At 35.8% G+C, this 55,574-nt stretch overlaps 1 protein-coding gene and 1 long non-coding RNA gene across 2 annotated transcripts; one reads left to right on the top strand and one right to left on the bottom strand.

The window, feature by feature from the left end:
* Positions 1–27,359: 27,359 nt before the first annotated feature.
* On the bottom strand, positions 27,360–54,904 carry LOC123526846 (arylsulfatase I-like). The gene is made up of 14 exons (XM_053523436.1): positions 54,667–54,904; positions 44,353–44,464; positions 43,751–43,802; positions 42,656–42,759; positions 40,158–40,264; positions 38,976–39,040; positions 38,460–38,561; positions 37,528–37,591; positions 35,530–35,627; positions 33,956–34,092; positions 33,432–33,490; positions 32,696–32,819; positions 30,010–30,170; positions 27,360–28,913 (listed from the first exon to the last, which is right to left on the bottom strand). The coding sequence occupies exons 1-14, from the start codon at positions 54,767–54,769 to the stop codon at positions 28,726–28,728; spliced, it is 1,476 nt and encodes a 491-aa protein (XP_053379411.1). The 5' UTR covers positions 54,770–54,904; the 3' UTR covers positions 27,360–28,725.
* LOC123527484 (uncharacterized) lies at positions 45,517–52,754 on the top strand. Its single transcript, XR_006681758.2, has 3 exons — positions 45,517–45,672; positions 50,325–50,621; positions 52,615–52,754. It is a non-coding gene; the product is annotated as an uncharacterized LOC123527484 (long non-coding RNA).
* Positions 54,905–55,574: the final 670 nt, after the last annotated feature.

Genomic DNA, 55,574 nt, shown 5'->3' with positions numbered 1-55,574 from the left:
CCCTTCCCAGCACCGCACACCCACCCCTTTCCCCATCCCCTCCAATCCCCACTGTCCGCCAAGAAAATTTTTTGTTTTCTTTAAATTTTGTTCCTCCTTCTCTAAAATTTTTTCGGGGCATATTCCCCGCTAGGCGAAGTTCTTTTTTGGGGTTTATTTGTTATCGATGGTTTCCCCTCTAGCTTTTTTTATGACAAATCAGTGAAAAGATTAGATAATTTAATTGTTTTTTTTAATTGGGGTATAAAATATGGCCCATGACCGCGAAAGGGAAGTCCGAAAAATAGCAATTTCCCGAATCCCTTTAACAAATTTTTAAGCAGAAGAATGAATATTTACGTTTTACAAAAAATTATTATCGGTGCATGAATAATTTTGTGAAGTTTTGAACCTAATTTGAAACTTGAAAAAAAATTTTTGTCACATTTTTAAATTTATTTAGTTTTCTTTTTTTTACAATAAATTTTTCAAGAAAAAAAAAAAATTATAAAACACGAAAAAAAACTTTTTTTACAATAAATATTTTAAGACATTGGTATAAAAAAAACACAAATTTTTAGAAAAATAATATTGAACACTTTACACCCCCCCTATGCGGCCTGGGGCCAAATTTGGGGCCCAACCGCCGCTTTTACCTAAATAAAAAAACGATTAATGTTTTTATGTTTACACTGTTTTTCTCAAAAAAAAAACGTTAGAAGGTTTAGCAATCATCGAGGACAAAATATCCCAAAAACAAGGGCTTCGCCTACTGGGGTAAGGCCCGAAAGGTGAAAAAAGGGGGGGAAGCCAAATTTAAAGAAAAACATTCAAAAAGATTTTTTAATGGGACGGTGGGGGGTTTGGAAGGGAAGGGGGCCCCAAAGGGTGTGTGTGGCGGGCTTGGACGGAGGCTTTTTAAAAAGGCGGGAAACAAATGCAAAAAAATGCGGGTGCGGGAATGAGTGCATTGGGTGTGATAAATATAAGGGCAAGAAGCAAAAATGAAAAATGAGAGGAGAGAGGGAGAGGGAGAGGGGAAAAAGTTTTTGTGGGGGAGAGTATATGTGGGACATAAAGTAGAGGGGGAGATTTGCCCTTGCTGTGCCCTTGACCTTTGACCTACACCCCGGTTTCAAAAATGCACAGCCTCACACCCTCCCGCACCCCAAGTTCGAAGTCAAAACCTTGAATTTTTTAATAAGGTTTTTTCCCGGGGAAAACGAAATTAATAAACAATTTCATTTTTGAGACAATTTGTTACTTGATCTTTGATCCAGAGCCGCTTTAAGTCCCTTGTAAATTGTCTTTTCCCTTCCCCATGCAGCTTAAAGTCAATACCTTAAAAGGGTTTTAAGCATGTTCCGGGGGAGTTTGTGATCTTGATCTTTAACCCTACATACTTAAAAGGGCTCTGCACAAAATTCACCCCCATTTTCCTGTACCCAAAAGTTAAAAAATATTTTAAAGTTTAAAAAGTTATACCCCGGACTAAATTTTTGACGACGGCAGACGGCAAACGTGAGGGGACGCACGCGCCATCACAAATCGTCCTTTTAAAAAAAGGCTATTTAATGAAATGCGCAGCATTGGCCCCCGATTGGCACAATTAGTAATTTACCGGGTATTTTTCGAAAAAATTTTTTAAGACATAAAAAAATATTTATTTTTTACTCAAAATAATATGTTCATCGAACAAATATTCTAAAATTTAAAAAATAATATTTTGCCCCTTTTTATTGTGCAATTATTTTGAAGAGAAAAAATTTATGAAAAATTGAAACTTATTTTGTCGCATTCCCGTTTTTGTTTTCAGTTTTACAGTAATACAGTTTTTCAAAAAAAAGAAAAAATGTGGAACTTTTAAAAAATTTGGGTTTTTAAAAGATTTTTTAAGCTTTGAAAAGTAATAAAGGTGTGAGGCGGTTATGTGTTGCAATTTAAAATTTTTTCTATAATTATTGTCTATGTTTATATACTTATTCAATGACCGCAAAATAGGGATGACCACAAAAAAGCAATTTAACAAGACTTCTTTTGAACAAATATTTTCAAGTAGATGAAATAAATATTTATGTTTTATACAAAATGATTTTTATTGCATCGAACAATAACTGTTTAGGGTTGAATAGAAACATTAAATATTTGAAAAAATATTTTGCGATATACAATAAATAGTTTTGTTTTAATGAACAAAATAGTCTTATTTTGCAATAAATATTTTGAAGAATTGAATAGATAATTTAAGAACATTGAAAAAACATTTGTCGCATTAAAGTTTTTTGTAGTTTTAAAAAAGAGATGTTTAAAAAGATACAACAAATTATATTAAACATTGAAAAAATATGTCTGTTTTAAAATAAAAAAATTTTAAAAAATATTGAATAAATAGGAAAGATTACAATAACCAAAAAGATTTAATATTGCAACAACTAACGCCGTATTTCCCCAAAATTATTTATTAATGTTTAAAAATATTTATTTTTTTAAAACAGAAATATCTTTTAAATGTTTTCTGGTCAATTTTTTCTATCTTTGAAATTTTTATTTAAACATAAAAAAATCGCAATGCGCCCAAAATTTTTATTCAGGTTTTTCAAAATATTTTTTCGCCCTACAAAATATTTTTTGCAAAAATAAAAAAAAATATTCACAAATTTTTAAAGCTATATGAGACCCGGGAAAACGGCTGCTAATATTTATTGTAAAATGTTTAATATCAGTGTTATTCAAAACTTGGAAATTACTTAAAATATTTTTTGGTAAAATACTGTCAAATGGTAAATAAAATAAAATAAAAAAAGAATTATTGGATCGTATCCATCAAAAAACCCTTTAAAAGGTTTTTTTTTGCAAAAAAAAAAAAAAAAAAAAAAAAGAAAAAAAACACTTCCCTCCGGAAAAGCCGTTGCGAAAGACCCACTAGGCTAGATGGGCATCCCCTGGACAACCAAATGAAAGCGTTTCCTTTAACGCTCACAGAAACGGGCCCTTTAACCCCGGCCTGAAATTTCCGGGGATAACGTAGGGTGTGTGGTATTGCAAAAAATTATAAAAAAATGTGCTACATGGCTGAATTTTTTTGTGTTTATTTGGGTTTTCCCCTTTAATCTTTTTTGAATATTGCATAAAAAATAAAAGATAGTCTGACAAAGCAGCGGTTCTTCCATGTTTTACATCACTTACCTAGCTTGCACTCTTAGCCAGTCCCTTGACAGTTGTGTCCGGGTGTCGTCTTTGGTCAGTTTTTTGACATTGGATTAGCACCCGAGCTAACCGGGGTTGAAACCCAAAACACACAGTTGGGGTTTTTATCATAAAATTTTCCTTTGCTTCATTGTAAGATGGGGCTCATCCGACATGCGGCCTTTCTTGATGACTTACACGTCATTTTTTTTAATACCTCTTTGAAGGGGGGAAAGTGTTCGTTTACTTACGCATGTTTGTATGTTTAAATCCGATCTTGCACTGTTCGGAAAAATGACCCTTTCCCTTCATTTGCTGCACTCACTAGCTCAAGTTTCCCTGGGTTAAAACCCCGGGCATGCAGTTGGGATCTTTCCCCATAAAATGCTGTTCTTTTATTTGCTAGCCAAATATTGTAAAAAGGGGGCTAGGCCGGGAATACGGCCAAAAAAAGTACCCCAGAAATATTAAAAAATGACATTAACTAAACACTTAAATTTTTTTTTTGCAAATAACTGCAGAAAAATATGGGGTTTGGAGACAAAAAAACCCCTTTTGCAGAAGAGGTTTTTACTTCATCATGAAAATCATACATAAACGTAGGCTAAAGGATTGGGACACTTTTTTTATGAATTTCCCTACTTAAAGAGTGAAAAAAAACTACTAAAAATAAGTTTTTTTTACATATGCCATCAAAAACATATTTGAAATTATTTCTTCAAGTAAATTTTTCAAATTTGTTTAAAGAACAGTGTTTTTGTTCTAAAATAGAATTCGTCCCCTGTTACATAGATTAAAAGTGTTTTGCTTTATAAAAACGTTCCCCACGTCATCAAAACCCATTTTTGGGCCGCATATGTAATTTTAATTATACACTTTTCTGGAATTGTGTTTAGCAAGGGGTGGAACGTACTTTTAAACTAAAATGTAATACAGGGTGTTCCCAAAGTAAAATAACCAATACTTTTTTATTCTTTTTTTAATAAAATTTATGTCCAGATTTTTACACTTTTGTAAATAGATCTTACAAAGTTTGAAAGGGTACACTAGGCATGTTATACTGTAAAATAGTGAAAGAAGCAAATACCGGATTCAAAAAATTATTCGTTGGGTTTAATTTTATTGGCTTTTCCCGGGTTTTTTGTTGCAGAGATTTAATATGTGCTTTAAACCTACTTGCAACCCCAGGTAACTCTCTTGCCCCCCCCCCCCTCCCCCAACCCCCCCCGCACCCTTTCGACGCGACGCCACTGCGATGAGGATGTTATTTGTTTTCCATTTTGTTTTTATTATTTTTTTTTATTTTTATATTTTTTCATTTATTTTTTTCTCTTTTTCTGTGCGTTTATATTTTTTTTTTAGACCATACTAAATGTCACAGCATTTATCACTTTATGTTCTTCCTTCTGTGAAAACGGAAATTTAAAATTGTTCTTTGCGCGGACTAAGTCTAACACAACAAAAAAAGGCAATATTTGCACAGCATTAAACTGATCCGATTAGTCTATCCCAAACAGAAACGGGCCTGGAGATTGCCTGTGTGCAAGGCAAGAGGGGAGTAGCTTATGGCAGGTCATATCATTTGGGGGTTTCACATTCAGTGGATGCCACAAAGGGATGTGTTTAAGTCGCTTTTCCATGAATGGCATATATAATACGGCTAGACGCGAAACGAACTAAAAAACCAGCCGAGTTTCAGGTGGATCTTTTATAGCGACTGGAAACTTTTTTTTAAATGTTTAAGCAAAGAGCCTTCCATGAGAAAACAACATAGTGGGTTTGCGCCGCACGTTCCAGATAGCCTCGATTCGTAGTCGGTCAGGACCATGCTGTTCGCTTTTAAAGCCTTCGGAATTAAAACAACGTTTGGCTCATTTAGCTTATCATTTAAAAAAAATGATCCCGGTCGCTCATAAAAAATCCCCGAAAATGGGGGACCCTTTTGTTCGTTTTCGCGTCTGCCGATTTATTTTTGCCAACTGTTGGTTTTCTCATGGGGTGCTCAATGTTACTGTCCACTGGTACCTATCTCAAACAAGAACCAACCTACGGCCTTTGGAAAAAATGACTGCCTTTTTGTACAATGTTATGGGACCAACTATCGCCACATTTAAAAAACTATACAGACATGTACATGTACTTTAAAACACCCGAACCCCTGTAATAAAATGACCCGGGCACTTAACAGTTACCTATTCACACATTAAGCATCAATAACTTTACATTACGAACAGTGTTAGTAAATCAAGTACAGGGTTTTTTGCAAAAATATCTTTATTTTTTATTTTATTTAAAGATTTTAAACTTTAAAAAGTTTTTTTTTTTTTTCCTTAAATAAAATATTTTTGCACTTTTCGACTGGAATTAATTTATAACAAATTTTAAAAATTCCGTAAAGTGATGACATTATTTTTTCGGGAAATTAAATTTATTATTTCAAGAAAATACCCTGGCCTAGATAAAATAAGAAAAAACATCTTTATAGGAACGATAAAACCAGTTTTGCTGTAATAAGTTAATAAGACATTGGGTTTTTATTGACTCGAAACGTTTGGGATTGTGTAAAAAAATTAATAGAAATTTTGCTTTTAAAAAAATAGGCTAGAAGTTTGATGTGCCCAAGCTTCATTTCACAAATTTCGTCAGTTTCGAAGCTTCAAATGATAACATTTAATTTAAAGATTAAAAAATTTCGGTTTTTTATCCCATCTTTTTTAAACACATTAATTTACATTTTTGTCTTTTTAATTCCAAAAAAATTTAAACTTTTTAAGTTTTTACGTAATTAGCCATTCATAGAGTGCTACATTAAAAAGTATTTTTATAGATTCGGACTTGCATATTACCCTGTGCGGATCAAAAAAGAGGGGAATGAAAAATACAGTAAGTTGGCTAATTAAAACTCCTGGCCAGGGGTGATATCACTTTTTAAAAATTAAAATGCCCTCAAAAAAGTTACATGGAAAAACCCCAAAAAATTATGTTCCAAAGATCCATTTAAAATTTTAGAGCATTTAATAGATTTTTAAAAAACAAGTGTTTTTTTTAATTTTTGTTTTCGTCCCACTTAAACCCTTTTTCGTCAAATTCTGATTTTTTTTTCAAATAAATATTAGGAAAACTGTTTGTTTATTCAAACTAAAAGTGAAAAAGTCCCCAGTTTGATAGGGGTTGGTACTTAAACTAAAATGATTTAAAAAAACATTTAAAAATTTTTGCTTTTCAAAGGGAAATAAAATTTGATATACTGATCCCTCACGGGGTTTCGAAAGTCGGGGATTTATATTGCAATTATCCTTCATCCTAAAGGTTTAGGATGTTGCGAAGGGTTTTAAATTTTAAGTTTTAGATATTTTACGGGGAAATGTAAAAAAAAATTATGGAGAAAAAAGATTATTTTTGGGAAAGGAAAATTATTCTTTCATCATATTTCTTTAACCAGCTAAGATATATTAACGTTTCATAGAGCTTGATCAAGAAAAAAAAATGTATGAAATTTCCAATTAACAATACCCTACCAAAATTTTATAGCCAAACTTTCTTTAGAAATATCCATTTAGACTGGGCTATATGCATGCTGTCTCTGTGAACATTATGCATTAGTGTAGACATGTTCGGATAGAATCCGCCTGGGAAAGATACATTATAGAAATGGACTGTGGGTCATGATATAAAAATTTAGAAGTAAACATGCCATTGGAAACTATTTAGAGGTATGTGCCATTTCATTTATAAGCTTTTTAATCAGGACTTGGGTGAAATGTTTATGCAAATATTGTGAAAATCGAAAATAATCAACAAGCAACATGTTTACATTAGATTCTTGAATATGTTTTCTAATAAAGCATTAGGTGTTTAAAATTTTATGGTATCTGAACACAAGGCTTAAATATTTTCATGTTGTCTGGGTGCATAGATACATGATATATTGAACAGATTTAGAACCTGCAAGTTTAATAAAGGTAATTTTCTGTATTCAATGCATGGGAACTGAAACAATATAATGTATAGGTGTTCCATTTTCTAAAACTTACTACAGAGGGAGTAACTAAAAGTATAGATAGAAATTTAAAAAATGCACTTGCTTTACCAAGAGAAACTAATTAATACAAGTAAATTTATGCTTTGAGAGCAACTGAAATAAGTAGATGAATCTAACATGTTTTTGCACTTTCCGTATTACAGAGACTATAAAAACTATAGATAGTAATTTCTACTGTTTTGTCCATACAAATTGACAATTAAATTAAAAGCACAGTCTACACAAAAAGAAACTAAAAGATATAAATAGAATTTTAACAGCATTTTTCCCAACACATGGACAATAAATTAAAGAATTGTACTTCATATATGAAAACTGATTTAAAAATTAAAAAATTTAAAACTTTGAAATAAAAACGATTCCATTATCTTTTTTGTTTCTTCTCTTTTGTCAGTGATTTCTGGTGTTCTGACTGCATTTTGAATTGTGAAATTAGAGTGCCAAGTTTTTCAGCTAAATAAAATATGTTTAAGGAAGTAGTACATTTTCACAAGGACTGTATAATGTCATATATGCTTGATTTGTTCCAGCAAAGGTTAGCCCGATATAATGTTGTCTGTACTGCTGGCTAAGGATGTGAGTCATCTTATTTTACTTTATTTTCGTTTTCGTTTAATGATAATACCCGAAAATATGCACGGATCACTGCCTTAGAACTGGTACCTTAGAAATAAAACAACTACCTTAAAATAATAATAAGGTACAGTAAAACACCGCTTGCTCGAGGTCGCAAGGGGATGAGCAAAATGCCTGAGTTATCCATGGTTTCGAGCGGCTCGAACATGTGCATTGACCAACATACGAAACAAATTGAAGTCTGTTTTACCAATATCAATTGTCATCGCGACCATTTGCAGAGTAAACGGTGATGCGTAATAATAACATGCAATATCTAATTGAAAAAGTAAGAACAATTCTGATTTACCAAGATACATATTAAAGTGTTTCCGGTGATATAAATACACTTTTAAGAATCTTAAAGAATAAAGTAAACATACACATGATGGAACTCACGAGTTGTCGGATTGTGGTGGGGCTTGGTGCATGTGTTTGATTATGTTTAACTGTTATTTAATTATCCCTGCTTCATTTTAAAATTCGGGCACAGTGGTTTTGTGAAATATTTGAAAAGCACTTTTCTGCGTGCTAGTTCATTCATTTCATTAATACAACTTGATGTTGTGGACTCGTGAACACCGGGGCAAAGATACTTTTTATACCTATACACATACATACAATTAACAATTAACAATACTCTACCGAAATCGGTACATTCCTAACTAATAATGATAGCCTCAACATTTCCTTTATGTTCTCTAAATACTGTTTAGTATACATGTAATGATGTATGTGGTAATACATGATGATGAATCTCACGAAATCACCTTAGTACGGAAAAGGTGGATTCAACAGCAGTGTTTAACATTATAGAATGTTAGAAACCACGTGATGGTTTAGAACTTTATTTTTTATGAATAGGTGAATACGATATCTATATCATTCCTTGACTGAAAAGAAACCATGTCATAACATTGTTTTTAGGTTTCAAGAGGTTGTCACGATAGTGCGAAATATAAAGGTGGGCGTGTAATATTCCAGTGTTTCATCAGATTATCATAATATATACCATAATTCAACAGCCACTTGCCTTAAGCATTAGTCAGCTACTTTCAGAAATTAACTTCTAGTCTTGATTTCAACATGTGCAGCCAAATTGTGTCGTTACTGCTTAATACATGTTTGACTGCAAATAATTATAATACTTATCATAGCCATATCATACTTGATGGTCAAAGGGCAAGGTCACTACGGAAATTGAATTTTTTTTTTTTCTTCCATAACTTTCAATTGCATTTACAATTTTTATTACTACTCGGAAATAATTAAACTATGTGTCGGATACTTGACCCGTGGTCATCAGTAAAAGGCCTAAGACCACTATAAAAAGTCAAGTACGGGTATTCTTATCCGTTCCTTACCTTTTATGTTCAATGATGGATTACAGCATACAAATGTTTCCTTTGATCCAAGCTTGTAGGTAAAATCACGATTGAAAATTCAGAACAAATGTTGTTTTTTTGTTTTTTGTTTTTTTTTTTCAGCTTCTAAATGCCGTTAAAGGCAAAGAAAATCTCCTATATAAGTGACACCCCCCCCCACCCCAAATACCAGACTTTTTAATCTCCAATATACAAGATCCTGTCTGGTCCAGTCTGATAAGGGTCCATAAAACCCCTGTAGACTTGACATGTAGCCTAATTATTGTCAGAGAATCATAAATTTTATTGCCTACAGGTAAATTGGTTATTTCCTGTGTTTTGCATTTTATTAATTGAAATGCTGTTGTTTTTTTTAGTCTTTTCAGCTTGTACACAAAATTATTTTAATTGATAATATACTAATTTTAATTGCTCAGTCATGTTGAGTAATGTCCAGGCCAATTAAATTATAACTCTTATAGCAAAGCATTTCTCACTATAAAATAATTATTCAAAACTTAATAAGAGAAATTACAAGTTTGTTTATTCAATGATTATGAAGTAACAAAATAAAAACGAAAAAAAAAAGAAGAAGATAATTGCTGGATTTTATTAGAAATTAAAGAAGCGTTCAGTTGCATTTTTAATAGATAAAGAAGGTATATAGACAGAAGGATGTTATATATTAAAAATGCTTAATTCCTCTTGTGTTGTCTAAATAATGTTAACTTTCTTTTATGTATAATAAATAAAGATATATCATTGTCCAAAATACACAATAATTTATTACTTCTAAAAGCTATGTGCCTGAATGCATTTTTTATATTTTTGATAATAAAAAACAGCAAATATGAGATGTAATTGTTAAAAAACTTACTTTATTAAAAATATGATAAAACACTGTTGTATCTTATCACTTTGTTTATTTAGCCCTAATTCAATCAAGCTTTCTAAACTCGTTATAAAGGTGAGAACTGATTTGCTATAAAGGTGAGAAATATCACCTGCAATTTATTTACTGCACAGTAGCTATACAGTAGCTTATTATGATAAACAGAAGCAAGTCTACCAATGGTCCTGACTTGTGTATTGGCCCTTATCACCAATACGCAGACCTTATCATCTCCATAGGCCACATTCCAGGCATACCAGAATCAGTGTCTTTAACCATAGCATGAGATAGATACCCTATGACATTCTTGCGTTCTTTTATAAATCTAGCCTATGACTGAGAATTATTCCAGTCAATATTGTTGTTCACTTTTCTGTTATGTATACTAAACCTATATACTTTGCAAAATTGTTGCATTGCTATATGCTTTGTACACTTTACCTAAAATAGAGCGTTTCTATGCTTTGTTTACTTACCTTCAGTGTGAGGTAGTTACAATGTGAAGTTGTTGAGTTACTACAGGTTTTTTGCACTTAGCTAAAACGTATATACATTATACCTTATCAAATTTTTGCATTGCTCTTGTTTAGTATACTCAACGTTTCCGGCAAGAGAAACCACACGCAACTGTTGTTTTGCAGTAGGTTTGAACATTATTAACCTAAGAGCATGTTTGATAACAGAAGGTATTGTATTGCTCTTTACTTTTTGTACGCCTGTTTTCCAAAGAGAAACATGCGTCTGCCGTCAATAGGTGACTGGACTTTTTCTTTTATGTCATTCATTCAGTAAGCTAATTAGTGTGTTGTGTTTTCTTTTACGGGCTAAAGGAACGATAAATAGAACAAAAAAAGTAGTCACATAAATACTCATATGTAGGAACGTCCGTCAGTCTGTCCGACATAATTCTTGCCCTGTGCATAACTTTATAACCATTAAAGGTGTGGACTTAAAACTTGGCATATAGGTAGATGGCGATGAGACAATGTGTAAAAGATTTTAAACTGACTCTGTTCGTCAGAAGTTCATACTATTTTATTATTTGGCAGATACCTTCTTGAGGAGTTACAACTTTAAATAGATTTTGGCTCAACTGAGACAAAGGCTCAGGACGAGCTATTGTGATCACTTACCGCCCGGTGTCCATTCGTCGTCCGTCCGTTCGTCAGTCTACACTTTCCCTTAAACAACATATCCTCCTAAACCATCAAGCCAATTTTGGTACAACATCACAGGGATATTCCTTGATAAATATTCTTTAAACTTGTTCAAAGAATTGAATTCCATATAGAAATCTGGTTGCGATGGCAACCGAAAGCGGAAAAATCGTCTTGTCTAAAACCACCGGTCATTGGGCTTTTATATTTGGTATGTAGCATCATCTAGTAGTCCTCTACCAAGATTAATCAAATCATTCCCTTAGGATCAAATATGGCCCTGCCCTTGAGGTCACATGCTTAACATATATAGGGAAAACTTTGAAATCTTCTTGTTCAACACCACAAGGCATAGAGCCTCTATATTTGGCATGTGACATCATCTAATAGTCTTCTATAAAAAAAAAATCAAGTCATTCCCCTAGGGTAAAAAGAGGCCCCGGTCCGGGTGTCCAAAACTTTACATATATTTATATATAGGAAAACACTTCAAACATTTTTTTTGAAACCAAAATACCTAAGCTTTTGATATTTGGTCTGTAGCATTGCCTTTTGGTTCCCTACCAAATTCAACTTATGCCACTAGGTGAGAAGAGGTTTCGCCCGGGGGTTTCAAGTTTTAATTACACTTATATAGGAAAAAAAATCTTCTTGTCTCAAACCACAAGGCCTAGGCCTTTGGTGTTTGGTATGTAGCCTTGGCTTAGGTTTCTCTACCAAGGTTGTTTAAATTATGCCCTCGGGGTGAAAAGAGACTTGGGTCCCAAGTTTTACATAGACTTATATAGGAAAGAAATTTCTTGTCTGAAACTGCAAGGCCTAAGATTTGATTGTTGACATGTTGCATTGCCTAGTGGTCCTTTACCAAGATTGTTCAAAGTGTCCTTCTGTGGGAAAAAGAGGCCCTGCCCTGTCTAGTGGCTCTCTAATAAGATTGTTGAAATTATTTGCCTGGGGTAAAACATGGCCTCGCTACGAGGGCCACATTGTTTGTAAATGAGTTATAATAGGAAAAATTACTTCAAAAATTATCTGATCATATTTCCTAGACTGTTGGATTATAATTACCGTATGACCCCAAGAAACTAGGGGTCACTTGACTGTAACCTTGACCTTCTGACATATTTTCTTGTTTTTTTTTTAAGATACCGGTACAGCCTTAATATTTGGATGACCGTTTTGCACACCGATTTTAAAACTGAGCTTCAGTGACCATGAATGTGTCCTACTGACCTACTTTCGTGTTTTTAAGATACAGCTTTGAAATTGGATGACATGTATATTATGTTTGCATGCCGATCTTTAAACAGATTTTTCAGTGACAATCAATAAGACCTACTGACTAACTTTCTTGTTTTCCAAGCTTCAACAAAAGGATTTGGACCACCTGTAATATTTTTGTTTACAGATTTCAAAAATAATCTTGTAAGATTTGACTTGACCTTCTCTTCCAATTGTCTTCTCTTTAAATCTTTAGCTAAGAAATTTGTTCAAGCAAGCAACTCTACTCAGATGAGCGATATAGGGCCATCATGGCCCTCTTGTTTATATATTATCAGCCGTGGAGAAAACCGACACCACTTTTCCGTGGTACAACATTGATGGTACCTGAAATTCATGTATTTTGACATATGTGTACCTGGTACGAATTTATGTGGACATAGAATTTTTACTTTAAATTTCTACTTTTTTCAGAATTTCTTCCAAAAAATAGCTGATTTGATTTTTATTGTTAGCCATATAAAAAGCTAAACACCATCTTACTGTATTACAACATGGATGATACCGGTATATAAACGTCTTCGGTATATTTTGAATTTTGATAGATCTCTATCTACATGGTAAAGACTTCTTTGGGGACTTAGAAATATTTCTTTGTGCGTGGATGATTGCTTCTGTTCGGATTGTGTCAAGATATTGAAATGAAACTTGTTTTATTTGACTGAAATGTTGGAGTCATTTAGACGGCGTGAATGGGCTTGACATTGTTGCCCCTTAAGCTTCAACATTTTAGTTCTTTAAATTTTGATCCGACCTCATCTGATAAAAACCCTTCGGGCGTATATTACCCCGCCTGGCGGAGCTCTTGTTATAAATAACCTAACGGTGAGGTAGATAACCTCTGAAAATGTTGGGTTGTCTTCGGCTTTTTGTACTCAGTCTATGAACAGTTTGCACATGAAATTTAATTTCATCTACAGAATCATGAAGGATGAAGGAAAACCATAGTAAATATATACAGCAAAAGGCAGTTCAGTAATTTGGATCTAGCACCCATGGCTTAATATCAATAGGTTGTTGAGGCGCGAGTTCGATCTCTGGGCGAGGCACATACATTAGTTCTACTGGAACAATATCCATGAACTGTATGCAGGTTCGCTCGATATGACGTATAATTGAAAAACGACACTAGACTCAAACTAAACAAAATAGTTCACTCTGGTTTTTGCATAAACTGGCTAATTAGGTTTGAAAGACAAAAGAATATAAGTTACAGAGATTAACCCAAACATTTTAGGCGGAAAATAATTTCTATCAAAAGAACACTGATGATAAAAGGTGAGTGCTCTGAAAGTGACTAACGGTACAAACTTTATGACTTAGGGTTTTTGCGAGATATTCTTATAAATAACCAAAAATATTATGCATGAGGTAGTAAACCATCGCAACGCTTTTGAAATAATTGCAGAAAATTAACACTCTTCTTGTATTTCTACTATATTATATGTTACTTTTATTTTCACCCACTTTATCGTTTGCCTTGTCTTATATACATTCTATTTCAAACTTTGTGGATGAAAATGAACATATTGGAAACTTGTCAAAACTATGGGCGAGTTGCTTTAAAATTTACATATAACTTGGCTAGCTTTTTCTTTTATTTTTAATTTTAAACGTATGTGTCACTGCTTCCGCTTTAACGTTATTGGCTATCAAACCATCACGAGGCGCCCACTCTATATCATTATCTTCACAAGTAATCCACACTGAAACAATAGTCACTTCTTCTTTAAAGGAAGTTTATGAGTATTTGATAGTGCATGGAAAAGGAGAACGCTCTTCCTGTTTTCAAAGAAGACAAGTACCATATGACCCTATGAAACTTTAAAAGCTCCTTCGTATACTTGAGAATTACTTGAGCCGTGCCATGAGAAAATCAACATAGTGGGTTTGCGACCAGCATGGATCCAGACCAGCCTGCGCATCCGCGCAGTCTGGTCTGGATCCATGCTGTTCGCTGATGGTTTCTCTAATTGCAGTAGGCTTTAAAAGCGAACAGCATGGATCCTGACGAGACTGCGCGGATGCACAGGCTGGTCTGGATCCATGCTGGTCGCACACCCACTATGTTGGTTTTCTCATGGCACGGCTCAGTCTTATATTTCACTTCACGACACAAGATTCTACATGAGACACTTCGCATTTTTGTTCCCAACATCCTTATAGTTTATAAATTATTTTGCACAGTTTTAAACTTTATCCAGCTGGTGGCAGGCGATTTTGCCTTGCTATTCAGTCAGTAAATTTTAAGTGAACCCCCCTTCGAATATGAAATGGTATCGTCCAAATTGAATGATAGACCAATCCATTTTAAAAAATTAGCAGGGTAAGGTATACACTCTGTCAGATATGCACCTTACATAGCACTTAACTGTTGCAAGAGATCAACTTCTGTAATTCCTAAACTATAAAAAAATGACTTGGAAGACTAAAACTACTATGTTTGAAAATCCGAAAGATATTTTACCTAAACTGATTAAAGAAGAGAAGTCCGCTGGGCTAAGCTAAAGAACAGATCACAGGGTAATGAAAAGATCAATCTTTAGAAAGATTTACATTGATATGATTTGCTATCTGACATACACATTTTATAGTAACATTTAACAAAACAGAAAATGTACTTCCTTTAGGCTATAGACAGAAAAAGGACGATCACAAAAAATAACATTACATAGTCTCACACAATTATGAACTACATAGACGGTTAGCTGTGCATTTTACAGAAACAAAATATAAAATACGGATCTCTGAGATAAAAATGTTACATGTATATCATGGCATGTGTATGATCCGTCAAGTGGTTCACGAGAAATTGTTATTTCAACAAGAGCTGTCGGAGGACAGCAACGCTCGACTATTCAACAGCCTTGTCAGTTAAACGAAAATAAAAGTTAAAAAGGGGAATAACTTTGTAAAACTACAAGGTAGAATTATGTAGCCTGTGCATATCATGTCAAATCATGACAGTGAACTAGTGTGCGAAGTTTCAGTACATTCTCATTAGTGGGTACAGGCCAAGGTTACAAAGACCCGGGACGTTTAAACCGTTTCCAGACAATTACTTGATAATGCTTGAGCCTAGGACCATGAAACTTGATAGGGAGGTTGGTCATGACCAGCAGATGACACTATAAAGTTTGAGATCAGTAGGCCAAAGGTCAAGGTCACATTGACCCGGAACAGTTAAAATCTTTCCGGACAATACCTTGAGAACGCTTGGGCCTAGGATCATGAAACTTAACCGGGAGGTTGATATCATGACCAGCAGATGACCTCCTGTTGGTTTTTAGGTCAATAGGTATAAGGTCAAGGTCACATTGAACCAGAACAGTAGAACTTTAGTTTACAGTGAGCATATAATTTATGTTCCTTGTGCAATTACTGAATGCACCAAGGGGGCATTTCGTGTTCGACGAGCTCTTGTTTTGTTTAACTTTTCCGGCCATAAAATTGTCAAAGCAGAAATATTTGTACGAACATAAGAAGGTTCTATCAATCTACAGACCACGTTCTGTAAAGGTATGTCCAGTGATTTATTAAAAACAGCTTTCCTAAATATCTCTTTCTGTTATAAGCTTTTAAGGCCTCTAAAAGTTACTAAATAAAATCATTTAATAAATAAAATTAAAAGATGTATATAAGGGACTCTTCATACCCAGATTGGGGAAAATCGATCAAAATTTTCTTGAGAATGCGTTTAAAGGTTTCGCTGTGTAAAGCTATATTGGCCCATAAAAAGAGTGAAGTAGAACCATTTTGTCGGACAAAATGGAGAAAGTCCATACGAGAATATGGCGTAATCATGAAAATGTTGTAGTAAATATGCTGGCTTAGGAAAATTGGCCATAGACATCTGTCGCCGGACCATCCATTTGTATGAATACATGTAGCTCCCAAGAGAAAAGCATTATTTACTAAAGTAATTCATCTAAAATTGGTCTTTACGAAGGAACAATTTGATTCATTAAGTCACACTCGACTGAGCAAGTGACTACGAAAGCTCTAGCCAATCAAAATATAAACGAATCAACAACCACTGCCAAAACATGTCAAAAAGGCTTGAAAATACATAAAAGAACAAAAGATCCTTAAATATCTAAGGTTTAAAGACAAACTGTCCCAAAAATACATGGCAGCAACTCAACACCTGACTCCAATATATCTTTATGTTTACCGGGACGCGCTACATTGTAACATTTACTAGTATAGAGAGAAGGGACAACAGGCGGATACACCAAAAGCTGAAAATTTAACCACATTTCTTGTGTATAGAACTAATGTGTTCGCTAAGTTTGTATCCTAGGCAAGCCAGTGCCCTTGCCACACAGACAAGTAGTTTCTCCTTGGATTCTATGTCACTACATAAGAATAAGAAAGCTCTCATGTAGTGTATTAACACATTATTATATATATGCAAAGCACTGCAATTACCTCATCTGCTCATTAAAAACCCATGATCTTTATATTAAGCTGTCTGTCAACTTTCGATGCAATTTCGCAAGATGCCAGCAAATCCATCACCCAATGGCCCAATTCACTTGTAAGTTCAATGACTAATTTTGCAGTTTCTTCAGTTTCTTTCTAATAAACAGATCTGATGATACCCATTAAAGAAATCAGAAAAAAAATCTAGTGACAATAACATAATTACTCTACATGAGAAATGAAAATAAAAAATACATAGCTTTAATGCATGTTTCTTGGATTGAGAGTTTGCAAAACTCTTTAGGATTACTTTGTCCTTATTACGTTCCATGTGCGTACTCATTCTACGCCGTAAAATTGTGTTCATTTTACATAGCTGATAGAAACAATAACCATTCCTTAAAATCAAATCAACAATATTTTATTTCTTACAAATTCTGAGGGTAAACAGCAGGACAAGCATAAAATATTTTATGTGTCTTGCTTTACATAACATATGGAATAGGTGAATGTTCGGATGTCAAAGGCTTGAACCCTAAATAAACTTTCCAGCTGTCAGATTGTATCGCACAAACACATGTATATAGTTCCAGTGTCTTTACTATATCTGTACTAAGAATGCACAAACAGACTACACAACAGACTTGTTCAAATTCGTATCACATGTTTTAACCCCATTTTTGGTCTCAAGGTAGAGTATGCACCTCATGGATTTATGGACTGTGTATAGGTAAGTGAACTTAATTGAATGTTTCTCATTGCAGAGTTGGTGCAGCCGTTCTGCGCCTGCGCGGAATTATTATCCATTGGAGCGCACGGCAAAATTACTCATTTTTTTGCACGTCCGCACGCATTTAGAGTATCAAATGCATAATATACTGACTAGAGGTTAGGGTTAGTATCACCATGGTTACAAAATATATACTTTTAAGATATTTTCTTTCAAATTTAGTTAATCCGGTATAAACCGGAGTCTGTAATATATCACAGGTGCACCAACTCTGTATTTAGTCACAGCCAACTTAATTCTACCCCTGTGAACGAAAGGTATTAAAATTGCCGAAATTGGAATTCACTAGAACCCAATACGTGTATAAGTTTGATGGGCATTTCTGAATAGACGATGATGTAACGCTAGATGTGAACTCCAATTTGAATTATACCACTTGTTCATCATTTAACTGCTACCCAGTTATTGTTGATATATGTGTATAATTCAAAGGATTGCAGCAAAACTTTTGTTCTTATCATTAATGATTATTACATGACACTGTTTTAAATATGACCATTCCAAGATTTCTTCACACAACCTAAATAAACTGGTGCAATACAGAGTCTGAAACATGTTATCCTGGTGTTTTAATGGACAATTATGATTAGAAGTATTAAATTTTATTAGTTCATATTGCTTCACAGTGAAAGACGGCGCCTAAACAGTGAAAAAAGGCCTGCTTTGAAATTTTAATATCAGTCTGCAAAAACTGAAGCGAGCGAAAGCTGATTTTCAAAAAAAATATTCTGGAAAAAAATGGAGCGGGAGATTCGTTGACCGAGTAATCAATTTGGCGTTGCCTTATATATTTATACAGATGTGCACAAGAAGAAATTTCTTCTTGGGCACCACAAAATAACTGTATTCTTTTGTATTCCCATGATGGTAATTATACATGCTTTGCGTAAAGAAAAGGAGAAATAACAATTAAGTATCTAGTTACAATTGACAGTGACATATATAAGGCCAAGACAATGTGTTTAATGTCTTAACATTTTATTGAATAACTGTAGCAATATGTACATAAATCTGTGTATTCAGTTAAAATTTCAACCACATTTTGTTTTTACAGTGTAAGATAGTTATTCTTCTATATTCTTAGAGCTATGCTGAAAAGAGATTGACTGAATAAGTTTGCAGATAAAGTTTTGAAAACACATTTATTCAGGAAGGGCCTGGATTGTCCACCCTGAAAACTTGAAGTATAGCTGTTTATTACCTGTATTAGTAGAATGATTTTCATGAAGTTTTTGTGGGTGAAAAAAGTAGGTCACTAGGTCGTGGCGGGTCTTTTAAACTTGTAAATTTCCTACTCTTATTTTCACAAAATCGTCTTCATATTTACGTATGTGTGATGTTGGTCACGTAAGCATCCTAAATAGTGTCCGGTCTATATATAGTAAAGGAGGCTTCATTGTCTTATTAAGTACTATTCACCGAAACAATAGTAACTTATTAATAAACAGGAAATTGGAAATTATAACAATACATTGTACATGTGAAATTGGCAAACCTTAGTCTTTCAGTTCACAGAAGACTATTGGCAAACCTTAGTCTTTCAGTTCACGGAAGACTATATAAATACAGTGCAACCTCTGCAGAGCAACAGCCTTTGGGAGATGCAGATATTTGCCTCTGATGAGAGGTTGTTGCTCTATAGAGGTTACATTGATAGTAATTAAATCAGCATTTGGAAATTTTGGTGATGCTGTTGTGGAGAGGATTTTGCTATAGATATAAAGAGTGCCGCTATGGAGAGGTTGCACTGTAGTAGCATAATACACTTATAACTTGCAACTTCTAAAAGACCTATTTCTCTCTCCATTTTATTGGTAGAGTGTGGGTAAATAACAATTTCAGTGTCCTTACTGGGAACACTTATTGTTTATTTTTTAACTCTTTAATGTGCATACAAATATAATAGGGTTATTATAATAGCAGCTCGGTCTGGGATGCTGTATTCGGCTCGAGTGGATTTTGCCAGATCGGATCTCGCGGGGCGCGCATGCACCGAGTATGATCCGTCCTTGCAAATTCCAGATCTAGGTACTGTTGTAATGAACCTTTTATTATATACATCCAGCTTTTTGTTTTTTGTTTGTAAGCAAACGAAATCTTAAATGTTTGTTGATGCTTAAAATAAAATGAGTGGTGTTCCTGTGCCAGCTCATGTATGTAAGTAGTCCGGCAACATACAATACGGGGGTACAGTACGGGATTTTTTTGAAGGTACAGGATTTTTTCAATCCGGTTCGTATTTTCTTGGTTTAACATCGCACCGATACAATTATAGGTCATATGGCGACTTTCCAGCTTTGATGGTGGCGGAAGACCCCAGTTGCCCCTCCGTGCATTATTTCATCACGATCGGGCACCTGGGTAGAACCACCGACCTTCCGCGACTGGCGAGCCAGCTGGATGGTTTCCTCACATGAATAATTCAACGCCCCGAGTGGGTCTCGAACCCACATCGGTGAGGGGCAAGTGATAGGAAGTCGGTGACCTTAACCGCTCGGCCATGCAGGCCGCTGAAATTCAAGTTGTAATTTTGACAGAACGTTAACTTAAATAGGTACATAATAAAGATATATCTACTGTTCCTCTTATGCCTCCCACGCACACCTACTTTTACATGGGACTCATTTCAGGTTTAAGTATCATGCCTTGAAACAATGGATAGGTCAATTACAGCTTTCCATCACAGATATCAGTAAAGTGAAAAACACTTCAATTATAAAAGTTCGTACATCACACACAGTGGGAAATCACATGATCAAAATAATCTCTAAACCAAAGTTATATTTCCGAAGAACATGAATAAATTTCCTATCATGAAAAGATATGAAATTTAAACATAGCCTATCTTATGACTAATGAAAGTTGATGAATCATCATGGAGTTGACAATAATGATAGATATCCTGTAATTACAAACACTAAGGAAAATAAGAAGTCTCAGTTTCTTGAAGTGTTCCAGATAATTGGAAGGTGATTGTGATTGAAATCTATGTAGTTCTACGATACTTATTTGTTGCCATATAATAGGCTTTATTTTAGATTTACAGCAAAAGCTGTTTCAATATTATCCCATATTATTCATATATTTATTTTGGTTTAGGGATTATTTTGATCAAGTAATTCCCTGCACTTAAGAAAATTTGTGAAAATAAGATTTATCTCAGTTTGATTACCATGAGGGGTATTAATACTCCACCTGAAAATGTTTGCTGGAATAGTATTATTAAGCTCAAAACGGGCCTCAATATTAATAGTAGATAAAACGACATAACACTCTGAACGTATGTCTTAAAAATTGAGCCGCGCCATGAGAAAACCAACATATTACATTTGCTGTCAGAATAAATCCACACCAGCCTTCGCATCCACACATTCTGGTCAGGATCCATGTTGTTCGCTTTCAAAGCCTATTGCAATCGGAGAAACCGTCAGCTAACAGCATGGATCCTGACCAGACTGCGCAGAATCGCACGCTGGTTAGGTTTCAGGCTGGTGGCAATGCACTATGTTGGTTTTCTCATAGCACGGCTCAAATTATTATCGGGAGGTGTATTTGATGCTGCCGAAATGTACATACATGTAGTTTCATTTCAACGAGAAAATCAATCAGGAGCCCATAGGGGAGCAAGGGTATATGGAGATTTTTACAAGTTCGTAAAATCAGTCAAAGGTCCTTTTTGATGTTGTCAAACAGTGTCAGTTTATGCCTTGGATGTTAGATATTTCCGTATCCGAGAGCTGCAAACCTAGACATTTCATAAATATTTCAATATGGATTTCTTGTAATACACGGTGTTGATGCATATCGGATCCCTCTCTGTTCGCGCACAGGACCTACTATGTGCTAAACAATAAACTCCAATGTCAGTGAGTTCGGAAAATCGGAATTTTCGTCCTGAACAAAGTTTTGTGTATAAAACCACATGAACCACGGGAAATCGTTACATTTGTTATATCAGGTGACACGCGCCCAAACGAAGATGGAATGTAGACTTAGGGTTATGGCTCGGGTGGACATTAGACCATGTTTATGAAACTTAAATACGACTGTCCTTGAATATAGGAAGTATCTAGTACCTTAAATGTAAAGCCTTTAATCCCATCTTATTTGTAAAAATAACTTATGTTGTTATTTTCATCATGTTTCCTTAAAAACGCCCCACTTTCGATTTCGTTAATGTACGAGACCTCTCGGTCGGCATAATTTTGCCTAACAGGATCCCTCTTGCTTTTCTGCACCCGGCACGGGAATCCTCTCGGTCACAAGTAACTTTCTATCTGCACTGGCATCCCAGTGTTAGAATTATGAGATGGTATTCGTATTTAAAAGCAGCAAAATAATTAAGACTCGTGTGCCCGGGCGGAAGGGAGTTCCTTTATTTCTTATGGTACAGATGTGCTGTTGAAATACCACCTTTTCAGACCAGCTATATATAAATTGCCCCCTTTTGTATCAAATCAAATTACACAAATCATAGTTTCAAGTGATTTAAGTACCACGGTATACGTAAAGGAGAAGGTTCACTTTTGCCCCAAAATGGCATAAAAACTGAAAGTCTCAAAATGGAGTGAAGAACAAGTTTTCTTTCATCAAGAAGTATTGTGTTATCAAACTGCAAATATTCATTATCAAAGGAAATAACTGACAAAAATGAGAATACTTTTAACATTAAGGTTATGGGAAACCAATAGTTTTGACTGAAACCTTGAATAAATCTGAAATTTTCAATATGAGCACAGCTGTCTACCACAAAAAAATGACCATAAATTTTGTGAAAGAAGCTAGACCTATGGTCGAGATATTTTTGTGGTCCTGATGTGTGCTCACTACTAAAACATGTGACTTAATCATGGGGGATAAAGTGCTCATTTTTTTAAAAAAAATCAGTGATGTCGGAATAATAATAAATTTGTTTCTAAAAGCCTGAATTTGCTATATATCTACAGGATAAACATTCTGGTATAGAAAAGAATGCATACATGTATTTTTTTAATTATAACAAATTTAAAAATGTACCAAATCGTGTAGGCCATAAAAAGCTTAATTAAGTGAATCATGTCTTTAAATATGCATGGGCATATTAAGGGACATAAAAGGGACATAAAAACACCATAACCGATTTCCCTTAGAAAAAGATGTTGTTTTCAATAAGAATAACATCTCAAAATTCTAACACTGAAGATAAGGGTGCCGATGCCAATAGAATTTTTTGTTAAGGAAGGTTCCTTGCAGGGTGAGGCAATAAAGAATCTACTGAGAGGGATACCATGCATTGACGAAACCGAAAGTAGGGCGTTTTTAAGGCATCCGCGCAGTCTGGTCAGGGTCCATGCTTTTCGCTTTCAAAGCCTGTTGCAATTAGAGAAACCGTTAGCGAACAGCATGGATCCTGACCAGACTGCGCAGCTTGGTCTGGATCCATGCTGGTCGCAAATGTACTATGTTGGCTTTCTCATGGCGCGGCTCACATTACGAGTTTCATTATATTTTGATGTTATTGACACGATTAATACGAGGGGTGTCCCAGAAGTTCGCGAAATTGTTAATTAAATTTCAAAATACTGGTTATCTTAAGCGAAGAAATCAGCAAGACAACATTTAATATTTCGAAATATAAATGTATAAGAATCAAAAGATAATAATAAATAAGAATACGTAAACGGGTGTACAGAAATGACCTATAACAAAACACCCAGAGCACATAACACGTCGATGACATTTGCAAAACATTACAAGTTCCCTGTTCACTCTTTTTACATAATCCTGACCGTTGTTTACACATTTTCGGTGTTTGCTGGCCCCAATTTCACAAAAAAACTTAAGCAATTACTTAGATAAGTCTGTTATTCTAAAATCATGCTAATGCTTAAGCTATTGTTATTTAATGTTGATTTTTTCTACACCAATGTATTTATAGCTAAATTAAACTATCATGGTTAGTAGTATTTGTCTGCAGTACTTATTTCAGTCACGCAAAAATGATATTTCTATTTAAGCACGATATAACGAACTTAAGTATTTGATTAAGTATATTTCTTATTTTTATACTTCATTTTCTGTAAAATTCAGAATTGTTGTGCTTTGATCTATGAAATAGTCATGTACGGGTCTGACATAGACGAAAAAGTCAAGATTGAAGACGCATAAAGGGCAAAAACAAGCATTTGAAATAACAGACTTAGCTAAGCAATCACTCAAGGTTTTTCGTGAAATTGTGGCCAGATCTATTTCTGGAATGTTTCCATGTACCACTCTTTGTCATGAGTTAAAACAATTCTCTGTGCAGTTTGCATAAGGTAAGAGGTCGACACAAAACGTTGGCCGCGTAACTGGGCTTTGATCTGCATTCGGTCGCTTCTTTCGGAAAGCTTGAATAAAATCTCTCCGCATAACGTGAAAATGAATATCAAATTGTTAATCGATCAGGTGCCCGCCCGGTTCTGGTGTCGTCTTCAACAGATAATCTGCCATTACGGAATTTGTTCATGCCGCTTGTAAACGAATGTTTTCCCGAATGACGGAAGCGTTGTCGATCTTTTCATCAGCTTCAGGGTTTCTGCTGGTGATATCTGAAGGCCTACGCACATTTTCACGACGCTCCGTAACTTACCGTCATACGTGAACGTCATGCCGATATTGATTTCTAACAGCGGTGTTAGTAAAGTTACAGCGAAATTTAAACGGAAACAGCTAATGACGTTAACATTTTCAGGAAATTACGACAATGAATGCTGTAAACATCATGTCATTTCACGGAAAATTTATCCGCCTTACAGAGCTGTTAAATGACAATATTATAAAAAAAAACAAAACAAGACTATATTAATGCCTGCACCGGTTAAGGGGAGGTCAGTTGCTATGGAAAGTGATATAATATTGAGAGTAAGAATAAAAAATAATTTTTGCTTTTAATCACTTAACCATACTTAGGTGAATATGTACAACCACCAAATTTCAAATAGATTTGTGTTAACATTTGTGAGAAAGGACTTTATTCCGCGAACTTCTTGGACACCCCTCGTACTACTTTAAGATAACAGGAAACAAAAGTTGAAGGAGAAGGGAGGGAAATATTGTAGTTTTCTTCCTTGAACAATATTAAAAATCATCGCGATACTTCCCCATTGGCAGTTTTAAGTTTTATATCTTTTCGATGAAACTAGGATAAAGACAAGAGGGTCATGATGACCCTGGATCGCTCACCTGAGTAATACGAGCTACATGTTTCAAATGTCAAACTGATGATTTTTAGAAATTGTTTGGAAGATTTTCCGATGTACAATCAAGTAATCCCTGGGGCAGGGCCAATTTTACCCCGGGGTTAATGATTTGAACAAACTTTGTAGAAGTCTACTAGGCAATGTTTCATATCAAATATTTAAGATCTCGGCCTTCTGGTTTATTTTTAGCAAATTTATGAAGATTTCCTTATGTACAATCAAGTAACCCCTGGGGCTGGGTCAAATTCCTTATGTACAATCAAGTTACCCCTGGGGCTGGGTCAATTTGACCCTGGAGGGTCAAGATTTGAACAAATTTTGTAGAGATCCACTAGGCAATGCTACATGTCAAATATCTAAACTCTAGGCCTTCTGGTTTATTTTTAGAAAATTTTGAAGATTTTTCTATGTATAATCAAGTAACCCCATGGGGCGGGGTCAATTTGACCCCGGGGGTCATGATTTGGATAAATTTTGTAAAAGCCTACTAGGCAATGCTGCATGTCAAATATCTAAGATCTAGGCCTTCTGGTTTATTTTTAGAAAATTTTTGAAGATTTTCCTATATAAAATCAAGTGACCCCTGGGGTAGGGTCAATTTTGACCCCGGGGGTTTGTACATCGGAAAAATCTTCCGAACAATTTCTAAAAATCATCAGTTTGACATTTGAAACATGTAGCTCATATTACTCAGGTGAGCGATCCAGGGTCATCATGACCTCTTGTTCGAATACTGACCTATCTTTTCGAGCGAAAACATAGGATAACGCCGTGAACTATAGTTCACGCTCGTTTATGTAGGTTCACGATTGTAAACCCTAGCTCACGGTGGTAAACATAGGTTCACGTTCGTAAACTATGGTTTACAAGTATGAACCGGGGTTTACGAGCGTAAACATAGGATCACGATCGTAAACATAGGATAACGACCGAAACTCACAGTTCAATCGAGAAACCTAGTTAATCAAACGTAAATCATTGTTTACGGTCGATATATTAGGATTATAGAAATAACAATGAATTTCGGACGAGAACATGGGTTTACGGCCATGAACCTATGTTTACGACCGTGAACCATAGTTTACGGACCTGAACCTACATTTTCGAGCGTGAACCTATGTTTACGAACGTGAACTTGGGTTTACGAGCGTGAACTTAGGTTTACGTTCGATAAACCAGGTTTTTCAAACGTAAAACCAGGTTTTTCAAATACTAACCTATTTTTTCGAGCGAAAACATAGGATAATGTCGTAAACCATAGTTCACGCTCGTAAACGTAGGTTCAAGTTCGTAAACCCAAGTTTACGGTCGTAAACATAGGATAACGACCGAAATTCGTAGTTCAATCGAGAAACCTAGTTTATCGAACGTAAACCATGGTTTACGATTGATATACTAGGATTATGAAATCAACTATCAATTTCGGCCGTTAACCTACGTTTACGGTCGTGAACCTATATTTACGAGCGTGAACCTAGGTTTACGGCCGTGAACTACATGAACCTACGTGAAACCGTGTTTATCGATTTGTAACAATATGGCAAGCCAATTGTCCAATAATTACGTGAACCCTAGTTCACGGTCGAAAAACTAGGATTAACGGCCATGAACCTATGTTTACGGACGTGAACCTATGTTTACGACCGTGAACCATAGTTTACGGACCTAAACCTATATTTTCGAGCGTGAACTCTATGAAGATCTCATGAAAAATATGGCCTCTAGAGAGGTCACAATGTTTTTCTATTTTTAGACCTACTGACCTAGTTTTTGACCGCACCTGACCCAGTTTCGAACTTGACCTAGATATCATCAAGATAAACAATAAGACCAATTTTCATAAAGATCCCATGAAAAATATGGCCTCTATAGAGGTCATAAGGTTTTTCTATTTTTAGACCTACTGACCTAGTTTTTGACCGCACATGACACAGTTTCAAACTTGACTTAGATATCATCAAGATGAACATTCTGACCAATTTTCATAAAGATCCCATGAAAAATGTGACCTCTGACAAAAGTTTACGGACGGACGGACGCACGGACGATGGACGCTGCGTGATCACAAAAGCTCACCTTGTCACTTTGTGACAGGTGAGCTAAAAAACAACAACAAATAAACAAACAAAACATTTCGTGTCATCAAACCTGTTATAATATCATACTTTGCGAAATATCTGGAAACAGGTTTCACAGTGATGTCATTTCCTATCCATTCGAAGGGGTGTTCTCTGAAAAGTTACTGACAAAAGCAGTGCAGACTAAGACCAACCTGCAATTTGAAAGATGTAGTTCAGACTGATCTTGGTCTGCTCCGGTCGCAAAGACAGTATCTCCTGCCGCCAGCAGGCGAGGCAAACCCAGCGATACAGACTTTACTCTAACTTCAGAAAATAAAGTTCCTGAAACAGGCGTCATATACTTTATTAGTTTTTCAAACACTAATACAATTTACAATATGCCATATCGGAAAGCACGCTTCACGTACAGAAGACCACTCAACATTAAAAATATAATCGTCGAAACGAAATTTGCAACGTTCATTCGACATTTCAAAAAATCGCCGAAACTTAATCTGCAGATACATGTAAAACACATATAAACTTAACATTAAAAAACATCGCAAAAAAGATATACAGTTACATGAAAAACTCTCTTTCATCCTATCAAAACAAGTAGATAAAAATCACAATAGGAATACAATTTAACAACTAAAACATTCACATATTTAATAAAGGAAAACATATTATCTCAAAGCTGCGTGTCTTTAAAAATTGCATCCAAATTTAAAAAAAAAAAAAAACCTGCATATACCACAAAAATGTCTGAAGGAAAATGCAATAGAAATCACTGATCTGTCCCTCAGCATGGTTGTACCGATTATGTCATAAATAACATGCAACTGTATAAGGCACTGATAGACTCTTTGAAAAAAAGTGATTTTCTTGGTAAACACCTTATTAGACAAACACAAAAAAACGTCGCATTTGAAAAAGAAGACACACTTATGTGCCAAATGTGATCTAGGAATTAATATGGTGTACAATTCACAAAGATCTTTTTTTTTTTTCATTTGCACAAGCAATTTTCCAGACATGTTATGATTTGCACGTGGTTCGTAAAAATCATTGATGAGCATAAGTCAATGGATAACTCGGCAATCAAGTAAGTCAATAAGTAAACACTTTATTATAGACGGTATCCGAAGATGGAAATATTTTCTTCCACGGGCACGCATTGAGCTGAAATAAAACTACACGAATGTGCTGAAAAATAAACGTGAAAAACAATGTTTAATATAAAATACAACACACAAAATATGTAAACAGAAAATAGACCATAATTTGAGTCACACCATGAGAAAACCAACATAGTGCATTCGCGGCGAGCATGGATCCAGACAAGCATGTCCATCCACGCAGTCTGGTCAGGATCCATACTATTCGCTAACGGTTTCTCTAATTGCAATAGGATTTAAAAGCGGACAACAGGATCCTGACCAGACTGCGCGGATGCGCAGGCTGATCTGGATCCATGATGGCCGCTAACGCACTATGCTGGTTTTCTCTAGGTGCGGCTTATTTCATTTCGTACTGTCTACTCATTCTTCCACTTTTTAAGTCTCATTTGATAGAGTCCACGAGATGTTTGCTTTCTACATCTACCGGTATATAGTTCCAAGCAAATAGTATTATTTCTGCAAATCGATCCTTTTATAATGTCTATGAATAATTCAAAAATCGGCCTGACATTTTAACCATTTACAAGCAATTCTCATGCCATCGGCTTCTTACACCAGCCGGGTGTCCATGCATTGCCAAAATATTTAGGACTTGCAGCCGGATTTGGTTTTGGTATCTTAGCAGGTATCATTTGTTCCTTATACTCATTCATTCGTGTAAGAAGCTTTTGTACCATTTCTGGCATGTCGTCTGCAAGGTTTTTGTATTCATTAGGGTCGTCTGCAAAAAATAGAAACATTGTCGGTATTAATCATTAGTAAATGCACATGTAATGAGCGTTTCTGACCTTATATACAGCTAAATAGCGATTAATATCACAAACTAAAAGTTCACGTGGAGTACAGTGGTATTTCAGTCTAAAGTTAATTAAGAAATAATATATCTCATCCAGTGATTTATCGTTGAATAAATCATTGTTTGGAGTTCAGATGCGAAGGAATTATATCACGAGGGCGCAGCTGAACGACAAACGATGATTTATTTAAGAGCAAATCACTAAAAGATATATTATTTCGATTCTAACACGTTACGAAGGATTTTTAAGTATATCCTTGATGACATTCATTAAATATTTGCCCGTTTTCAATCGGTTTCTTTTTCAGCGCGCTGCTATGCCGTTTGACGCCATGACGTAATAATTGTGACGTCAGAACAGTGATTTGTTGTAATAATTCACTGTTTTCTGCCTTCTTTGTTTAAAAGGAAACTGAATCGGATCGTGTTAGAATTGAACATAATCACATATACCAGTTAATCAAATTACAAGATAGCGTCATGGACGCTCCGAAGTTGCCGCCCACGACGTGTAACGCGTAACTGGACACATAGACTTACAAAGTCTGTTGAGATCAAATAGTCTGTAATAATATTAATTTCTTCACACTGACACTAAATTATTTTCTCAGAAAAACATTTCCTCTCTAGGCTCATCTTACAGACAGAGGCAAGAGATATTGTAAATTTTTTTAGAAACTGGTATCAGAGAGGATTGATTTTATGGCCAGGTGCTTTACATTCAATGACTCTAACGACTGATGCCAGTCTACTGGACACACGTCGCAACAAAACAACATGCATTTATTATGGTCCTAAGAATATTCCGTTGTTTTCGACTGGAACCTCTATTGAGGTACGGTCGGAGGAATTCTAAGAGGCTATTACATAGCTATAGTGGTTACATGAGATAGTCCTTCACTCGATATTTCATTCATATACATGTAGACTAAATGTAAACCATGTACAAATGAAATATGTGAAGTACTAACATTCAGATACTTAATAAACAAAATTTAAACAAAATGTAATGTACTTAAACCTTTTAAGTTGAATAATTTGAAGTAAGATTCGTTCCCGGCTTTCAGCCTTTCCTCAAAGCTGAAGTGGTCTCCAAGCGCCTCCTCTGTGTACATTTTATCCGGTGGGTACCAGTCATTATATAGACCAGTGTTTCCCGCCAATAATTTATAATCACCAATTCTGCGGAAAATAAAAAAGTAACAAACTTAATATGTTCAGCATTTCTTCATGTTTAGTAGGCTTTACATAAAGCACTTACAAAACTCACAGAAAAATGTCTGTGTAAAAGTACATATGTAATTAGACCCACTCTAACCAAATGACCTGGTAGTGATATTAAATATTGGCCTAGTTCGATCACCTATATACTGTTGTAACTATAGTTCAACTGCTGTTGCAGTTAACGGATGAGGCTTAATCTTTTAACTACAGTTAAACTTCTGGGTGGGGTTCCTCCAGTTTCAAAATGGTGGATTAAATAAGAAAATGTTAAGGGGGCTTTGACCATTATATTGTCCCCCGCCAAAGGCGGAGGGATATTGTTTAGCGTTGTCAACCCGGCTCTTTTTCCGTCCGGCTGCCCGTGTGTACCTCCGAAATTGAAAATGCTTATAATTAAAAAGTGTTTAAGATAGAATCATCAAACCTCAAATGAGCCGTGCCATGGGAAAACCAACATAGTGGGTGTGCGACCAGCATGGATCCAGACCAGCCTGCGCATCCGCGCAGTCTGGTCAGGATCCATGCTGTTCGCTAACAGTTTCTCCAATTCCAATAGGCTTTAAAAGCGAACAGCATGGAGCCTGACCAGACTGCGCGGATGCGCAGGCTGGTCTGGATCATTGCTGGTCGCACACCCACTATGTTGGTTTTCCCATGGCACGGCTCAAATTATTATTAATCAGCACGTGACCTTTCCTAATACTTAGTATTATCCTCGTTGAATCAGTAAAGCAGACTTTTTTCCCTTGATTTGGTTAAAAGAAAAACGGAATTGCTTAATGTTCAAACATTATTTTAACTAGATTCGCCACATTTCACACAATGATTAATAAGCACATAACCTTTGCTCACGTTTAGTACGTCCCCGCCCATCTGAACCAGTAAAAGAAAGGTTTTTCCCCATAATCTGATAAAAAATATGTAATCTGTTGATGGATCTTCATGAAACTTTACACAAATGTAGGTCACTATAGGACAGTATTGTACTCGCAATCTTGTATGGATCACTTCACCAACTTAAGAGTTCTTGCCTATTACCTTTTAATCATATACCCACATAACAAAGTAGTCCATTGACGGATTTTCATGAAATTTAAAACAAATATAGATCACTGAAAGGCGGTGCTGCACGTACATCTTTTATCAGAATCTCTTCAATAACTTCAGAGTTATTGCCCTTTAATTTGTCTAAAAATCATAATTCTAACATAAAAAGTAACCCATGGATGGATCTTCGTGAAACTTAATACAAATATAGATCACTAAAGAGCCGTGTTTTCCCTTGATTTTGTAATAAATAGGAACCAACAAGCTGTAGCACGGTCTTTTTGTACATTTCTTGTATATACAGTATCTGAAAATCAAGTATATTTTAAAACATAGTCCCTTCTTACACAAAACAGTCTATTCGGCGGGGAATATAAATTCTTTGACTTTGTTTGGTTGAATTTATTGCTCTTAATTGCTATTAAAAGGCAGCCGTTTAAGCATGTGTCTGGATGTGATCAGAATAGTAAAAAATATACAGTCAAACCTGTGTTAAAAACCACCTCTGAACAGAGACCATCTGTCTCTAAAGACCACATTTTAACACTTACATTGTATTATAACCTGTAAATAATGACCACCTCTCAATAAAGACCACATTTTGGCTCTCCCAAGGGTGGTCTTTATAGTCAGGTTTGACTGTAAATATAAAAAAAAGTGTTAGAGAACGCAATCTCATTATGACTACTTCTTCAGCTCCAACAATAGAGAGCAGCACGTTATCCTGTAGCAACAACTAAAGCAAGTTCGATCATGCACATCCATACACATGTGTAGAATCATTCCCTGTTTCTTACTGTACCATACAATTGTAGGTGATTTAACTAGGTCATAACTGACTTGGGCCAGCCATTATGGCGGAATTATCTCAGGTAGATTACTAAAATAGATGGCTCGATCCCTCGTGATAAGTGGATTGACTTCGGCGAAGTTTGAACAGATAAACCTATGCAAGTCTAGTGATGCAGAACAAACCAGTCCTCCCTAAAAGTTCCTAAAAGTGAATTGTTTCTTGTAAAATCATATATAATATTTGAATTCGTTTTATTTGGATTTTCTGTTCACAAACGCTATACAGGTAATATGGAACCAAACTGGATCAAACATTTTGGATTGACATTTCATTTACATCAAAATAACTGTATGAGGTAAGAAATCAAAACTTTATACCTGTTGGAATCACAGAGATATAGCAAACAAAATATTTAAGCCCTTCTGGTCGCATCTTACGATCATGCAGTTGTAATTCCAGTTCTTTTCTTACACAAGGTGTCGTCCCGGAACCACACGGGACCACACTACATTTTTTACCTCAGTTCTCTCGCTTTGTACTTACATATTTCATTTCAATCCCAAAACGCTTAAACACACTAAATCCATGAAAAAAAGATTATGGTGTAATCAAAATGCTTGTCGCATAATAGAACATGTGATACCTTATTCCAGCGTGACCTTGGGTTGCAGGCACAATGTCATCTAAGTTATAGATAAATTCCGTCCGTTTTCCTTCAGACCCGGTACTGATTGCTTCCCACTGGGATATTCCATCAAGGTCAGGATCTGAAACAGTTTTAACCTTAATTGTTTTTGTATGCGATAATGGCGCGAGTGTGTTGGAATGAAAACTTAAAAGCTATAAAAAACGGCATGACAATTCATTATATAATGGCGGAAAAAATAAACTGTGCATAGGTATAATATGCTATAACTTAGGAGGTATATAAGAAATCGCAAAAAAAAATTCAACAGGGTTTTATCTGAACTTTATTTAACACCAGCTCAGTTGATATGGTTATTGCATCAGCAAATGACCGAGAGGGATACACAGCTTACCTGTGTAAAGTTTCAAGCTTTAATTTATAAAATTGAGCGATAGATGAACATTTTACACATGCACAGTTTCTTTTTTCCGCTAGTATATGAGCCGCGCCATGAGAAAACCAACATATTGGGTGTGCGACCAGCATGGATCCAGACCAGCCTGCGCATCCGCGCAGTCTGGTCAGGATCCATGCTGTTCGCTTTCAAAGCCTATTGCAATTAGGGAAACTGTTAGCGAACAGCATGGATCCTGGCCAGACTGCGCGGATGCGCAGGCTGGTCTGGATCCATGCTGGTCGCAAAGCCACTATGTTGGTTTTCTCATGGCACGGCTCATATATTGTACTTTACCCGGTGTCAAACCAGCTGCTGAAAGAATTGTAGGGTGCCAGTCTACAGCATGCATTAATCTGAAATGCAACAAGTGTGGTTGTTATATCAGGTATATATGATTATTGCCGGCGATATGCAACATTAGCATAGTGTTTAAATTGACATAGTTTTACATATTTAGCTGTACAAAAAAACAACAAATGTGGATTACATTCGAACTTTTTATGTTACGGTTTTCTTTAAATTTGGCGTAAATGAATATATCATTTGTATGTACATGTACAGTAACAAACAATATGGAAAATTTACCATGCACAGATATCCAATTACACAGACTAAATGTATGGAAATAATACATAAATTTGAAAGGGTCAGAAAGAGGCTTAATGGGCATGGTTACTCAGCGTATGTACCCATGAAACACTGATCCATAATAACTGAAAACACAACTAGCTACTAAGTTTTCCCCTTTATAAAAATTACAAGAAAAAAATATGTGATATTAATATAATAATATCTTATGAAAACTTGTAAACATATACCCGTCAAAGGTGTAGCCATATTTCTGAAGCCTGGATCCCGAAACAAAACCAAGAGTTCTGGTACCACCTTCCCATATTGTAACTTTGGAGCCGCGCAACGGCCAGTTGTTACCGCCCTTTACGACCATTCCACCATTCTAATATCAAATGAACGAAAATGAAAAAGTTTCCATAAAATCCCATAAAAATACCGCTACTTACTAAATCATCATACAAACAGAAAAAAAAATCATCGTTTACTAACTTAGTTATTTTTCAGTATGAAGATCTACCATTAAACTAAATTACCGATTTAATTCTATTGTGAATGGAGCTTAAATTTTCTTTCAATTTATCACGTGCACTAGAGTAATTATAAACAAAACTACAACGCATAGGTTTCTTGTGAGAAATCTTGTTCTTGGTACAAGCAGATTTGGAACTAAGAAACTCAGATTTGAGTGATATACGTCTTATCAGCAGCACCGCTGCCCCAATTCCTCTCGCTATAAATATGAATCAGTAGATCTAATAGCGAGCTCAAAAAGCAGGCCCAAAGGGCCTGCTCGAGAATCGAGTTTTACGGTAACGCAAGTACATTGTATACTTTCACACTTGGTGATGGATTTGAAAAAGTTTCGTCGGAAGTTTCAAAAAAAAAGCGCACCCTAGCGGACTGGTGCTCACAGGAAGTACTTCTTTCCGGAGTAAATACAGAACTTCAATTCAGTTGCTAAAAATTATTCATCACTCAACAATAATGAAAGAATGATTTCCAGTTGTTTGAAAAAAAAATTGCATTTAAAAGATCAAGCATCGGCCAGAAAATGGAAAAATATCATTAATAAGCAGAAAGAAACGGGAACGCGGTATTGACGTCACCGTGACACCGACTTCCCATAAATTTTGCAACGTATGATATTCACTGTTATAGGCATGGTGACACTAAAGGTAGACTGGTTCTCCTGAATTCTTGTGACTAGTGAATAGTTTCTTTGTGACAAATAAATGTTGCATAATATTTTTAACTAAATCCGATTTCTTTGAGCTCGCTTTGAGGCTTTGGCTTATTTCATATTAATGAGCCCGAAGGGCCTGCTCAATAAACCGTATAAACGAGCTTTACAGATCCGTTAGTATACTTTCGTATATAGTGATAGATTTAAAAAGTTGAGCCGGAAGCGAACAATGCGCACCTGGCGGCGAGGAAGTATTTGCTCCGCGGTGAAGAGAGTACATCACATTCGATTGCTCAAAATTATTTACATGTATCACTGATTCACAAATAATGATGGAGGTTACAAGTTAGTTTCAAAAATGATTACATTTTTTAAAAAGATAAATTTAAGAAGGAAATTGTAAAATTTTGTCATGATTTTAAAATATTCTTACAGTTAGCGGCATCGGCTCTCCGGTAAAGAATGCTATTCGCTCTAATAGGCATAATAACTTTAGGTATCTCCCGAATTTTCCATTTCTTTTGAGTAATAAATAGTTTTGTTGTAACAAGTTTCAAATAAAATGTAAAATCTTGTTTCCTCAACATCACTCTGAGACTCTTATCTTACTTTTATATTGTATAATGTGAGACTTACATCTGGAGTAAAGAAGAAAATTGTGTCGTCATAAAGTTTTTTCTCTTTCAACGCTTTTACAACACGTCCAATGGCAGCGTCCAAAGCCGTCACCATACCTTTACAAGAAAAATATATACAATGAAGAAATGAACGCGCTCAGTACCATAATAGGACTTTCTTTTTTCGTTATGCGAACAGCGTATAAATTTTCCGATTGCACAGGTAAAACAGTCTAGTTTGCAAGCATGAAACACTTTTTGACAGTTATAAATTGTAACTGTTGTGCAACGGTCCGATCCCGAACAGCTTATTCATTACCGACATAGTTAATGTGTACTAAGAAAGGGAAGACATTGCTGTTTGCGTGTATGTAAGGTTATATCTGAAATATATGCCCAAAATTTAAACTGACTACATTTTTTGAAAAGAAAGAAAGAAAATAACATTAATTTTCGTAAACATTTACACAATTGGCGCAAGAATGTCAAGGCCGATACTTTTTCGGAAGATTTAACATGCGGTACACAAAATGGCGTCGTTCAAAAAGTCTTTGAAAATCGGCACTCTAAATCAAAGAGTATAATTTTTTATATATCCTATGATAGATGAACGAAAAGATTTAAATTAAATCAACACAACAACACCCTATTTCAAAGTATAATCAGGAACTGAATTTTCATCAGAAGGCAAATTACAAATAAAGAGGGCGAACGTTTTGGCTGTCATATCCGTAGGTTCATGCCGTTGATGAAATCTGATATAATGAGTCATATGAGGATTTGGCTTAGGCTTAGTTTTATTGTTTATTGTATTGAGAAAAGATCTAGACCATTTTAGTAGTGAATTTCGAGGAAATAGTTTTATTCTTTCAGAAAATGTCTATATGAGGATGTGGTAGTTATATTTTTCATAGTTTATACTTTTCATGGGAAAATTTTCAGAGAGTGATCCCTTTTTTTCAGAACAGATGAACAGATGATTTTTCTTATAAATGTATAACTTTATTATGTATTAAGCCAATTCTGGCCCATGTACATGCATCAGTATAACATAATCACAGGAAAAATAACAATGCAACTTTACAAGATGTGTAAGTAAGATGACAATAAATATATCAAAAGATAAACACTTCATACCAAATGCATGTTATATCTTTGAGAGAGGGAGAGACTGTGAGAGCATTATTTAACATTATGACAAATATCAAGTGTTACATCATAATAGAGACTTATTAACATAATATATATCTGACTGCTACATTGAATTAAAAATCAAGTTTCGTTTTTCAAACGCCTTGTAAACATACGCTGAAAGTTTTCTTAAATCAGTAATATTTTCAGTTTTAATTAGTTCCATAAATTTGATATAGTTAGGATGAGACCAATAATATCTTTTAATGTACTGATGTCTTAAATCTGTATATAGAGAGCACTCAATAAAATGGTATTCATCCTCCAATACATTACAAAATAAACATTTTCTTTGATCCAAAGGGACGCTTACAGGTTTCTTCCATCTGCCACTTTCTATTTCTAGTCTATGTGACATAATTTTTTTTTTGATATGAAGACATGTTATACTAAAAGACTACATATGGTTTTCATATCAAGGAAATTATGCTCAAAAGTACTGAAAAGAGGTCTCAAGAAACCACTGTTTATATGAAATAAAGAAGGAAATGAATTGGTATAAGGTAACCAATGTAGCTTATACTCGTACGCAAAATCCTTACATAAATGACGCAGTCGTCATGGTTTGATTACATGGTAATTGTACTCGATTTAATTAGAATCGCCTGACAATTAATCTGCTTAAACTGAATTACTGGGTTCAATATTTTGCAAAGTTATGATTAAATTACTGATTACTCCACGTAAGTAATTTTGTAATTTCATTTTGTACTGATTGCATGATTAAATTTTGAACACTGGTCCATTCAAAGTCATTAAAAGTTGGCGACTTAAACAACTAGGCCATTCGGGCTTCCATACATTTTGGAGACGAACTCGTACATACCACAATATGTTCTTCTGTCCGGAGTTTCAACATCCGGGTACAGGGCCTCATACTGTGGCGGAACCTATAAACAGACACTTTAACATCATTGTGTAATTGTGAAAAGTGAAAACCCACCTTATGATATTCTGCTGATAGAAAACAATTAAGCTGTTACACATCAATATCTCGAAGAAGTAGGTAAAGGCAAAAAATAACTTCTATATTTATATGATGCTCAAAACTGTGTCGTCTGCTCAGTACAAACTCATATAGCAACATCTTTGTTTATTTTTTCGGTATACTTCGGCATGGTAATTAAGAAGATCATACGAGTTCGACCGGAGAATAACGAAATCGCATACGAAAGATACGGAATAGAACGGAGATTACCGATTGTCGTTACGGGTTTAGTGAACTCTTTTTTCTATAGAAGACCTATAGAAGACCTGATTAAACCGTTTTAACACAGGCTTTGTTGCCGCTGATCGTTCTAGTATGAAAATCTCACGCACATTTCCGTTAAAGAAATACGTCACGTCGGCGTATTATTTGGCGCCATACACCGAGAAAGGGAGCTTCCACATATGATCTACAATTTTATATAAAAGACGTTTTAGATTTGAAGTGATACAGCTGATCTGAGTCACAATTAAATTCACACAATCTGTATCAATTACGAGGCGTTGACGTCCCTCAGGTCGGACTATACTATTTATTATGAAAAAGCGATTTCTCATTTCATTTACGCGCATATTAGAATCGAAATCCATGTTTTAACATATCTCAATAATACGAAGTTTCAATAATACAAATCAGTTAAACGTGCTCGGGCCCTCTTGATTTTTTTTTTTTTTTGCAGGCGTATCTCTTCGTATTGTTTCGATATGGTGAAACATGATTATGTTTCTTGAATGTAAAGACTAGTGTGTCTATCTGAAACAAGTGTATACCTCTAACGGTTCATGGACATTCTGGTAAGGTAGGTATAAGAACAAAGGCTGACTCTCATTGTGGGCTGCAATAATTTTCTCAGCTCTTTCAGCATACAAATCCTGAAAAATGAAACATCATAAATGTGTACTATACAGAATGCACTTTTTTTCAAGAAAACCACTCTGAACAACGAATGCTATGGAAACCAGTTAGTACACAGTATACAAATGGCTACGGAACGAATGCCTAATTAATTTTTGGAGATGACTCTGAAGTAAAGAAATTTCGAAAACTTATAAAAATCTTATTCACACTTTAAAACTTTTTGCGAATTATGTGAAATATTAATTGTATTGTTTCATGTCTAAAGAAAAACTAAATTTAATCTATAAAACGCATGGACGCTTATTATTATGTTAAGTGCGAAGAAAGCGTTCAGATCAGTCTAATTTGGCTTCCTTAATTGTATTTCCATATACATCTTTGGCTATTGTAATCAAGTTTTAAGACTTTAAAAAAAAAAGCATCCTTACCGCCGAATATGACCCATTTTTATCCCACACAACGTCATAGCCATCGTGGAAATCTAAATAGTTGGCTGAAAAAGTATATACTACCAATCATATAGTGTATTTAGATTTCTCTTCGTTCTCATATTTATTATTTCACTATATTGTGTACATTGTATTTATCAATTCTTCCTCTGATGCCATTTGAACTACTGTGGCAATGTACACTGCAATAGGGAAATGTGTACCTGCAATTTTCAGCCCGACTGCCAGATAAATGCAAGAGTAATGGCCATTTGTAATTACATATATTACATACTTCAGGAATGTTATTCTATACATTTGTCCGCCCGGAACCAGATCTAAGACATGGTGAAGAGTATTTCAGTAATGCTAACCTGTTGCAAAGAAAATAAGCTTTTCGAGATACCAACTCACTAAATTTATCTGTTCAAATTTGATTTCAATTTGCAAAAAAATCCCAACCATATCTTAACGTCTGAAATTCAGGATAAAAGAACGATTATGCACAATAACTGGCAATACAAGGCGAGATTAATTGCATTTAAAGACACATTTAAAGAGTTTAAATCACGTTACAACTTTCCACTTTTGAATGAAGAAGGCCTTACGTTCACCTTTGTGCATTATTTCAGACACGGATTTGTACCCGGCTGAGTCAAAGACATTTCACATGTCAGTCGCACGGTTTCATAAAATGACGACAGCGAGGCTCGGCCAAAAAAGATAGGTAACCAGTGACTTGAAAACAATAAAGGAAGTACTTAGATGTCACAATTTAGAACATCCAATCTGATCTATTATAGTGGACGCAACTTGACCCCGATGGTTGACCTTTGCATTATAATACATAATAAGGCACAACCTATTATTGAAAAGGAGTGTACGTAAAACAGGTGTTGCACGAGAAAGAGGAAATATAAATTTGTGTAAATATAAATTAGTGTACTGGAAAGTTTTAACTGATCAAATGTAAGTATATATACTTTGATACTGCACTGTATACAAACTAATTCCATATAAATATACACGGCTACCCTAAGCACCCTTGATTTCTACAATGAAATAATCGATATAAATAATCAGCCTAAGGTCAACCATCGCGGTCAAGTTGAGACTACTATACTACCGGGACCATAAAGAATTAAGTAGATACGATAAAAATCAAATCAGACCAGCACATACCTTCAACGTGAGTAAAATAGTCGGACCGGCTGTTGTAATACCCATAGAAAGAATCGAACCCACGATATTCAGGTGTACACTCCCAGCTGCAGAACCCAAGATGCCATCTGAAGTTTGATAGCATATAAAAAAATAATACATAAATTGACTTAATAATGTATGTAACGACCGTGTCACCGAATTTTATAAATAGGTTACGTTGTTTAGAACAGAAGCATTGTTAAAATGCCTATAGAAAAAGCTTTATAATTATGTTAGTAGTATAACTGAAATATTTTATTTCATACTAAAACGTGGTGTCTTCTAAAAAGTGAAGAAATGAATAGTCTTACGACATTTAGCCGTAACAAATTAAACAGCGTAGCATTTAATGACGATAGATTTCAACTGCCTACGGCGGGATTTGAACCCGAGTAGCTCGGGTGCTAGCCCAGTGCTAAAGAGTCGACTTTCTGACACACTTTTTCAGAGACAGGCTTTAAGCGTAAGTGGCCGAAAACACAAAAAGGTTAACATAATTAGTTTTACCTTTGTTTTCGCCTATTTTCCACATTATGATAATAAATAAATCTTATGAAATATTTCAAATGTCAGACAGGAATGTAATTACCACATCTCTGCATCTTAAATCTAGATTAGTGTCATAGCAGTATATATGGAGGCAGGAAAAACTAACACTTATTGTGTGGTAAAATTGTCTGTTCAAATATTTATGAACGTAGAAACATTATGAAAACAGACTTTGCTCGAAACAAAAGACTGATGTTGGATTGTGCGACTGGGAAATTCAAGTACAGCATCCAATTGCTTGCATTTTCCACCATTCATCCACATACGTTCAGGAGCAGAGAGTTATGCAGGTATAGAGAGAGAGAGAGAGAGAGAGAGAGAGAGAGATAGAGTGGGGTGGGGCGGGCGGGGACAGGGGCTACAGTGACACAGTCAGTACCTGGAAAAAGAAAACCACATTTACTCACTTCTCTATAAGCATTCTAAAAGTACGTGGACAAAAACCCGCCTTCTTGTGGTGGGTGGACAAGGAAGTCCTATTTTTTAGTCATAGCATGTGTGGCATGGCCTGTTTTCTTAAGGTGCTGAGCAGTAAAATGATATTTACTTACTTTCCTACAGCATGTGTGGCATGGCTTAAAGGTGCTGAGCAGTAAAATGATATTTACTTACTTTCCTACAGCATGTGTGGCCCGCCTTCTTAAGGTGCTGGGCAATAAAGTGATATTTACTTACTTTCCTACAGCATGTGTGGCCCGCCTTCTTAAGGTGCTGGGCAATAAAATGATATTTACTTACTTTCCTACACATGTGTGGCCCGCCTTCTTAAGGTGCTGGGCAATAAAATGATATTTACTTACTTTCCTACAGCATGTGTGGCCCGCCTTCTTAGAGTGCTGGGCAATAAAGTGATATTTACTTACTTTCCTACAGCATGTGTGGCCCGCCTTCTTAGAGTGCTGGGCAATAAAGTGATATTTACTTACTTTCCTACAGCATGTGTGGCCCGCCTTCTTAAGGTGCTGGGCAATAAAGTGATATTTACTTACTTTCCTACAGCATGTGTGGCATAGCTTAAGGTACTGGCCAATAAAGTGATATTTACTTACTTTCCTACAGCATGTGTGGCCCGCCTTCTTAAGGTGCTGGGCAATAAAATGATATTTACTTACTTTCCTACAGCATGTGTGGCCCGCCTTCTTAAGAGTGCTGGGCAATAAAGTGATATTTACTTACTTTCCTACAGCATGTGTGGCCCGCCTTCTTAAGGTGCTGGGCAATAAAGTAATATTTACTTACTTTCCTACAGCATGTGTGGCCCGCTTTCTTAAGGTACTGGGCAATAAAGTGATATTTACTTACTTTCCTACAGCATGTGTGGCATGGCTTAAGGTACTGGGCAATAAAGTGATATTTACTTACTTTCCTACAGCATGTGTGGCATGGCTTTAAGGTACTGGGCAATAAAGTGATATTTACTTACTTTCCTACAGTATGTGTGGCATAGCCCGCCCTCTTAAGGTGCTGGGCAATAAAGTGATATTTACCTACTTTCCTACAGCATGTGTGGCAAAGCCCGCCTTCTAAGGTGCTGGCAATAAAGTGATTTATTTACTTTCTACTTTCTTACGCATGTGTGGCCCGCTTCTTAAGGTGCTGGGCAATAAAGTGATATTTACTTACTTTCCTACAATTGCCGCTTTAGGTGTGGCATAAGTGAATACTATTTCCTAGATTGAAGCCGCCTTCTAAAGGTGCTGTGCAATAAAGTGATATTTAGTTACTTCTCTATAGTATGTGTGGCATAGCCCGCTTTCTTCAGGTGCTGGGCAATAAAGTGATATTGACTTACTTCCCTACATCATGTATGGCACAGCCCACCTTCTTAAAGTGCTGGGCAATAAAGTGATATTGACTTACTTCCCTACATCATGTATGGCACAGCCCACCTTCTTAAAGTGCTGGGCAATAAAGTGATATTGACTTACTTTCCTATAGCATGTGTGGCATAACCCGCTTTCTTCAGGTGGCTGGACAGGAAAGTCATATTCAATGGTGAACAAACGTCTTGTTCATCCCAAATTACCATATGCTGAAAACAAAGCATATGCATGATGTAAAATAACGTTATAAAAAGTAAGGATCGACTAAATACGCGAGGACAATTTTATTCGAAAACACGTGCAAAACATGCTTAATTAAAACTAGAATTGTGTCCATAGGACACGGGTGCCCCCACATACTGCAAAATCCCCTAAATAGCAAAGATTTTATTAAGACTTAAGGGCCATTATTCTAAGAAAAATAGTTACAGAAGAAAATCCTTTATTTATAATCAGCATCACATCCAGGTCCTTCATCTGTGAAACTTTTAAACATATCCTTTAAATAGTGTTTGATGAGTTAGACACACCAGATTTTTTCTATATATTCTAAAAATACCAACTTTTTTTATTTTGTTGGGTTTAACGTCGCACCGACACAATTATAGGTCAAAACTTCAAAAGGGACCATAACTGCGGTATGATAGTCTCGGCAAAAGTTCCCTCTCTTAAGATCATCTGAGCCGTGCCATGAGAAAACCAACATAGGATGCGCAGGCTGGTTTGGATCCATGCTGGTCGCAAAGCCACTATGTTGGTTTTCCCACGGCGCGGCTCATCTGTACATCAAGCTTGTTCACCCTATATCCTTTAAAGAGTGTTTGAGGAGTCGGATACACAGGATTTATCTGTATATTCTATACAGCAAAATTATCAAAGGGCCATAACTGTAGTAAAATAGTCAAAGCAAAAGTTCCCTCCCTAACGGTCTGCACATCAAGCTTGTTCATCTGTGAAAGTTTGAAGCAAATCAGGCTAATAGCGTGGGAGGAGTTGGAACACAAGATGTCGGGACGGACGGACGGACAACAACAACGCTATATGCCGCCACATCAATGTGGGGACGGGTAGCAAAAAAGAACGTTTTCGTTGTCATCTGGCGAACTATAAGCGTTTTCCCGTTTTCCCGTCGTGTACACTCATTATTGATACGGTAACGTACCACCATATGCCTGTAAAAATGTTTTAAGTACAAAGTACCTGCAGTCCAGCTTTAAAAGGATAATATCCCGTCATGAAGGCATGGCGTGAGCTGAAAAATAAGCGTTTCATTGTTTATTAAGGGTTCAACATCCTTCACTTATATTATTAATCATCTTTAATAAATGTTGAAAAAAATAACTATACACAACAATATATGGCGGCAAATTACTGCCATCCTGTTTTTGGCATGTGTTTGAAGGCAATAACATATATTTACTTTATAAAAAAGGGGCCTCCGTGGCCAAGTGGTTAAGGTCGTTGGCTTCAAATCACTTGTCCCTCACCGATATGGGTTCGTGCCTCACTCGGGGCGTTGAATTCTTCATGTTAAACCCAACAAGAAAAAAACTGTCTATAAAAATACGGGAACAAGATTCGAATCAATAGTAAGTACAATCATACTTTAAACATTGTTACAGATATTTTAATTAATGACGTTTGTTGCAAACGAATCCTTATATATATACATATAGTTATTTAGAATAACAGTATGAAAACGTTCCACAAGTAATTCCTTATACATTCAAAACAATCTGAAAGTGCGAAAACGTCACGGAGATGCAAAATATTACACTTAGCTATGTATGCACCATACTCACGGTGAGCAGACTGGTTGTACATAAGAGTGGTTGAGAATGACTCCTTGATACGCGAGTTTATCAATGTTAGGTGTGATCATGGACGGGTTGTGATATCCGACGTCGTTCCATCCTGAAAATATATAATGGCGTTTCGCGCGTTAGAATGGACATGGACAGTCCTACAGTTTTAATAGTGGTATCTGCTTGAATTAGTTGCTACATATTTGAAGACTTTAGTCAGGCAAAAGGCTGAAATATCGATATGTTATTACATTTGTATTGAGAAATATGCACGAGTTCTGCAGCGGAAATATTGCGCGAATTTAGAAGCGCAATTTTATTCTGCTATTGATCTAATAGAGCTGATAGTCTTATTACATAGTGTACTCAACTAAGCAAAACCAGGCGTCACTGTTGAATAAATCGCCATCTTCTTCTGAGGGTCAGATCATCATATTAATCTAAAATATATTTTTAGTATTTATATGACAACTTATATAATTCATATTTAATACATATCGGGGCCTCCGTGGCCGAGTGGTTAAGGTCGCTGACTTCAAATCACTTGCCCCTCATCGATGTGGGTTCGAGCTTCACTCGGGGTGTTGAATTCTTCATGTGAGGAAGCCGTCCAGCTGGCTTACGGAAGGTCGGTGGTTCTACCCAGGTGCCCGCTCGTGCATGATATGTATTAAATATGAATTATATGAGTGTAAAATAATATGACTTCTTTTGAAAACAAATATATAAAAAGAACATTCATTTTTTGCTTTTGAAGATTTGTACATAATTACAAATAAATGTAAATTCAGTACAATCTGTATTTTTTTAGGAGACTTGCTTATGCAGCGGTAAAGACGAAAGCCATTTTAGCCTTACCCCGCTGGTTCGAACCCCATGAACAGTGGCCAGTTTTCTCAGTAAAGTCCGTTTCTTAAGTAAGAAAAAACTCATGTTCTTCTATGTAGACCCTTTATACAACGTCGCTTTCAAAGACGTTTGGTTTTAACGTGACATCGTTCGTACGTTAAATAACTTGTCACAATTAAAAGCTTACAGGTGTCGGCGGTGATATGTTTACGTTAAGCGGTGATAAATATTAACAATTAATGCTATGTTACATATTTTGCATTTATCTAACTTGATTGTAGTTATTTATCCCATAAAATGTAGTGCGGTACGTGACAATAACAAACTGTTATTATTATTCAAGATCACGTTCCTACGTAACGTAAAAAAAACAATACCATCGGTGATACGCAGTTAAAACTTTGCAAACACAAGCGGCGACAAGTCGAGTCTAAATTTGCAGCTGCCGAAACTGGAATATACTAACTGGTATATTTTTTGATATTTCTAATTTATAAATTTTATTAATTTGAAATTAAGGATATTACAATGTAATGTCATTAAAAAGAAATGTAGCGTTCAAGAGATCAAAATATTTTTTTTTAAAGTAGGTGAATAATTTTTCAGTAGATTTGTGTTGCATATAAGAAAGTGTTTTTTTAGTAATCTTTCATTTACATTCCACTTCGAGAGAACTTAAGAAGTAATTCCAAAGAACCCATGATTTTAAGATGCTAGCATCTCAAAAGAACGTTATATGCTAGCACAAAAAAGCTATTCTTGTCACTTTTCGGGGATGTTTCAACAGGAGAGTAAACGTGTCTTAACATAGAGATTCACGCGCTCACGTGTTGTTAATATTAGCGTTCCGTTGATAAAACAAAACAGACTTTCCCGCGTTTTTCATGGAGATTTTACGTGGTTGAAGAACAATAGTGTTCATTTACTTGTTTTTTACGCGCTATAGAAAGTGAAAACTAGAAAGTAAACGTTTTTCGTAACAAACTGAATTCGGATTATGACCTATTATGAAATTCATTTTGGCAGTATGACATGTTGCTACATTAGGAGTCGACCATATGAGCTTCTGTCGGTGGGAGATAGACGGAGGGGGATGCTGGGATAATCTTGGAACCAAATTTGTGTTGTTAGTATGAAAGTCAGTTGTTTTGGGTTTTTTAGTTTCTTTTCATAATTGCCAGATTTGTTTTCAGAGTAAACGAAAGACAGAACTTTACTTTTTCCGGCAGCTGGCCGTTATTGATTTCCTCTTTACATCCTCTTTTATATCTGGGGTGAATGTCATTTAATAGCTGATTAAAACTAAAGTTTGATTCACTCCCCATCCCCCGTTTTTCGGTTCCTCCGTTTTAGTCTTAGTTTTCTAGATTGTGAGTAATATAATTTTGATGCAAAATATGCGTTCTGTAAAATATATTCTACATGTAAAGAATTAAAAAAAAAATAAATAAACATTAAAAATTTGCTCTAAAAACTACATTTTTTTATAAATATCCGATCGCATGTAAAAATGTAGAGTGCATGCGCGTTTTGTAACTTGAAGTTTGTATTGACTAATGCGGTTGTTTATCATTTTTAAAGATACTTCTTGTTTTCAATATCGTTTAATCTGCTTTTGTTCTGTATACTGATGTTTAATACCCCAGTCACACATACGGTGCGGATAGCTACGTCAAGCCACGGATATAGAAACGTAGTAATCCGTATCAATCCGTACCTGAGTCGTACGGATTGATACGGATTACTACTTTTAAAGTACGGCTCAGGTACGGATGGATACGGATTACCACGTTTTTATCCGTGGCTATACGTAGCTATCCGCGCCGTATGTGTGACTGGGGTATTAGGTATACTTGAACCGTTTTAATAACCCGGCTGAATCAACTAGAGCTACTAAACTTTTATTAGTACAATTTACATTTTTTGTTTGTTTTAAACCTGAAAAGCAAGAATACTTTTAGAGCAAATGAAAAGCTTTTTTCATGAAAATCATAGCCAACTTCACCATCACCACACAACCATCAGAATATCAATGGTCAACCCCTAAAACAGTACCAGAAGTTGCGTAGATATGGCGTGCTGAGCCGTAACATAGGTGTGTTTATTTATCAAATAACCAAGGCCTTCAAGTGGTTTGTCGCCTGATCTAACAAGGGTCAGAGTTGTGCATAAACTCACAGACACTTGGGGTTCGAACCCCAATCCGCCGCGCTCTCCTCCGCCCCTGGTTATGTTTAGCTAATAATTTGTAGCATTTTACCATGTACTGAGCATAGGCGACGATCATAAAACGCATTTTGTAACATTTCAGCGTGTTTTTTAAAAAAAATGTATTTTTTACAATCAATGCTCTCAATACCACAAGATTTGAAACATCCCACGAACAATGGGAACAATTGCTTGCGCTGGACCCTCGCTCTGTGTAGCGCGTGTCATAAATCGGGTACCAAAATTGATACCCTTCCATGAAAATATCTGTCCAAGGTGCAAACAAACCTCGTGTAACACGTGCTGAAGCGATAATCCGGTATAATGTAATCGTAACGGTAATGATTTTGGTACCCGGCAACGATATGCGCAGTACAAAACAGGGATCAATTCGCAAGGAAGTGTTCCATAAAAAATTAGATTGACTGATTTATAATATTTATTGATTTCCCGTCGGAATACGAATGACAGTCGTCAAGACCGATGTCATTTGACAAAATGGTAACAGACACGCCGATTGATACCAGTGATTCATTGGTCGGGGTTTATTTAAAAGTTTAATTGGCTATAGTTTCCCTAGTGTCCGTGCGATGTTTCAAATCTTGTGGTATTGAAAGCATTGATGGTGAAAATTACATTTTTTAAAAACACGCTGAAATGTTAAAAATGCGTTTTATGATCGTCGCCTATGCCCAATACATGGTAAAATGCTAAAAATCATTGGCTAAACTTAACCAGGGGCGGAGGAAAGCGGAGTGGATGGTGTCCGAATCCCAAGTGTCTGTGCATAAACTGAACGCCCGAGTGTTAAATATCAAAGTATCTTTTACAATAGACGATAAACCACAAGAAATAACGATTAGAAATTTTACCGGAATTCATTTATCCGAGTATTAAAAAACGGACACGATTCAGTAATTTGAAATCTTAATTGACGCCATAATGTTCTCTTACCGGTTCTCTTAACCTTTGTTTGTCGCAGTATATTCATCGCTTGGCCTTCTTCTTTGTTTCAAACTTTGATAGGTAATCAAACCGAGCCATGTTATAATTTAAGATTTGATCCGCATTGTGTTTTCAATTCAAATAAACAACTGTTTTCACACAAAGCATATGATAAATATGTCCATTGTTCTTCAGACAAAAACATAATACGTTTTGTTGTTGTTGTTATTTGTGGTAATATATTATATATTTTTGCAGTCAGGTGATACATCTAATATCGCATATGTTGTAAATTGCGCCTGTCAAAAAATATAGCTAATGTCATTGAAGCACGTGTTGTTTTTTTTTTACCAAGAAGCGAATCCAAACTCCTACGCAGTGATCTCCCTTGCCGCTTCGCTCATTGATATCAATAGCAAGGGAGATCACTGCGTAGGAGTTTGCAGCGAGTCATTTTGGCAAGAGTACATTAAATTTTTTCAAAATTAATAAATATCGATCATTATTTTCCTGAAAAAATAACTATTAATGACACGGTTTTTAATAATCATTCATGCGAAAACCAAAAAATTGAAAGGCAAGCTCGTCAATTATCACCAGTTGGTCTCAGTAAGGGGCAGGCTTCTGATAGGTTAAAGTCATGTATCCTGAAGGTCAAGGTCACTTGTGTCAACTGTTTAAATGGTGCTGATTTTAAAAAATTTGGCAATCTTCTCAATTTCCCGAACTATTCCCTCTAGAATCATCGAACCTCACATAAGGATTTATATTAATAAAGGGCAGACATCTTTTAGATCAGGGTCAAGTACTTCAAATGTCAATGTCATTGGGGTCAAATGTTTGAGCCTTCCAATTTTTGTCCGCTCGTTATCTCCTAAACCCCTTGAAGGATTTTCATGAAACTTGGGTCAATTGATCACCTCAACAAGACGATATGCAGAACTTGTGAGTCAGCCATGTTGGCTCAAGATCAATGTCACAACTCAAGGTCAAAGGTTTGAGCCTTCCGTTTTATATTTGCTCTATATCTCCTAAACCACTTGTAGGATTTTGATATGACTTGGATGTAATATTCCCCTTATCAAGACAATGTGCAGAATTCAAAATTCACCCCTGACAGCTTAAGGTCAAGGTCACAACTCGAATGTTGGTGCTTCCACCGAATAGCATCAACCCTTTCACTATCCATAACAGTTGTGGGGGATATAGCTGTCTTTCAGACTGCCTTGTTTTAGTACAATTAGTGAAAGTCCGCATACAGGCCCGATACAGACTGTTGTCTCCGACTGATTTTATTAATATATGACGTATTTTCCAGAGATTATTTATTGGTGCATAACTGCTATTCTTTCAGCTGTCATATACTTCGGCTATGTTACACTCAATTTCGCTTTTAATGGTGTTTACGTATATATGCAATATATTAACATAATTTTGTCTGTCCTTGGAATTACGCAGTATAATGACAAGATAAATAAACATAATCTGCAACATTTTGATTTAACAAACAAACAAAAACATTACTAAATTTTCATTTAAAAGTGCATCGTTATGCAACAAAGACAGTCGGCAATTTACGTAAGATGACGTAAGACGACGTATACTCATTATGCAATTCGGTATTCTTCGGGCGTCTAGCTGAACGCGCACATGACTTTGCTTAAAAGCGGAGACTGCCGACATCGCACGTGGGGAATATGTAATATAACGAATGTCATTATGGGTCTTATACCTTTAATTAAGTACAATTAGCAGATTTTTGTTTCTGATAAGCAGCTAAAGAACTAAAATGTAACAGTTCAAGAATGTAGTTCCTTAATGCCAGACTTGGAAGTTTAAATATGTTCAATTTTCTTTATGGAAGTCGAGAGACTTCATCTTTTTAATATACAAATTATGCCTAGTTCAGTTTAATCCGTAACTGGCACTTCGTGTACCTTGTATGTATTATTTTTATTTTGCGACAGGAACAATGCAGCATTTTGCGACAACACTCTTTACGGTTTGCGCATGCGCTGTGTTCAGCGTTTACTGTCAGCAGCAAGGATCAGCCCAGCCAGCGCAACAGCCATTCGTGGCGCCTATGTCGGCACCGACACAGATGGTCCAACCCTATATGTACAACAGCTTCTACCCACAAAGACCAACTAACCAGGGACTGTTCCATGGAAATAACTGGCATCGCCTCCTTATAGGCTGGTACAGAGAAGGGCTTATCGATATTATGGACTTACTTAATTTGGCATAGAATTAAAATCAAATTGGTGAGTATAGTTTGTTTTTGCGTCAGTTGTACCTATAAAGAACAAAAAATAATCATTTAATGTAACGACGGTTCGTTGACTTCATATATATGACATTTTTTTTTGTATCTATTAACTGTAATATGCAACTGACCACTGGTCGTAGATTTCGCAAATAATTAACAACTCCCACACATGAATCAGAGACGAGGACGATTTCATATAAATATCATTACTTATTACGCCAAAGGTCTTTAAATGCCACATGGTGGTCGTAAAATGTCTCCCAGCTTATGAATTAAGTTTTATATTTTCTGGAGTTTTTAGATAAATGAGTTCCGCTTAGGCTATTGGGACGTGAGAACTTTCAATCTCTTGAGCAAACTCACTTGAACCCTTTTCTGTTTTTCTCGTGCTTGTTGTTTTATACTCCTCTTACATATTTTATACAGTACTATAGTCCCGGTTAAGCCGGTGTAATGAAGTATTTCGACCCCCATAGAATAACGACCCCCCGGTCATTATTCTATAGAAAATGTGACTCCTTTCCTGTAAAATATTGACTCCCCTTATAAAAAACTGACTCCCTTTGAAAACTCTATAGAATAACGACCCCCGGTTATTATTCTATAGAAAAACTGACCCCTCTAAGTAAAATACTGACTCCCTAAAGATGACTCCCTTCGAATCTCATAGAATAACGACCCTGGTTATTATTCTATAGAAAAAGTGACTCCTTCCATGTAAAATACTCACTGCCGAAATTACTACATTCGAACTCTCATACAATATCGATTCCCGGACATTATTCTATTTAAAAAGTTACTCTTTCCGTGTAAAACACCGGCTCCTAAAAAGACTTTCGACGATAATATCTATTAAAAAGTGATCCCCACCAAACCTAACGGACAATTTTACTAGATCTACAACTCTAATACCCTCCATTGCCAATAGTTAACATTTTGATTGTACTACTACTACTGGTGCCGCTACTTCTATTGCTATTACTACATGTACTTCTTCTTCTTCTTCTACTACTACTACTACTTCTACTACTACTACTACTACAACTGCTACTACTGATACTATTATACCTGCTTCCACTAATACGTCTTGTACTTCTACCTCTTCTTCTCCTGCTGCTGTTGTTGCTGTCACTTATTCCTCTGCTGCTGCTGCTGCTGCTGCTGCTGCTGCTGCCACTGCCACTGCCACTGCCACTACTACTACTACTACTACTACTACTACTACTACTACTTTCTATTGTTGCCGCTACCGTACTTTACTGCAACTGCTAAGTATTGCAACTTCTATTAATACTAAGTTCTATGCTAGCAGTTTCTTGTGCAGTTTTCTTCTGAAGAATTACTTCATACCGAAGTTTGCAGGGATTATTGACACTGGTGTGTTTTGTGAACGTATTGTGAATTGTTATTTTCCTGAAAAAATGTATACACCAAAATACAGCGTCTAGAAATAGAATCCCTTTTCCCGTTGCGGAATGCTCTGATTTCTGTGTCAAGTGATGGTATCTGGGGCTAATGGTCAAACGGAAGGACGGACGGACGGACAAGGGCAAATCTATATGCCCCCCCCCCTCCCCCGAGTGGGGGCATAAAATGCAGCAATTAGGCCTTAGATACATGAGTTATCACTAAATTTGACCAAATGACCGGGGGTCGTTTTTTTATGGGAGTCAATATTCTTCGTGAGGTTCAGTTTACTTCACGTGGGGGAGTCATAGTACTATGATCTGGAGGTCATAATACTATGACCGGGGGTCACTTTTTCTATAGAATAATGACCGGGGGGTCATTATACTATGGGGGTCGAAATACTTCATTACACCGGCGTTACGGGCTTTAGCGAAGTTGTATTATTTCATTTCCGCTCTCCAGAATTCGACTTTGCTATTATTTGCTTATTGGGTATTTTGCTTCAAAAACAATTTTCTACCTATGGTGAGAGACTACAAAACTAATTTTTAATCTGTATTTTGTTGTTGTTTTTTCAGGAATCTAAACCGCTCCTGTCATTGCTGATTATATCATAAGATCGTTCCATCGCTCAGTGCATCATACGTGTATATATAATGTGTATAAAATAACTCAATCATTTTTGTAATTATGTATTAGAAATATATATTTACTTGTCCGTCTCGAGTTTATTTCATTTTTGATTATTTCCTGCCTTATATGAGCCAAACGCCACTTTTAACTATGTTCACAGGCGTTAGAAGCTCTCCTTGTAAATATCACAGAATTATCACCCTACCCACTTAATAAAATATCATACTTTGAAATAGCAAAGACATCTAAGATCTTGCAAATATGACAACTGATTATATTTACATTTGACCTGTTTCTTTTCCATTGAAAATTATGACGTTCATTTCGAGTGAACAGCAAAAGGAAATTCGCGAAAGTTATATAGTCCGCGTATATAGTCAGGGAGAACGTTCCTTAGATGATGTCACAGTTGTTCCGCTGGTAAACAGAATAGCCGGGAACCTGATTTTAATGTTATATGCAAAAAATTATTTGCAATTTATAATATAATCCTTTTTATCAACGGAAAGAAAATATAATGTAAATATAAGAAATGAAATTATTTTTTCGGTGTTCATGCGAAATGAACGACAGAATACGCGGCACGGGAACCCTCTCGGACACAATTAATTTTCTATCGGCACCGGTTCCCTCTCAATTTAACTTGTGTTAGAGGCACAAGATGGTGTTCGAATTTAAAAGCCTTCCACAATAATTATAGGTTATAAGCTATGCAAAAGTTTTGCAGCGGAAATAGATTCCACGACCTTTAGACTTTTTTAGAATATTCTTCTGCTAAATTTACCAATGCAAAGGTGATAAACTTTTTATTACATATGCATGCAATGTAATGTACAAGCGAAATATTCAGTTATCCCCCGGCGATTTCAGCTGCCAAGGGAAGTTATAAAAACCAGGAACACGTCCACTATCCGGAACAAAATCGCCGAGGATAACTAAAATATTTCGCTCGTAGAGACTTGTACTGTGTATTTCAAAGCACGTTATGGGGTCAGTTTAGTATTTATGGAAGGCTTTAAATGTTTCGAAGGTGCGATCATGCAGGTAGAGGCTGCAAGTGTATAAACTCCGATTTTGAAATGTTCTACATGTTTGCCGAGTAGCTTCCCATAGCGTTACGCTCGTGTAGTTCACCTTTTCAATGTATATGATACTGTGACCGGTTTTTTGTCATCGATTTTTTTTTCATTTGACTAACATATAAAAAGTTTATTTGTGTGAAAAAAAAAAGGTTTTTTTATATATTAAAAAAAATCACTGGACCCGCGCCTGTGACATTAACGACAAAGAATTGCACTGAACAAGTGTTTGTGGCTGGAAGAGTACACATGTGGCCTCCTGTCTCACTGGTTGTTTCCATTCAAACGTGAATGCATATGGGAAAACTCATTGGAAACCTTACCGTAATGTAGCCAGCCGGCCATCTTTCTCCATCGCTTCTGCGATGCATTCTCAACCGCCGCGGCGTTCTGTGAAAGCTATCGATGGCCAGTGCGATATCTACGTCATTCCGTGGTTCATATGTTTTTATGCACAAAAATGTGTTTAGGACGAAAAGTTCAATTTTTCGAGCTCACTGACGTTGAAGTTCATTGTTTCCCACAAAAAGCGTCCTGTGCGCGAACAGAGAGGGATCCGCTTTCTCATTCTCCACAGAGGGATTCGATATGCCGTAACTTTTTGCCGGTGTTAAGGTGTTGGAATACTAAATAGTACTAGCTGAAGTACTGGATTGGAACACTATTATAAAATGTTCGTGTACAACTGTTTACATGATACAGCTCGCTGAGTATGCAGGTCAGAAATGTAGTCAGTTTTTGAATACCCAAAATTTTAATGATCGACATGTAACTTGTAACCTGTATAACTTATATACAAATATATAATATTACAGGGTTTTAAACGTACAGTCTCGAGGTTTAAAGGGAATGCAATATGTATACATAATTTATATGAAATATTCATCTGTGAATGTAAGAAATAGAACATAAATTTACCTAAATCATCAGCGACGATAAAAACAATGTTAGGTCTCTTTCCCTCTGAGAAACTCCATGATTGAACGATTATGAATAAACTGTATGTTAGCACTGACCGCATCGTTCTTTGAAGACAAGTAAATACCTCACACGTTAATTGTCACTGTCATTTTATAAAACCAGTTGCTGAAATAAACAACCTCCAACCGATATTGACTAATGTACATGCTTTAAAATATTTATATTGATCGGCATATTCTAATTTCTGGGCTGTCCTGGCCTTACCCGGCGAGACCGATATTTGACGAGGCAGTTTTTGCAAACATTCGTATTTGATTCATCGAACAGCTATTTATTGAAATTTATAGCGAGTGTACGCCTGACATTTCCGGATAAATTGCAACAACTTTGTTTTCATTTAGCAGTCACTACAGGTCAACATAATGCCTAAGGAGTATTATTAATTTCATCAACACTCGTCCAGTTTTAATGATTCTTGTTACAACTGCGAAAAGAAGTAATTAAATGAAATATGGCTGAAAAGTAATAAAACGTACGTTTTTATTTTGTGCATGAATATCAATTGATGACTGATCTTAATCAAGCAATATGGCTTGCTTTAATTTACCGGTTTATATCAGAATCATTGTAAGAATGTTTCGAAAGTTGTTTATCAGTAAATCAGGCGCCTTTATCTTATAAATTAATAAACACATAAGTGAAAGGATGGACCTGTTGTGTTTGTCTATAACAAATGTCTTAACCATCTGCGAGTACCCTCCCGCCAGCGGCTCCCTGTGGAATCAGCCTGCGAGTACCCTCCTGCGAGCGGCTCCCTGTGGAATCAGCCTGCGAGTAACCTCCTGCCAGCGGCTCCGTGTGAAATCAGCCTGCGAGTACCCTCCTGCCGGCGGCTCCCTGTGGAA

This window comes from Mercenaria mercenaria, chromosome 14 (genome assembly GCF_021730395.1).
Source record: "Mercenaria mercenaria strain notata chromosome 14, MADL_Memer_1, whole genome shotgun sequence".
Lineage (NCBI taxonomy): Eukaryota > Metazoa > Mollusca > Bivalvia > Venerida > Veneridae > Mercenaria > Mercenaria mercenaria.
Note: the sequence above shows the minus strand (reverse complement) of the source record. Positions and strands in the feature narration are given on the sequence as shown.

Bases quoted from the DNA above. Each gene is read 5' to 3' on its own strand.
- LOC123526846 (XM_053523436.1), bottom strand. From the start codon at position 54,769: ATGCGGTCAGTGCTAACATACAGTTTATTCATAATCGTTCAATCATGG. The intron at 44,465-54,666 runs GTAAATTTATGT...ATATATTTTCAG, and splicing joins TATCGTCGCTGATGATTTAG to GATGGAACGACGTCGGATAT. The intron at 37,592-38,459 runs GTATACACTTGT...GTCTGTTTATAG, and splicing joins ATGTCCATGAACCGTTAGAG to GTTCCGCCACAGTATGAGGC.